This window comes from Bombina bombina, chromosome 3 (assembly GCF_027579735.1).
Source record: "Bombina bombina isolate aBomBom1 chromosome 3, aBomBom1.pri, whole genome shotgun sequence".
Lineage (NCBI taxonomy): Eukaryota > Metazoa > Chordata > Amphibia > Anura > Bombinatoridae > Bombina > Bombina bombina.
In genome coordinates this window covers 1017839852-1017911940 of record NC_069501.1, presented here as the reverse complement: position 1 = coordinate 1017911940, position 72089 = coordinate 1017839852, and positions in this window count along the sequence as shown.

The following is a 72089-nucleotide window of genomic DNA, read 5'->3' as shown; positions in this document are numbered from 1 at the left end:
AAAAATGATGGGCAACTCCCTGCTGACTTTTGGCTCCAAGGTCATAGACTTGTGGTCCAGTCTGGGGCCTGAAAAAGTCCCTAGTCTGGTCCCAGTATCTAAGGTGGGAGTGGCCAAGGTGAACAGTGGGTAAGGCCCACCAGAGAGGGTCCGCTAGCAACAAGGGCGCCAACACCGCTGAAGCTGGCCACAATTAGACCATGGTTGGTGCTTATCCCAACAGGGAGGCTGCTGATCTGCTGCTGGGAGGGATTCAATAGGGTTTTAGGATTCCTTATGACAGGGGCGGTAGTGGGGTCTGAAACACATGGTAATTTGAAGTCAGCATATGAGTTCCCAACAATAGTTAAGGAGAAGCTGGCCAAAGAGCTAGCACTGGGTCATATTTTGGGTCCCTTTGCAGCACCTCCACTGCCTTCACTGGTTATCGCCCTGTTGGGGGTGGTGCCCAAGAAGGAAGAAAGGAAGTTCCACCTCAAACAGCATCTGTCATACCCAAAAGGCAGATCTGTGAATGATGCAATTGACCCAGAAATCAGCTCCGTGAAATACCAGCCATTCAACCAAGCGCTGGGTTTGGTAAGGCAGGTAGGTCAACAGACACTGTTTGCCAAACTGGACATTGAGTCTGCATTTTGGCTGCTCCCTATTCACCCATAGTCTTTCCGGCTAATGGGTTGTAAGTTTGAGGGCAACTTCTATGTTAATCATTGCCTTCCAATGGGCTGCTCAGTATCCTGTGCCTTCTTTGAGGCCTTTAGTTCCTTCCTGCACTGGGCGGTGTTGACAAAGGCAGGAGGGGGGGCTGTAGCACACTATCTCGACGACTTCCTGTTGGTAGGCAAGGAAGGAGCTGAGGAGTGTGCTAGGTTGATGAGGGTAATGCAAGCTCTAATGCAAGAGTTTGGGGGTTCCCCTTGCCGAGGACAAGACCCAAGGTCCTTGTACCAGGCTGGGTATTGAGATTGACACTGTGGAAGACCTATGTCTTCTCCCTGAGGTACAGCGTATGCTGGGAGTGGTTGGAAGGGCTGCTGCAGCACAACATTTACCACTAAGAGACCTTCAATCGATTCTGGGCCTCCTCAACTTCCCCTGTAAGGTGATCCCAATGGGGAGGGTTTTCAATAGAAGGCTAGAAGAGCCCCTTAAGGGAAATATGCAGGATTCACATCCAGTGCAGATAACAGAGGAAATGAGGGAGGATCTGGCAGTGTGGGAAGTATTCTTACAGGATTTCAATGGTGTCCTCCTCTGGAGGAAGCCTCCGAGGTCCAGTCAGGCCGTCCCCTTGTTTACAGACACTGCAGGGAGCTTCGGATATGGGGCATACCTGCATGGTGCTTGGAGCACCGAAGTGTGGCCTGAAGAGTGCTCTACGACAGGCCTGACCAGGAACTTGGCGTTCCTGGAGCTCTTCACCATAGTTGTAGCAATTGAACCTTGGGGAAGGAGCTGAGAAACAGTTTTATAGTTTTTTTTGGACGGACAACATTAGCGCTTAGATGCTTACAGTTTAACATCCACTTTGTAGCTAAGCACGTCCCAGGGGTGAATAACGTAGTTGCAGATGCGTTATTGCGCTTCCAGTGGGAACAGTTTAGGAAGCTTGTACCGCAAGCTGCAGCTCACAGCTTGCCATGTCCCTCTTATCTTTGGCAGATGGCAAGACGTGGGCCCCATACATCCATTTAATTTGGGCATCTGTATCTCCGATGATGTGGGGAACTTATACCCTGCAGTGGGCTGAATGGAAACAGTTTTGCACATCTCAACACTGTGAGGTATCACTAGGGTCACAGGTAACTGCTTGAATGGCTTGAGTGTTTGAGACTAAATGGAGAAGGGTGTCGTGGGAAGCCGGATGGCTGCACTATCATTTTTCCACAAACTTTTCAGGTACAGCAACCCTACCACAGCCTTTGCAATGCGCCAGGCTGTAAAGAGCTGGGGGAGGTTGGAAGGTGCTAAGCTTGACTCGAGGAAACCAGTTATGCTAACACGACTAATTGCCCTGCTGGGCGCACTGGAGAACATCTGTTCATCTGAATACGAGGTGAGGCTGTTAAAAGCAGCAGTCACTGTTGCGTTTTATGGGGTATTGCGTCCTGGGGAGTTGGTGGCAATTTACAAGACACATGCAGATAGTGCAGTGCTTCTGCGCATCCCTCACTCGAAGACCGACCAGAACGCCAGGAGAACTTGGCTGTCATTGCCTGCCAGCCCAGGGACACCATTGTGTCCCATTAGACTGGTGGAAGAGTATATAGAAGTGAGGCCGCCGATGTCCCCTCAGTTTTACCTGCATGTAGGCGTGTCTAACCTATCCCGATTCCAGTTCGCCTCTGTGCTGCACCAGGCGGTTAAGAATGCGGGTTTAGAGGGCTGTAAGATCAACTCTGATTTGTTTAGAATAGGCACAGCTACTAGCGCAGCAGCTATGGGGGGGACTGAGAAGGCTATACAGGGGTTAGGGAGATGGAGGTCTCAGAGGTACAAATTCTATGTGTGGCCTCCAGTGTTAGACTAGGGGAGCCTGTCTTATCTGTGTGTGCTGGGGAAGGGTTAGCATACAGAGAGGTAGGGGAACTTTTGTAACAATGTTATCTATTTACAAGTGCAAGCAAAGGCCCTACCAGAATATGGATCATGGGCCATTCCTTTGTCCACTGGGCTGCCATTCCACGGTTGGCCAAGAGTTGGGGCTCCTAGCTTCCTCAGCCTTGGTGAGGTGGTTAGGCTCTAGAGGCATGCAGTGGCCCGCACTTCCATCACTCCTCCTAGACCCAACATAGTTTTGCTCCACATGGGGGGAATGACCTGGGTAGTGCTCAAGCACTTGATCTCATTAATATAATTAAGTCTGATGTCAGGTGGATCTGTACCACCTTCTCTGGGGTAAAAATAGGATGGTCCAATATAGTGGCCACATTGGAGAAACTTCCCTACCCCTAAGTCAGCTTACAGGGTTAGGAAGAATTTTTTTACAAAGAAAGATTACCAATGGCACTACTGGTGTGTGAGAGACCTGTCACGTTTAATATCTAACCGGCTGATATGGCCTTGTATTATAATAGCCAAATATTCTGGCTGAGTATGGGTGCTGTGTGTCAATCCTTAATTACTGATACTAGAAGAAAAAAGAATACACCTAAATAGCACTCCCAGGTCACTTAGGAATAGTAAGATTATATTTACTTAGATCTGATGATCCAATGATGGAATATGGGGAGACAAAAACTAAACTAAAATTTAAAATATAACTTTTATTGGGGTTTGCAGATAAAAATAGGAAAAATAGAATTAAAAATTGCTCTCAAGCTCCGACTATAGTCAAAATAAGTCAATGTGGCAGTATTGTGTGTGTAGAGATGCCTCTTAGAGACGTTCTAAGGTAGATTGTCTATCAAATGGATAGCCTGCTTTTTTGACTGACTCAAAGAATAGGGCGTATATGTCAGATTACTGAATACAGGGTCAGTGCAGGTCTATAACAACCTATGTCTCAAGTAACTAGTGACTAATGCAAGACCACTCAGGACTTGGGAAAAATGCAACCGAGTATGTCAAGTGAATAGTGTCCACTTGTGTAGATAAAAAAGATTAACCAGGTATCTATTCAATTATGCTTAGATCTATTTGAACAATAATGTCCCCTTGTATTAGGTAAATGGATTGCCCAGGTACCAATATATTCAGTAATGTCTGGTATTTAATCCAATGAATCAATGTGTCTCCCTGGATTTAATAATAATGATATATACCTATGCTAGATTGTAGTTCTCCTAGTACTCATATATAAGATGACACTTAGTAAATGAGATAAGATATTATAATTTGGGTTGCTTGTAGAATTGGAAATAAAATGAAAACATAAATATGTGCTTAGAGTCACACATCAAACCGGGTGACTTCCATTTGTGGGAGGTGCTTGAAGGGACGCATGCAACTGGCGTCCTGAGTGAACCATCGGCACACAGGCACCCCTACGCTGTTCCACGGCCGTTGTGGCGTATACGCTCTGGCCAACAGACTTGGCCCGGACTGGAGGGGATTCCCCTCAAGACGTGGTGCATTGTCTGGATAGCGGGAAGTCGGAAAGGAGCCGAGAGACTCGCTGGCCTGAGTCACAGTCGGTACGAGCAGACCCATTAAGCTCCGAGTTTACGCTGACGATCTCCCAGGACCCCAGGGTCTCAAGAAAAAACAGGTGGGCTGTTATAACCCCATTCGATAATCCACAGACCTGGGATAGGAGACAAAGACAGGAAAAGAGTCTACACTATTTTTCACTTTACGGATCTAACGGAGCTTCTGATGGAGCCTCTAACGGAGCTTCTGCTTAGATGGTATATGTAAAGCCTGGCTAAAGATACACTTATACCTCCCAGAACCCCGGGGTCAAGTGAAGCTTGCAAAGGATAACACCGCATAGCTACTCCGGTATATACCATCTCACATTTGGCCTGTGACACGTGTGCTTGCCCCGGGATAGGAGGCGAGAGGAAGCCCTACAACTGTCGGTGTCCCCAGGTGGCTACACAGTAGCAAAAGAAAAGTATCGCAGGACCAGAGGAAAAGAAAGAAGGATTCAAAAGATAAGTTATGACTTTTCTTTTCTTTTTTTTTTACTCTCTCTGCCCTATAAGTTCACCTGCATAAATTGCATCATATCTTCTTAATTGCCGAAATATTGAAGCACTGAGCTGCCGAATAAGTGAGGTACTAAGAGGGCCTTGCTGGGAACTTGGGAAATCTGGTATTAATAGGGCAGGGAGGGCATATACTACCTCTCAGTGATTTGGCTTGATTAAAGAAACAAACAACCACTAGCAAAACAACTGATGCTTGTACTGGTCGCTGGGAAGTTCCAGCTAAAGGATTTCTGCTGTTTTTCTCACTTGAACGGGATATACTGGAACTTTCAAAATCGATAATAGTCATATATAGCTGTTTTAGTCTCTTGGAACAGCAATATTTAAGATTACAGTGCTGATTTAAAAGTTTGTTTAATGTTAATTAAGCTCAATGTTGTTCAGCTGCAAATCAGTGTTAAGGGTAGATGAAGTGCAGTAGGAGACTTGCTCTATCTTATATGTTGTTTGCATTTATCCATCAAAATTTCTAGGGTGAACACTGATATATCTATGTGTAAGCAGGGGCAGAGGTATTTTAAATGGCTCAGATACTAAGCTATGAAATGCCATAAGATCACTTAGATCATTTTCATTTCTGTGATTCCTCTGTAATGCACTCTGGTTGTCTACAAACATATCTGCCTAAATAACTGTAGATTCTCTGTATGAAATTAGGTTAAAATTAACAATTCAAGTAGAAACTGATTTATAACATGTGAAGGCGAAGACTGATTTGGTTATGTGATATAGGATAATGTAAAGTCTCCAGGTGAGACTCCTAGTTGCTAGGATAACCACTGTCTGGGTTTCATACAAGGTGAAAAACATATTTGAGATATATGAATATTTGGGGGGCATACTATCACACACTTTCCAGTACACTGTATTTCTAACCACCAAAGAGGTATCACTGATCTTATATAGTTCGGCAAGATTTTTAGGATTGGCCGATTACACACTCACACGAGACATAAAAAGCTATATCACACATTGTTTTTCTGTGCTTTTTGAGATTTGCCAAGGTCTGGCAGTTCACTTTTTGGAAGATAGTGGAAATTCACCTGTTACACTCTTAAAGATTCACTTAAGTACACGCTGCTGCTACAGCCTTTATTCTTCTCTCTCATACTAATCTCTCTTTTATGGACACATTTCTAGGAATTAGTAGAACTGATATAGGCACAATGCCACCCAAAATAAAAGATAGGAAACCCAGGTCAAGTATAGGAAGCTTAGAAACAGCTACAATAGATATCACACCAGTCTCCAACACTATTATAGACACTAACATCCTAGTAAAACAAATCTCTGATCTTTTTTTACCACAATTTGGAGAAGTTAAGACAGAATTAATGACTCTGACAAATGAACTTAAACAAATTTCAAGCAGATTAGGGGAAATAGAGAACAGGATCTCTGATATAGAGGACCGACAACACACCCAACAGACCCTTGTAGATACACACACTAAGAATATTGACACACTGCAAGCACGACTGGACGACCTAGAAGATAGGTCGCGTAGAAACAACTTGAGAATAGTGGGTCTCCCAGAGACTTCAGAATTCGCTGACCTAATGACCTTTATGAAAACTACATTACCAGAACTATTAGGTATGCCACTAGATAATACAGAGATAGCTGTTGAGAGGGTACACAGACTGGGAGCAAAGAAAGATGACACCTCCAAATATAAAAGACCAGTCCTGGCAAAGCTCCTAAATTTTCAGGATAAACAGAGAATCCTAGCATACTATAGGAAAAAAAGCATAGTAGAGGTCAATAAAGAACGTATATACTTATTTCAAGATTTTTCTGTGGAAACATTAAGTAGAAGGAGACTGATGGCCCCCTGGTGCACGCAACTGATTAATGCAGGTCATAAAGCTACTATGATCTATCCGGCAAAAATCAAAATTTTTACTGACAATAATATTTTTACATTAACTACAGTGGAGGAGGTTAAACAATTTTTTGAAAAATAAGAAAAGTCAGAATTAACTATGAGAATAGTTGTGTTCTCTTTTTTGTACATTGGTTGGCCTGCTTGGTACCGATATGTTCTACTGTTTGTCTGCTTTTTTTTTTTTTCTTTTTTTCTCTTCCGGCCCTCTACCTCCTCTCCACTCTGGGTCACCCCCCTCTCTCCCTCTCTTTGGATGGGGCTATAAAAATTCACATTAATAGAAATGAAAAAATTACTTAACTTATTATCTTGGAATGTGGGGGGGGTTCTCCTCCCCTGCCAAAAGAAAAAAAATATTACAACATCTGAAAAGTTACAAACCAGATATTGCTTTCCTGCAGGAAACACATTTGAGTCTGCAGGAAATAGAGAAACTAAGAATGGGTTGGATTGGGGAAGTGTATGCGACTCCGGCAGTTAAAAGAAAGAGAGGAGTGGCATGTATTTTCAGCAAGGATTTAGAGTTTCAGCTAATCTCGCAACAGAGAGATGTGGAGGGAAGGTATCTCATTTTAGAAATAGAGATTAATAAATGGCGCTATACATTATGCAATCTCTATGCACCAAATGAATGCCGACCAGATTTCTGGGATAAACTTTATGCAAAATTAATCAAGTCAGTGGACTCCCAAGTAATTATTGGTGGAGATTTCAATAGTGTGTGTGTCCCCCAGCTGGACAGACTAAGGTCAAGTGGCTCTTATAGGTCTAAGAAGGAGGCCAGGGTCTTGAAATCCTTTATGAAAGGTCTTGGGCTCAGGGATATCTGGAGAATACAACATCCGGATGAGAAAATGTTTACATGAGAGTCCAAGACCTTCCATACATTCTCAAGGATAGATATGTTCCTGGCCTCTGAAAAACTCCTACAATTAGAAATTAAGACAGATATCAAAAGTATAGTCTTATCAGATCATGCTATTATCTCTTTGTCTGTCCAGCTGGGGAATAACAGAGAAAATCTATGCGGCAAATTCTTTTTCCCCTCATTTCTGTACTCTAATATTTATTTTAGGAACTGGCTCACTCAAAAATGGAGGGACTATGCTTTATTAAATAAAGACTATCTTTTTAAGACTGAAATATATTGGGAAGCTGCGAAGGCCTTTCTTAGGGGTGAGATAAAGGCCTTTATGGTCAAAAGGAAAAGAAAGATAAAAGCTAGAGATCTCCAATTAACGAATACCCTGAAAAACAAATTTAGAAAATATATCGACAATCCGAGTAGAGAGAATTGGATCATTTATCAGGAGGCAAAGAAAGAAAGAGAGATATTTTTAATACAAAATCAGCTACAAACAGAACTCAAAAACAAAGCTATATTTGGTGCATTTTCTCCAAAAACGGAAAAAATGCTTGCGACCATTTCAAAAAGCAAAAGGAAAAATAATTATATTGGCTCAATAATATCTGACGGCCAAAAATACAACACTCCAAAGGACATTATTTTACTTATTCTTCCAAAAACTGTACGCTTCTACTGAAGCTAACCAGGAGACGAAAAATAGGTTCTGGAATAGCATTAAGACGCCAAAAATCTCAGCAGCACAGCTGAATACAATAAATAAAGAGATCACAATGGGGGAGGTTTCAAAAGCTATTACAGAATTAACGCTAGGGAAGGCCCCAGGCCCTGACCAACTTCCCAGTGAATTTTATAAAATACTGGCAGAAGAGATTGCTCCTACATTGACTAAACTGTTTAATAACTATTTTCTACTGCATGTTAAACCCTCACAAACCTTTACAGCATCTAATATTACTCTCATTTTAAAGAAGGATAAGGATCCTAACTCACTTGATGCATATAGACCAATCTCCCTCCTTAATAACGATTATAAAATACTAGCAAATATATTAGCTTCCCGTCTCAAAAAGATTATAGGTGATGTCATTCATCCAGATCAAACTGGTTTTATACCGGGGAGAACAGCACAAAAAAATATAAGAAAGGCTATGATGCTGATTGAATACATATTAGAATCCCATAGGACAGGGTCAGACACAAAGCAAGATTTTTCTCTTCTGACAGTTTATGCGGAAAAAGCTTTTGACTCTGTCCTATGGGATCACTTATTCACAACGCTAACTAATTTCGGTTTTTCAGGGCACTTTTTTACATATATTTCTTTAATATATCAGAATCCCATTTCCTGTCTTAGCATAAATAATATTCTATCCCCCCCTATAACTTTATCTAAAGGAACGAGACAGGGGTGTCCCCTTTCACCCTTGTTATTCGATCTGGCTATAGAACCCTTAGCTATAAAGAGTAGAGAAATATTAGAGGGCATTAAGATAAAACAACATAAGATGGTACTATCCCTCTATGCGGATGATATTCTATTCTATATAAGGAATTCGGCGAAAAATATTCCAATCTTAGTGGATCTACTAGCGGAATTTAGCAATTTTACTGGCTATAGAGTAAATTTAGCTAAATCAGAGATTTTGTGGATAATTAAGAATAGAAATAGCCTCTTGGAAAATCCTTTTAAATTAACCGATAATTCTATCAAATACTTAGGAATTAATATCTCTAGAAATCCAGAGGAATGGTATGGTATAAATTTTACTCCTATTTGGAGGAAGTGTCTCTTTGAGATGCAGAAATGGAGTAGGTTACCACTCTCACTATCAGCGAGGATTGCGTTAATTAAAATGCGAACTCTCCCAAAAGTCTTATTTGTTATCCAGAATGTCCCTGTATTTATACGGAAAGTGGATATTAAAAAATTCAATGCAGGCTGCTCCCACTTTTTATGGGCTTCTAAAAAACCACGGATTGCATTAGCTAGACTAATGCATCCAAAAGAAATGGGTGGTTTTGCCTTCCCGAATCTGGTAAAATATAATTTGGCTTGTCTTGCCAGAATAGCGCTGGACTGGTTAACTGAAGCAAATTATGTTACCAGCTTAGAGATTGAGGAGAATATAATATCTCCTTATTCGCTGAAAGCAATACTACATATTTCGCACTATTCAACGGTTCAAAATTTTATATTAAAATTCACAATCAACAATGTAATTCTAGCCTGGCTTAAAATCTGTAAACACTTAGAGATAAGGCACACTTTATCTAAATACCTACCTATTAGAGGAAATCCAGATTTTGAAAGTGGATGTTCAACCTCTGCCTTTGTGAAATGGTCAGCAAATAATTTGATTTTTCTACGGCAGCTGATAGATCCACTCTCTAATCATATGAAATCATTTGAAACTCTGACTAGAGAATTTAACTTAGATAGGAAATCATTTTTTGCCTATCTCCAAATAAGGCATTTTTTCTATAAGCAAGGGAATTTGGAGAGGGATATTTGGTCATTAGGCTCATTAGATGCCGTCATAAACCTGTTCTCCACTGGAAATCATTCTATTTCCTACATTTATCGATTGCTTGTATCTAAAGATGCAGAGGCAAGAATAAACAGTCTTTTAGGTTTAGGGAGACAAGATTTTCCTGAAATAGAGAATATTTTCAAAAGAGCTTTAACAGGGTCAGGAAGTTTTCAAGTAATATGGCAATAAGAGAATCACATCTAAAGCTTTTAAATAGGGCCTATCTCACTCCTACTAGGCTTGCCAAATGGAAAGGGAATATGGCCTGTTATAGATGTAGATTTCCTTATGCTGACCTTTTTCATATGTTTTGTGCTTGTCCAAAAATAACTAAGTTATGGAAACAGGTGGAATTTTGGCTGAATAGATTTCTGCCGGCCAGCATAACACTTAAACCACTATATATATTTTTTTTGGTACAAGATCAGGTCCAAAACAAACCTTTAATCAATACGGTAATTCTATTAGTGAGACAGATGATTTTAGGAATGTGGAAGGACAAAAATGCTCCAACCATAGCTGCGGTTATTGGTAAGATTCGGTATCAAATGCTCCTGGAACAGCAAGACCCACAAATATTTGAGGAAAATAAAGTTAAAAACTATCTAATTAAATGGGATAAGGTTATTTTAGACCAAACCGAGGAAGTGCAGCGACAAATACTAACCCACTTTCGCAGGTCATCAGATCTGCTAGAACTAATACTCTCAGATAGATACCCTGAATCCTGGAGACAATTTCTATCTTAATATGGGTGGGAGTGGGGAGGGGGGGTGAGGTTTGGGAGAGGTTAAGTCGATTCTTTTTTTTTTTTTTTTTTTTGTGTTTGTTTGTCTGTTTGCTGTTTGTGTGTTTTTGTTTGTTGTTCATTGAAGAAAAGATAATGAATAAAGGACTAGGAAGGAAAAGGAAAGGGGTAAAAAGAAAAGAAATCCATGTAGGGAGGGAATTAATGTATTTCTGCGTTATTGAGGAAGACATAGGACTTTTGAGGATTAAGTATTTGGTTAACTGGGTGGAGTATAACTCAGCAGGAAAGGCCTATGTTATGATGTCACTAGCTAAAAATTGTTTATTTTGAAATCTTATGTATGCATTCTTTGTCATGTAAAATATCTGTCTTGTATTGTTATTTTGTCTTTTTCCCCTCATTTATTTTTTCTGTACCCCTCATGGATTTTATCAATAAATATATATATTAAAAAAATATGTGCTTAGAGTCAAAATTACTGACTAACAATACCTGTAAAACAACCCAATTAATGTGATTCTATAACTACTATCATGTCCACACAGTTCTTTTCAACAACAGTTGTGAGGATTATTAGTATATTTGTTTACTTTTATTTAGTTCAACAGCCGTTGTGATAATTCATAGTATATAAGATGAGATAACATAGATTGGGTTGCTTGTAGAGTTGCCACTAAATTTACAAAATAAATATATGCTTAGAGTCAGGGTTACTGACTAACATTACCTGTATGGCAACCTAATTAGTGTAGTTATATGACTACTATTATGTCCACACAGTTATTTGCTTCAGCCACAGTTGTAAAGAATGTTTTGATATTCATTTACTTTTATTTAATTCAACAACAGTGAGGATTATTAATATATCCGTTTTACTTGTGTTAGACATAAGTAGAGTACATATTGAATGCTTGGGTTATATACTGGATAATCGCTATAGAATTCGTAGGACCTCCATATATTACCTTATCTCAACTTGAGTAGCAGGTTTATAAAGCCCTCATTCCTGATATATAAGTCGTGGATTGCACGTTAATGTTAAATGCCTAGTTTGGAATGTGTTTGTGGGTAATGATTTGATACATAAGATGCTGCTTACCACAGTAATGGTAACAATATGTCAATGTGGTTATGTAAACGTAAACAGCTGCAATCTATTGAGCATATGTTCACCTCAGATTTAAGTAGGACTGAGTGTTGATACTAATGCAAGTATCGCTGTGTGCATAAATATAAATAAGCAACTGGATAACTGCACCATTGATGTTAGTTTGTATTAATATAAGAAGTCACTTAAGTAAACTGAATTGTAAGTGCCAGTGTAGCATGAAACACCTAGTGATGTTTTATAATACGTGTGACTTATAGTTGTGCTTGCTAAATGTTTGAACGGCTATTGTAGCTAATTACTGTAACACTACAAACACGGCTCCTGTTGGCTAACTGCCTTTTTGCGGTAATTTCAGCACTTATGTATAATATCATAACGGTCAGTAAGTTTGACCCATTAGGGTAGCTGAAATTATGTAATAAACCTTTTAAGCCTTTTTTAACCTTTAAGCCGTTTAAATTTCTGTGCTTTTAATTGTTAAATTTATACTTTCTCAAGAAAAATTAGATGCGGTTACCACAATTGCACGATTGCCGACCAGAATGTGTGTGTATCGCTTACGTTTATGTTTGCTTACAGTATGGGGTTAAAAGTAATACCACCAGGTTATAATTGCATACTAGATAGCCATAAATCTTAAGCAGCTGCAAATTATCTTGAATGCACCGTGATGATAAACCCGCAAAATGATTGCATTTAACATATGCCGCTCCAATTTCTGTGTTTTTGCTTACTAAATTTGTACTTGGTCATATAAAATTAGATACCGTTACCTCATTTACATGGTTGTTGAACAAATTATGTGTGCAGTACTTATACTTATGTTTGCTTCCATATTGGGGTTAAAAATAATATCAACGGATTCTATTTGCATACTAGAAAGCCAAAAAGATTTGGCACCTGTGAGTTATCTTGAATGCACCGTTGTTTGGTAATAATAAACCCACAAAAATGATTGCATTTACATATACCGACAGTGGCCTGCTTGTTGTGAGTTTAAATATTATTATGCACCAGCTATCAGTTGAATTATTTAGTGTAAAGTTGGGTATGATACCTGTTGTGGTCTTAAATTGCCTATAACAGAGAGGAAACCTCTGGCATACTCTGCCGCTTAATAGTTAAGAATAAAGTAAATATTGCCAATGGTCATACACTCGCCAGACGTAGTTAGTGCTTGCATGTTAGCAAAAGTAAATACATTCTCGGTTACAGCGTAAAGAGACTACAGTAATAGATTCGGAAGCTTAAGGCTTGCTAAAAACACAGGAGCTCCTAGGACTCCTCACCATTGCCTTAACGTCCTAAGGGACGTTAGGGCAATTAACGTGCAATCCACGACTTATATATAAGGAATGAGGGCTTTATAAACCTGCTACTCAATTTGAGATAAGGTAATATATGGAGGTCCTACGAATTCTATAGCGATTATCCAGTATATAACCCAAGCATTCAATATGTACTCTACTTATGTCTAACACAAGTAAAACGGATATATTAATAATCCTCACTGTTGTTGAATTAAATAAAAGTAAATGAATATCAAAACATTCTTTACAACTGTGGCTGAAGCAAATAACTGTGTGGACATAATAGTAGTCATATAACTACACTAATTAGGTTGCCATACAGGTAATGTTAGTCAGTAACCCTGACTCTAAGCATATATTTATTTTGTAAATTTAGTGGCAACTCTACAAGCAACCCAATCTATGTTATCTCATCTTATATACTATCAATTATCACAACGGCTGTTGAACTAAATAAAAGTAAACAAATATACTAATAATCCTCACAACTGTTGTTGAAAAGAACTGTGTGGACATGATAGTAGTTATAGAATCACATTAATTGGGTTGTTTTACAGGTATTGTTAGTCAGTAATTTTGACTCTAAGCACATATTTATGTTTTTTATTTTATTTCCAATTCTACAAGCAACCCAAATTATAATATCTTATCTCATTTACTAAGTGTCATCTTATATATGAGTACTAGGAGAACTACAATCTAGCATAGGTATATATCATTATTATTAAATCCAGGGAGACACATTGATTCATTGGATTAAATACCAGACATTACTGAATGTATTGGTACCTGGGCAATCCATTTACCTAATACAAGGGGACATTATTGTTCAAATAGACCTAAGCATAATTGAATAGATACCTGGTTAATCTATTTATCTACACAAGTGGACACTATTCACTTGACATACTCGGTTGCATTTTTCCCAAGTCCTGAGTGGTCTTGCATTAGTCACTAGTTACTTGAGACATAGGTTGTTATAGACCTGCACTGACCCTGTATTCAGTAATCTGACATATACGCCCTATTCTCTGAGTCAGTCGAAAAAGCTGGCTATCCATTTGATAGACAATCTACCTTAGAACGTCTCTAAGAGGCATCTCTACACACACAATACTGCCACATTGACTTATTTTGACTATAGTCGGAGCTTGAGAGCAATTTTTAATTCTATTTTTCCTATTTTTATCTGCAAACCCCAATAAAAGTTATATTTTAAATTTTAGTTTAGTTTTTGTCTCCCCATATTCCATCATTGGATCATCAGATCTAAGTGAATATAATCTTACTATTCCTAAGTGACCTGGGAGTGCTATTTAGGTGTATTCTTTTTTCTTCTAGTATCAGGGTTAGGAAGAAGGTGAACAGAGAGCTGGGTAGAGCTGTATTGAATGCTGGGGGATTTGTTGTCCGACATAACTGTCTTTCGGCAGACAAGAAGTTCCTGTACAGACAGGACGGAGTGCACCTTTCAGACTAAGGGTTGGAAATATTTTTGGCCGACCTAAAAGCAGCGTTGGCAGCCCAAATGTAAAAAAAAACAAACTTTTATGCTATTTAATGTTAATGTTAAAAATTGTTATAAGTTACGATGGTGGCAAGAGTCAGTTCCTGCCTTAAGTAGGGCTGTCTCTTGTGGCGGGAAGTCTCACCCATTAAATGTCAGAGTACAGAGTCCGGAAGGGGGACAGTCGAGCTAATGGACGGGGATGGGGTTTAGTTTAGGGCCCTGCTTGCCACCACTATAAGTTTACGGCTTATGAAGCCAAGTTTAAAAGTTAATATTTGTTATTACAAATAAACGCAACCATCATATGGTTTTATATCCAGCTCTTTGTGTGGTGTTTTCATTCAAGGGACTAAAGGGGGAATATGTATATGTTTAAGTAGTTGGTTAATGGTTCAGAATGACGATATGAGGGATCAGCACTTTAGTATTTGCAATGTGGGGGTATGTGATCGCTCGATTAGACTAAAAATTGGCGACGCTGGGTTTTGTACCCATCGCCAAAAATATGTGATTGCACCCTACATGTAATATTCGAATTATGCAATATTCAAATGGATATATTTGTATAGTTTATGTATCAATTTACTTAATTCCCTACCACATAAACTATTGAACCTTTGATCAGTATTTGATAAATCAATGTTACATTTGAAATTTTGAATGTGGATATTCGACCAAATTATGAACATTTGAAAATGAAAGTAACATTCAAAAACCAGAAATAACATTTGATTACAGAATTTCAATGAATTTCCCTTCTTATCAACATTCGATTGTCCAAAATGAATGTTCACAGGACTATTTGTTCAACTAAAAGAATTGCACTTTCAGCACATTCGCCTATCCCTAGTCTGCACTCATCCATAATGACTCCCTCTAGTTAGGGGAAAATTTTCCCCTTCCTGCTTAACTCAAAGTTGGGACAATTTATCCCTCCTCAGGAGTGACCTCTCACATACGGCCCTATCACTGCTTACAATGAGAAATTTTACCTTAGAACATTATGAAATCTTCTTTAATGCGTGCAGATGTCAGCACCGTGGAGGGGGCATATTGTCAAAAGATATTAACATAAAATATAATGTGCATTTTATAAATGCGCCATATGAGCTATATACAAACTAATTTTTACAGTAAATTACGTACATTGCTTAAAAACTTTCATATTGCTAATGAAAGAGGGGTAAGACAAATATTTGTGCAAATGTTTACTTTAGCTTGCATGTATTGTTTAAAACATTAGAACATACCTCATTGTTATATAAGTTACGCCCATGGAATGGCTGTATCTTCACTATGTAATTTGATTTATGATAACCATTGTTAATAAAAAGAAATATATAATTAAAATAATCACATTAATAATAAACCTATTTAAGCTGGGGCATTGTGGGTATACTGTGCATGTGTATATGATGTGTTATTTATATGCATTACACTGTAAAATTGTTTTATTTTATATTGTAAAAAATTTGTTTATTTGACATGTTTTTTGTTTACAAACAAGTTTCGTAATATGAGATATTAACATAGACGAGCAAAGCATACTGCATTAGGGTGTACACCCACTGTAATACTGCACTAACTATATATGTGATATATTAGTGTATATATACTATGAGTGCACATATGCATGTGCATATACACACAAATACTCATATACACACACACATATACTCACTCATATATACACGTACTCACATATACTGATTTCAAACACATATATACACATATACACTAACCTCCCCTTCTATGCCCATACCCCTTCTCTCCCCCACCCATACCACTGCTCTCTTCCTCCTCCATGCCCCTTCTCTCTCACCCCTTTCATGCCCCTTCTCTCTCCCTTTCTATGCCCCTTCTCTCTCCCCCTTTCCATGCCCCTTCTCTCTCACCCCTCCCATGCCCCTTCTCTCACCCCTTTTCCATGCCCCTTCTCTCTCCCCCTCCCATGCTCCTTATCTCTCCCCCTTCCATGCCCCTTCCACACTCTAACCCTAGTGCTAATTCCAGGATGTAGCAGTGGTACTCCAGGAAGGCCTAGTAAAACAAGGACCAGGTTCCTGTAAGGACCCGGTGTTGGGCACCTTTCAAATGAAGGGGGCACAGTGTGATAGGCATGGGGGCAGTCAGGGAAGATATTTGATCTTCCTACCAGCCATTTGAAATGCTACAGCCCTGTGTGCATGTGGAAGATTAGGGTGTGACCTGGCCCTCTCTGTGTGCACGCTTATAGATATTTATCTCATGGAAGAAAGTGGTCACAAATTTTCCTGTTTACAAAATTGGGGCTTACACATTGTAAATCATTTTTTTTCTTTTAAATTATAAGATTTCTAACACTGAAACTATCGAGCTCCTATGCCAAACAGGATCCTGCAAGTAGTTTGGTACTAAAAAGGTGAAGTTCACAAAAGTAAATTGTTATTGTCATTACACACTGTACAAATAGCTCATTTACACTTACCCTTGCTGCACATGGCGAGGCTGCAGTATTGAACATTCCTCTAATGGAAGAAAAGCCTTGTATCACACAGTGAAGTTTACTAAAACACCTCTTTGCCAGATTACTGCCAAACAATGTTTTGATAATGTTTTGATAACTTTAAAACATTTCACTTTTGATTTGTGATGTGGATACCTTTAAAACATATCATTATTATGACAAGGTTTAGATCCTCAGGCCCATAAAGAATAAGAATAAAGAATTAAATTAATGGTGCCTCATCTACATCTTTTATGTTATGTTGAGACTGAAATAAGGCAGATAATCCTAACAATTTCAGTATTGGAACATAAGGATATACAATGAGCATACTACAGGTTACTCCAGTTGTCCATAGTTAAAGTAACCACAGGTTGTCTGGGCAGGTCTTTTAAGAGCAGCTGAGAAATACAGTGCAATTTACATTAGATCTTACTATCCACTCCTCTATTAAGCACACACAAAGTCCTACAGGAATACTCCCTACCTGCTTGAACATCAGGACACCACAAAGGTGAGTTAACCATGTAATCAGTAGAGGAGCAGAAGGATCCAATTACTGATATGGGCAGATTAGAGGTAAAAATAGCAAGTAAAAGTCCATAAGTCATGGCTTCACATATGAAATTCATGGTGCCTCAGCTGCATCTTTTATGTTACGTTGAGACTGAAAGAAGGCAGATAATCCTAACAAATTCAATTCGGCCATTTTCCATGCTCTCCCTTACAAGGAAATAAATAGGTTCAAGAATACATTAGAGTTCAGTTTACATTAGATCTTACTATCCAGTCCTCTATCAAGCACACACAAAGTCCTACAGGAATACTCCCTGCAGCAAAAGGAACAAAGAGCAAACCCGCATCAAGGTAGACGTTTTATGTTTTTAACAAAGCGCAAACCCACATCAAGGTAGACATTTTATGTTTTGTACTCCCTACCTGCTTGAACATCAGGACACCACAAAGGCAAGTTAACCAGGTAATCAGTAGAGGAGCAGAATGAACCAATTACTGCTATGGGCAGATTAGAGGTAAAAATAGCAAGTAAAAGTCCCTAAGTCATGGCTTCACAGATGCTAAATGTAAAAACCTACTTATGGAACCTAAGTCATGACTTCACAGGTGCTGAATGTAAAAACCTACTTATGGAACCTAAGTCCTGACTTCACAGGTGCAGAATGTAAAAACTTACTTATGGAATGTAAGTCATGACTTCACAGATATTGAATGTAAAAACCTATTTATGGAACCTAAGGCATGACTTCACAGGTATTGATTGTAAAAACCTACTTATGGAACCTTAGTCATGACTTCACAGGTGCTGAATGTAAAAACCTACTTATGGAACCTAAGTCATGACTTCACAGGTACTGAATGTAAAAACCTACTTATGGAACCTAAGTCATGACTTCACAGGTGCTGAACGTAAAAACATAATTTAGGTAAGAACTTCCCTGATAAATTCATTTCTTTCATATTGGTCCATTGAGTCCATGAGCTAGTGACGTATGGGATATACAATCCTACCAGGAGGGGCAAAGTTTCCCAAACCTCAAAATGTCTATAAATACACCCCTCACCACACCAACAATTCAGTTTTAACGAATAGCCAAGTAGTGGGGTGATAAAGAAAGGAGTAAAAAGCACCAACAAAGGAATTTGGAAATAATTGTGCTTTATACAAAAAAATCATAACCACCATAAAAAGGGTGGGCCTCATGGACTCTTGCCAATATGAAAGAAATGAATTTATCAGGTAAGTTCTTACATAAATTATGTTTTCTTTCATGTAATTCGCAAGAGTCCATGAGCTAGTGACGTATGGGATATCAATACCCAAGATGTGGAACTCCACAGAATAGTCACTAGAGAGGGAGGGATAAAAATAAACAACAGCCAAATGCTGGAAAAATAATCCACAACCCAAAATACAAGTTATTCTCATGAAGAAAAGAAATACTTAAAACATCAGCAGAATAATCAAACTGAAACAGCTGCCTAAAGAACTTTTCTACCAAAAACTGCTTCAGAAGAAGCAAGTACATCAAAACGGTAGAATTTAGTAAATGTATGCAAAGAGGACCAAGTCACTGCTTTGCAAATCTGATCAACTGAAGCTTCATTCTTAAAAGCCCACGAAGTGGAGACTGATCTAGTAGAATGAGCTGTAATTCTCTGAGGCGGGGCTTGACCCAACTCCAAATAAGCTTGATGAATCAAAAGCTTTAACCAAGAGGCCAAGGAACTAGCAGAAGCCTTCTGACCTTTCCTAGGACCAGAAAATATAACAAATAGACTAGAAGTCTTCCTGAAATCTTTAGTAGCTTCAACATAATATTTCAAAGCTCTCACCACATCCAAAGAATGTAAGGATCTTTCCAAAGGATTCTTAGGAATAGGACACAAGGAAGGGAGACAACAATTTCTCTACTAATGTTGTTAGAATTCACAACCTTAGGTAAAAATTCAAATGAAGTCCGCAAAACCACCTTATCCTAATGAAAAATCAGAAAAGGAGATTCACAAGAAGAGCAGATAGCTCAGAAACTCTTCTAGCAGAATAGATAGCCAAAAGGAACAACACTTTCCAAGAAAGTAGTTTAATATCCAAAGAATGCATAGGCTCAAAAGGAGGAGCCTTTAACGCCTTCAAAACCAAAGTAAGACTCCAAGGAGGAGAAAATGATTTAATGACAGGCTTAATATGAACTAAAGCCTGTACAAAACAGTGAATATCAGGAAGATTAGCAATCTTTCTGTGAAATAAAACAGAAAGAGCAGAGATTTGTCCCTTCAAGGAACTTGCAGACAAACCCTTATCCAAACCATCCTGGAAAAACTGTAAAATTCTAGGAATTCTAAAAGAATGCCAAGAGAATTTATGAGAACACCATGAAATGTAAGTCTTCCAAACTCGATAATAAATCTTCCTAGAGACAGATTTACGAGCTTGTAACATAGTATTAATTACTGAGTCAGAGAAACCTCTATGACTTAGCACTAAGCGTTCAATTTCCATACCTTCAAATTTAATGATTTGAGATCCTGATGGAAAAACTGACCTTGAGACAGTAGGTCCGGCCTTAATGGAAGTGGCCAAGGTTGGCAACTGGACATCCGAACAAGATCCGTATACCAAAACCTGTGGGGCCATGCTGGAGGCACCAGCAACACAAATGATTGTTCCATGATAATCTTGGAGATCACTCTTGGAAGAAGAACTAGAGGTGGGAAGATATAAGCAGGTTGATAACACCAAAGAAGTGTCAGTGCATCTACTGCTTCCGCCTGAGAATCCCTGGACCTGGACAGGTATCTGGGAAGTTTCTTGTTTAGATGAGAAGCCATCAGATCTATTTCTGGAATAGACATCTGAACAATCTGAGAAAACACATCCAGATGGAGAGACTACTCCCCTGGATGTAAAGTCTGATGGCTGAGATAATCCGCCTCCAATTGTCTACACCTGGGATATGAACTGCCTAGAGGTAAACTGTGAGCCTCTATCGGAGATGATTATAGACGGTAGACCATGAAGGCGGACTATGTGTGACAGAAATAACATTGCTGTCTCTGCGGCTGTCGGTAACTTTTTGTATGGAATGAAGTGTGCCATTTTCGTAAGGATATCCACAACCACCATAATAGTAGTAGATTGATTAGATGAGGGTAGATCAACTATGAAGTCCATTCCAACTGTATGCCACGGTCTGTCTGGAATAGGAAGAGGTATTAAAGTTCCTTATGGTTTAGACTTCTCAGATTTTGAGACAGCACAGACTTGGCAGCTTTTGATGAACTGGTCAACTGTTCGCTGAAGGTTGGGCCACCAGTAATTCCTCTTCCTGCCCTGGATGTCCAGCTAGTGGAGATTCATGATGATTACGAAGTATGTCGTTCCTCAATGAAGGGGGTATATAGATTTTTCCATGTACATGACTGATACCATTGGAATCCTTTTGTTGTCGGTCTTTAGGTTAGATGCAATCACTATTTTGATGAGTTTGTAAGGTTTGGTAGGAGTCCTTGACTACTCCAATGAAATGGTGCGGTGATAGAATGGGCTGGGCTGGTAGAGTCTGAGTTGGATGCTGTAAGTGTCTAGAGAGAGAGTCTGCCTTACCATTTTTTACCCCTGGGCGGTAAGTAATATTAAATTGAAATCTGGTGAAGAACAGACTCCAGCGGAGCTGACGTGCAGATAGCGTCTTACTTGATTGGAGATATTCCAGATTGCGGTGGTCTGTGTAGATGAGAATTGGATAGGAAGTGCCTTTGAGTAGATGCCTCCAGTGCTCCAATGAGGCTTTGATGACAAGAAGCTCTTTCTCCCCTATGGGGTAGTTACGTTCTGGTGGAGTCATAAGTCTGGAATAGTAGGGAACTGGATGTATGGGATCAGTGGGAGTCTTCCTTTGAGAGAGTATGGCTCCAAGAGCGTAGTCAGATGCATCTACCTTGAGGATGAACTGCAGGTTGGTGTCAGGAAATTAGAGAATAGGTGCAGTCACAAAAGATTTCTTGAGGAAATCAAAAGCCTTTTGTGTGTCTGGGTTCCATCGGAAAGGAGTCTGGGATCCTGTAAGGTTACTTAAAGGCCTGGCTATGTTGGAAAACCCTTTAATGAACTTTCTGTAGTAGGTATGGAAAGAACATTTTTCAAGTTTGGCATACAACTGATGGGTTCTCAATCGTTCTAAGACCCACCATACGTGCTTCTTGTGGTCCTCTAGGTTATCAGAGTAAATCAGGATGTCATCTAGGTATATGACGAGGCACACGTCCAATAAGTCTCTGAAAATATAATTTACGAAATATTGGAACGTGGCAGGGGCGTTACAAAGCCCAAAAGGTATCACCGTATATTTGTAAAGTCCGTATCGGGTCCTGAATGCGGTGAGCCACTCATCGCCTTCCCTGATCCTGACCAAGTTGTAGGCTCCTCTAAAGCTAGCTTTGTATAAATAGTCGCCTTACTTAGTCTCTCCACAAGTTCTGGTATGAGCGGCAAGGGGTATCTGTTCTTCTTGGTCCGTTTGTTCAATTTCCTATAATCTATAATAGGTCGTAGGGACTTGTCCTTATTCCTGACGAAGAAAATACCAGCTCCGGCTGGAGAGGTGGATGGTCTGATGAACCCTTTTTCAAATTCTCATCTAGGTACGCCTTGAGGTGATCCAATTCGGGTTGTGAGAGAGGGTATATGTGTCCGTAGGGTATAGTGGAACCAGGTAGTAGGTCAATGGGACAATCGTATATACGATGAGGTGGTAGGTGTTCTGCTTGTTTTTTGTTGAAAACGTCTAAGTAGTCATGATAATCTTGTGGTATGGAACCTGGTGAAATTTGAAGAAGATGCTGATGGGGATAACAAGTGTTAAGGCAATATGACGAATTTAAGTCAACTTGAAGAGTTTGACAGGAAATAGCGGGATGATGTTTTTGGAGCCAGGATAGGCCAAGAACAATGGGATATAAAGGAGATGGAATGACATCAAAAGTGATGTATTCGATATTACCCTTACCCATAGTAACCTTAATTGGGATAGTGTGGTGTGTTACAGGAGCAGAGTTAACATATGTACCGTCAATAACTCGAATGGAGACTGGATTTGCTTTGACAAGTAAGGGTATTTTATTCTTTTTTACAAGAGACAAGTCCAAGAAGTTGGAGTAGGCCCCCGAATCCACTTGTAGCGCTCGCTGGTCCCACTGCAAAAAGAGAGACATGGTACAATAAGCGGCATTCAGAATCTTGTTAGTCAAGCAATTGTTTACATGTCTTAGCTTACTTCTTTTCTGGCATTGTAACAATGGACATTCCTTAACGGGGTGAGTAGGAGATGCGCAGTACATACACAAATTTTTCTGCTGTCTGCGATGTCTCTCTTCCATTGTTAGAGGTCCCTTGGTAAACCCAATTGCCATGGGGGTGGCTGTGTCTTTAGTAGGTTGGGGTGCTGTATAGTACCTTTGGCTACCTTCTGACTGCTGACGCTCCGATCTTCTCTCCCGAAGTCTCCTGTCAATTTGGATAGTCAATGCCATCAAACTTTCTAGGGACCTTGGTATCTCAATTCGGGCTAATTTGTCTTTAAGGCTGTCAGATAAACCCAGACAGTATTGGTTACGTAAGGCTATCTCACTCCACTCAGAATCCTTAGTGTAAAGCTTGAACTCTGATAAATACTCCTCAACAGGACGTCTACCCTGTCTGAGGGAACGCATTTTTGCCTCTGCTGTGAGTTGCTTCTGTGTATCCTCATAGAGTGAGCTCATCTCAGTAAAGAAGTTAGTAAGGGATCCCAAAATCGGGTCGTCGCTCTCAAAAAAGGTATCCGCCCATACTCTGGGCTCCCCAGTGAGGAAGGAAATAACAGTCATTACCTTGAGTCTTTCGTTATGATAGGTCCTAGGTTTCATCTGGAAAAGTAAGTAACAGGCGTCCCTAAACTGCCTGAACAGCTTTCTGTCTCCTGAAAATCTCTCAGGTAAACACACCTGAGGTTCATGGGTGTTATCCCTTACAGCTGCTCTGAGACTATCATTTTGTAGTTGTAAATCCCTCAAGCCTTGTGAGAGTTGTTCAACCCTTTGTGTTAGGTTGTAAACAACAGTTGGCAGGTCTGCTGGATCCATAATGAGGCCGATTAATATGTCAGGTTCGTGGAAGAACCCCTTGAAATAGTAGCTGGATCTCAACTGCAGACAGTAGTTTAGCTATGTCTACCTAGGAATTGAACAAACTTAGTGGTTATCCTGATTTCTTTGTTACAGGAGAGATAAGATGAGTCCTGTAATTCCTGGTTGTAGTTATTTATCAGAGCTCTTAGTGGTTAATTTAGGTATCTGTAATATAGTATCAATGGAGCCTTATCTATCTGTAGATTAGGACTTGTATACACTGTTTATAATTATTATAGTCCATTTGATAAGCACACTTGAAAGACTATGGTTTTAGCAGTTAGTATGTGCGGTGCCAAACCGCTAACAGTAGGGAGACGTGGTTCTGCAGCAGCTGCTGTTCTGTGTCCCAGTGGGTGTGTTGCGAGGCACCAATCAGCTTGCTGGATCTGCTGACAGGCAGTGAACGTGTTCGCTCGGTGTACTGAAGCTGAGTCTGGTGCGAGAGGTACTGTGTCCCAGTGGGAGTGGTTGAGAGCACCAATTAACTCGCTGGAATTGCTGACAGGCAGAGAGAGTGAATGTTGGATGGCTTTAGGCAGTGTTTGCTGCGAGCGGGCTTTACCCGCGATCAGGTCCGGCAACTAATATGCGAGCAGTCTCTTGGGTCAGGTTGTGGAAAGCCTTCGTACCGAGGAGAGTTCAGGAGTGGTGTTTCAGAAGCCGGTATGAGACCGGGAGCCACTGTAGTAGGGACCAGCTATATGACTTGGTGAGCTGTACACACGGAGGAGAGTTTGTGGAAGTCTGTGTGCCTGTAGCAGAATGGTTTACAAGATGTAGGTCTTGAGGAAATTCTAAGTATAAGGTTAGCCAGGAGGTTCAGATTGTGCTTCCTCTCTCGAAGAGATTCAGTGTAGTCTAAACATTAATCGGCAAGTGGAAGGGGGAGGAGCAGGAATAAGTAAAGTAAAATTAAAGGTATAGCATCCAACCCTGACAATGACTGACATATGCCACCATTGTGATATTGTCTGTCTGAAAACAAATGAACGGTTCTCTCTTCAACAGAGGCCAAAACTGAAGAGCTCTGAGAATTGCATGGAGTTCTAAAATATTGATTGGTAATCTCGCCTCTTGAGATCTCCAAACCCCTTATGCTGTTAGAGATCCCCAGACAGCTCCCCAACCTGAAAGACTTGCATCTGTTGTGATCACAGTCCAGGTTGGCCGAACAAAAGAGGCCCCTTGAACTAAACACTGGTGATTTAACCACCACGTCAGAGAGTGTCGAACATTGGGATTTAAGGATATTAATTGTGATATCTTTGTATAATCCCGGCACCATTGATTCAGCATGAAAAGCTGGAGAGGTCTCATGTGAAAACGATCAAAAGGAATCGCGTCCGATGCTGCAGTCATGAGGCTTAAAACTTCCATGCACAAAGCCACTGAAGGGAATGACTGAGACTGAAGGTGCCGACATGCTGCAACCAATTTCAAACGTCTCTTGTCTGTTAGAGACAGAGTCATGGACACTGAATCTATCTGGAAACCTAAAAAGGTGACTGTGACAAACCCTTCTGTCAGGACTGAAGGAGTTAACTGTGTTTAGCTTTAAGAAACTATTTTCTAAACACAAGTTGCTGGCTCCAACCATAATTTAGTTAGTGATAAGAATTCCATTGTTTGATCACCCTCAGAGAGAAAATGCCTAAGTGATAAGAAGAGCCAAGAGTGTCTTGTGGTTGAAGTGTTTAAGTAATATAATTCTATTGTATCATGTCAAAGGGCTTGTTCCCTCCATGTAATGTACAACAGTCTTTCAACCCCCATCTGGGGGGGGGGGGGGGTCAGACCTGCATAAATACTAGGCATAGCCTTTAATAAATGACATTCTGTTTAAACCTGAAAACTGGCTGGATTGTGAATTGCTGATTCCCTATGCAGGACGTTGTTCCCTGGTATTAACACTTGGTATCCTGTTGGTACCGTAACAATTGGTGGCAAGCGACGGAATGAACCTTATCGCCCAGAAGAGCAACTACACAAGCCAGTAACCTCAGGAAGAGGGGGATTATTACAATACTGACTAAGATGGAAAAGAGAAAAGTAAATTTTGCAGCTTTTAAAAACTTCCTGGAAACAGAAGGAGAGATTGATGGGTACCTTGCGGATTTTGAGAGGCAATGTGCACTACACAAGGTACCCGCAGAGGACTGGGTCACGATATTATCTGGAAAATTATCCGGCCGGGCCAGTGAGGCTTTTCGGGCCATTCCAGATGAGGAAGTTGGGGATTATAATACTATAAAAGAGGCTCTGCTCTCCAGGTATGCGGTTACACCGGAGGCATACCGGAGGCGGTTCAGAGACACTGTTAAATTAGCTGGAGATTCCTACCTTGAGTGGGCATGTAAGGTGCACCGCACAGCAGCTCACTGGATAGCGGGGTGCCAAGCCATATCTGGGGAAGAGGTGCTGCAGCTATTCCTGTTGGAACATTGCTTCGACAAGTTACCCGCAGGAGTTCGAGAGTGGGTTCGGGACCGTAAACCCTCCACCCTGCAGGAAGCGGCTCGCTTGGCAGATGAGTATACGGATGCCCGCAAACTGGACACTGCTACCACTAAGCCCCCTGCTAGAGTGGAGTACAGACCCCCAGTCACCCCAGCAGCTGCCAGTTACCAAACCCCGGCGCACCGCTATACCACACGGCCTCCGGCCACGAACTACCCTCAGAGAGCCCTGTTCAATTCGTGGTGCTACTCACAACCTATTCGGTGCTTTAGATGTAAGCAACTAGGGCACAAAAGACCAGAGTGTCCCCTAAACGCAGCGAACCAAGCGCAGTCCTGGAGAAGACCCGCCGGCGGAATCCCACGTAATCCTCAGCCTGCGGCCCGCTACGTAGAGGCGCAAGAATGCTGGAGCATCCTACATGAGGCAGACCTTGTGCAAGCTGCCCACCGGAATAACCGGCAACTGGTTAAAGTGAATGGGAAGAAGGTCAGTGGTCTACGGGATACTGGTGCTACCATGACCTTGCTTCAAAAGAACTTGGTGTCTGAGAAACAGTACACTGGAGACACTGTGGCTGTGAGGGTAGCAGGGGGCGATGTGTTCAGCCTACCTGTGGCCAGGGTACATTTGGATTGGGGAGTGGGCGCTAGACCTGTGAATGTGGGGGTCAAGAAGGACTTACCTGCTGATGTTCTTCTTGGAAATGACTTGGCCCCCCTTGTTTCTGCCTACGCTCCTATGGGTCCCGCTGATGTTAACCCTGTGACTACCCGTGCCCAGATCCGTGCAGCAGAGACTGACCCACCTGCTGCTAAGCCCCAGGACGCTGAGCTCAGTAAATCTCTATCCGCTATTGATATGTGGAGGTCCCGTTACAATGCGCTGATGAAGGAGAAGAGGAGTTAACTGTGTTTAGCTTTAAGAAACTATTTTCTAAACACAAGTTGCTGGCTCCAACCATAATTTAGTTAGTGATAAGAATTCCATTGTTTGATCACCCTCAGAGAGAAAACGCCTAAGTGATAAGAAGAGCCAAGAGTGTCTTGTGGTTGAAGTGTTTAAGTAATATAATTCTATTGTATCATGTCAAAGGGCTTGTTCCCTCCATGTAATGTACAACAGTCTTTCAACCCCCATCTGGGGGGGGGGGGGTCAGACCTGCATAAATACTAGGCATAGCCTTTAATAAATGACATTCTGTTTAAACCTGAAAACTGGCTGGTTTGTGAATTGCTGATTCCCTATGCAGGACGTTGTTCCCTGGTATTAACCCTTGGTATCCTGTTGGTACCGTAACAGTGACCCTTGTCTGAGGAATCAAAAATCTTTTTGGTAAATTAATCCTCCAACCATGTTTTCGAAGAAACAACACTAGTTGGTTCGTGTGAGATTCTGCAGAACGTAAAGACTAAGCTAGTACCAAGATATTGACCAAATAAGGAAACACTGCAATACCCTGTTCTCTGATTACAGACAGTAGGGCACCCAGGACCTTTGAAAAGATTCTTGGAGCTGTTGCTAGGCCAAATGGAAGAGTAACAAATTGGTAATGCTTGTCTAGAAAAGAGAATCTCAGGAACTGATAATGTTCTGGATGAATCGGAATATGAAGGTAAGCATCCTGCAAGTCTATTGTAGACATATAATGTCCTTGCTGAACAAAAGGCAGAATAGTCCTTATAGTCACCCTCTTGAAAGTTGGTATTCTTACATAACGATTAAAAATTTTCAGATCCAGAACTGGTATGAATGAATTTTCTTTCTTTGGGACAATGAATAGATTTGAATAAAACCCCAGACCTGAAAAGGAACCGGCATGATTACCCCTGAAACCTCCAGATCTGAAACACACTTCAGGAAAGCCTGGGCTTTTACTGGATTCACTGGGATGCGTGAGAGAAAAAAATCTTCTCACAGGAGGTCTTACTCTGAATCCTATTTGGTACGCCTGAGAGACAATGCTCTGAATCCATTGATTTTGGACAGAATTTGCCAAACATCCTTGAAAAACCTTAATCTGCCCCCTACCAGCTGAGCTGGAATGAGGATCTTCTGAATCAGATAGTTCCTCATCAGAGGTGGATAATTCATTATGTTCTTGGTCATTTGAAATTTCATCAACTTTATGAGAAGTTTTAAAAGACCTCTTATACTTATTAGAAGGTGGAAATGCAGACAAAGCCTTCTGAATAGAATCAGTAACAAATTCTTTAAAATTCATAGGTATATCATGTACATTACAAGTTGAAGGAACTGCACCCGGCAATGTACTATTACTGATGGACACTCTATCTGCATGTAAAAGTTTATCATGACAACTAATACAAATGACATTAGGAGATATAATCTCCACAATTTTACAACAATTGCACTTAGCTTTAGTAGAACCGATGTCAGGCAGCAAAGTTCCAACAGATACTTCTGAGGCAGGATCAGATTGAGACATCTTGCAAAATGTAAAAGAAAAAACAACATATAAAGCAAAATTATCAATTTCCTTATATGACAGTTTCAGGAATGGGAAAAAATGCAAATAGCATAGCCCTCTGACATAGAAAAAGGCAAGAGGCAAAAGCAATGGGGCAATAAATAATGAAAAAAAGTTGGGCGCCAAGTATGACGCACAACGTAACTGAAATATTTTTTGGCGCCAACCATGTCCGGAAATGACACACTCGCGTCACTAACAACGCAACCCTGTGTGAAACCTCTGCGTCAATTACGACGCCGGAAATGACGAACTTGCGTCAACGGACGTGCCTTTCGCGCCAAAAAATTCTCGCGCCAAGAATGACGCAATAAAGTGTAGCATTTGGAGCACCCGCGAGCCTAAGTCAGCCCGCAATTTGAAACAAAGTAGTCAATTGAAAAAAGGACTAAACCTCAGGTAAGAAAAATATTTCTTAATATTAACTTTCCCCAAATATGAAACTGACAATCTGCAAAAGGAAATACATGAACCTGACTCATGGCAAATATAAGTACAATACATATACTTAGAACTTTATATAAATGCATAAAGTGCCAAACCATAGCTGAGGTGTCTTAAGAAATAAAAACATGCTTACCAAAAGACACCCATCCACATATAGCAGATAGCCAAACCAGTACTGAAACAGTTATCAGTAGAGGTAATGGTATATGAGAGTATATCATCGATCTGAAAAGGGAGGTAGGAGATTAATCTCTACGACCGATAACAGAAAACCTATGAAAAAGACCCCTGTTAGGACAATCATTGCATTCAATAGGTGATACTCTCTGCGTCCCTCTGACATTCGCTGTACTCTGAGAGGAATCGGGCTTCAAAATGCTGAGAAGTGCATGTCAACGTAGAAATCTTAGCACAAACTTACTTCACCACCTCCATAAAAGGCAGTTGTAAAACTGAATTGTGGGTGTGGTGTGGGGTGTATTTATAGGCATTTTGACGTTTGGGAAACTTTGCCCCTCCTGGTAGGATTGTATATCCCATACGTCACTAGCTCATGGACTCTTGCCAATTACATGAAAGAAAACCTACTTATGGAACCTAAGTCATGACTTCACAGATGCTGAATGTAAAAACTAGATATGTGCGATTCGTTTTGGATCGATTCGGAAATTCGGAAAATTCTGCAAATTCGGCGATTCGAATCGAACCGAATTTCCGAATTAAAATACTGCCGAATTACCGAATAAATCTGAATTACTTCGAATTTATTCGGTAAATTCGGATGGCCATGGATTACACTAGTATTGTACAGTATAAATCTAATCCCACCTAACACTTACCGAAAATCCGAACCGAACCGAATCCAGATGAATTTAGTACATAATACTAGTCTAATCCCACCTAACACTTACCGAAATTCCGAATTTCCGAACCAAACCGAATCGCACCAAATCCAGCCGAACTTATTCGAATCAGAATGAATCCGAAACAAAACCGAACCCAATTTATTCGAATCCGAAACAAATCCGAACTGAATTGATTCAAATTTTTCCAAATTCGAATCGCTCCGAACCGAAATTCAAAAAAATTCGAATCGATCCGAACCGAATTTTTTCGCCATGCACATGTCTAGTAAAAACCTACTTATAGAACCTAAGTCATAACTTCACAGGTACTGAATGTAAAAACCTACTTATGGATAGTGATGTCGCGAATAGTTCGCCGGCGAATAGTTCCCGTCGAACATAGCTTGTTCTCGTTAACCGCGGCGGGCGAACATATGCGTCATCATTGAGTAATACTTTGACCCTGTACCTCACAGTCAGAAGACACATTCCAGCCAATCAGCAGCAGACCCTCCCTCCCAGACCCTCCAACCTCCTGGACAGCATCCATTTTAGATTCATTTGGAAGCTGCATTCTTAGTGAGAGGAGGGACAGTGTAGCTGCTGCTGATTTAATAGGGAAATCGCTAGCTAGGCTAGTGTATTCAGTGTCCACTACAGTCCTGAAGGACTCATCTGATCTCTGCTGTAAGGACAGCACCCCAAAAAGCCCTTTTTAGGGCTAGAACATCAGTCTGCTTTTTTTTTTTTTCCTGTGTAATCTAATTGCAGTTGCCTGCCTGCCAGCGTGTGTGTCAGGCTTACAGCGTATACTGTGCCCACTTGCCCAGTGCCACCACTCATATCTGGTGTAACAGTAGTGTAGATTTTAAAAAAACAACACTTTTTTTACTGTGAAATAATAGCAGTCAGTTTCCTTCACACGTGTGCGTTTCAGTGCCTGCCTGCCAGGGCACAGTGTCACCCCAGTGCAACTCATATCTGGTGTAACAGTAGTGTATAGTTAAAAAAAACAACACTTTTTTGACTGTGTTAAATAATAGCAGTCAGTTTCCTTCACACTTGTGCATTTCAGTGCCTGCCTGCCAGAGCACAGTGTCACCTTAGACCTTGAAGCCCACCTTAGACCTTGAAGCCCACCTCTTTCAGATTGCATTTTAACAGTTTTTCACCACTAGAGGGTGTTAGTTCACGTATTTCATATAGATAACACTGTGCTCGTGCACGAGAAGTTATCTGGGAGCAGGCACTGATTGGCTAGACTGCAAGTCTGTCAAAAGAACTGAAAAAAGGGGCAGTTTGCAGAGGCTTAGATAGAAGATAATCACAGAGGTTAAAAGTATATTATTATAAATGTGTTAGTTATGCAAAACTGGGAAATGGGTAATAAAGGGATTATCTATCTATTAAAACAATAAAAATTCTGGTGTAGACTGTCCCTTTAAACGGGGAGTTTGGTCTGTCACTGTGAAGCGGGCGTAACCCTTACACTACCTTATCGATACAACATCATACCTGATGTTTTAAAGCATGTTATTCCAAACAATTTAGCAATGTTAGGTGATTTATGCCCTTTATGGATTAAAACCAGACTCTGCATGAACTATGTAATTTTCCATGGGAGTTTTGCCATGGATCCCCCTCCGGCATGCCACAGTCCAGGTGTTAGTCCCCTTGAAGCAACTTTTCCATCACTATTGTGGCCAGAAAGAGTCCCTGTGGGTTTTAAAATTTGCCTGCCTATTGAAGTCTATGGCGGTTCGCCGGGTTCGCCCATTTGCGAACAGTTGTGGAAGTTCGCGTCCGCCGTTCGCGAACACAAAATTTTAGGTTCGCGACATCACTACTTATGGAACCTAAGTAATAACTTCACAGGTGCTGAATGTAAAAACCTACTTATGAAACCTACTTACTTTAAAAATAGGACTTTTGTAAGCTGCACAAGGCCAGACTAAAAAAAAAAAAACTAATTTATTTTTAATTATTGTTTTATTTATTTATGTTTTTAATTAATATGCAATGGTGACAGTGGGGTTATAACGAGGCACGGAATTAGCTAACCTAACTGCAGCACATGATCGTAGGTGACGAGGCTTCAGAATTGTAGCAGCTTTTTGCTTATTTGCATATAAAATGCTACAGCAAGTAGATTAAAATTAATTCAAGAGTTACTTTGTTACATTACTGGCAACTGCAACAGTAACATTACCTAATTTAACGCTGCATGATATTAGATTTGTACTGGTTATCTGAGGATATAGATAAAATATATAACATTGTGGCGTAACTAAAGTTAATAATACTACTAATCAGCATTGATGGATTATGTACTGCTCCTTTAGAAAAAGATAATAATATTAAGCTAAAAAAGCTGTGTTAACCTAACTAATGATGATGGTTTTGTAAAGAAAAGATATAATAGAATATATGAGATGTAAAATCCCCTCTAGCCACCAACCCGCTTGACTAATGTTTTTTTTTGCCCATTTTTGAACACTAACAATAAAAATTTGTTTTTTTAACATATCCGAGCTAAAGTAATAAAACGAAGAAAAAAAAAGAACTACGAGTGCTTTAAGGGGTATCCTATTCAGCACTGAAATTGGAACATTACAATTGAGGGGGAAAAATAACGCTCCTGTCAGTACGGTAACCTGAATTAGATATTATTTTCTATTCGTATGACAACTTTGAATCTTGATTTATAAATGTACTATGAAAGGAGATGAAACATGAACAGAAGGTTAACATTGGGACAGCAATGTGGATGAGAAAGATGCCATCTCTGTGCCCTGCATGACTAGCTACCATTTGAGCTTAAAAACAATTGGCCTTTATAGAAAGCTAACCCAAATGGGTTTTAATGTATGACAGGGGAATTATTAAACCTGCTACTATTGTATACAACCAACTAGAGATAACCTTTTGGGCAGAAAAAAAACCTGTATTAATTGTAGACCTCTATTTCTTGACATACAGCAGTCATCTAAGACATCTATTTGTTGACATTTAATTATGCTCTACCAGAGAATAACCAAACTTGAAAGGGGTTAATACTTGTGATTGTTTAAAATTCTTTAATTGTTACTGTTGTTTAAAGAAAGTTCAGGCTCTCATGCTTATTCTCATGCCTGGAATTCGCTTACATCCTCGAGCCAACTCTCTCCAGAGCTAGAACTCTTCAATCTAAATCTTACCTTTTGAGACAGCATATGGCCACCCCCAATGATAATTATTAGTCTACTAATATACTGCCTATATTTCTCCCACCCTCATTTATTAGAACCAGATTTACTTCTTGTCTACAAATACATTTTTTATACTGACCATACAGTTAACAATATCCTTTACATGGAATGCTTGTTCTCTCTTTGGAAGCACTCAATGGCATCTATTTATCAAAGCGTCGACTTTCTTGCATTCGCCGGCACCAATACGCTCGCCTAAGATCGCCTAACATCGCTGCCATGGACCTGAATACGTTCTCCATAATTATCAAAAAAGCTGTCAGAAAGCAGCGCACCAACTACGGGGGGATGAGCAGCGGACTGTTGTTAACTAACAGTCATCGATCTCGCTGCTCTTAGGCTTTTTTACAGCTTTCTTGGTACCCTGTCACTAAACACTGACACTATACTATACTGTTTACCCCCTATACCGCCGCTCCCGGAGCCCACCGCAACTCTAATAAATGTATTAACCCCTATACCGCTGCTCCCGGACCCCGCTGCAACTCTAATAAATGTATTAACCCCTAAACCGCCGCTCCCGGACCCCCCCACAACTAAATACAATTATTAACCCCTAAACCGCTACTCCCAGACCCCGCCACAACTAAATACAATTATTAACCCCTAAAATGTCGTTCCCGGAGCCCACCGCCACCTACATTATACTTATTAACAACTAATCTGCCGCCCCCAACGTCGCCGACACTATATTAAATTTATTAACCACTAAACCTAAGTCTAACCCTAACACCCCCTAACTTAAATATAATTTAAATAATATTTAAAACTAAATACTTACCAGTAAAATAAAGCCTAAGCTAGCTACAATATAACTAATAGTTACATTGTAGCTAGCTTAGGGTTTATTTTTATTTTACAGGCAACTTTGTATTTATTTTAACTAGGTAGAATAGTTATTAAATAGTTATTGACTATTTAATAACTTCCTAGTTAAAATAAAGAAAAATATACCTGTAAAATAAAACCTAACCTACGTTACAATTACACCTAACACTACACTATAATTAAATCAATTCCCTAAACTAAATACAATTAAATACAATTAAATAAAATTAGCTAAAGTACAAACCCCCCCCCCCACTAAATTACAGAAAATAATAAAATAATTACAAGATTTTTAAACTAATTACACCTAATCTAATCCCCCTAACAAAATAAAAAAGCCCCCCCCAAAATAAAAAAAGCCCTACCCTACACTAAATTACAAATAGCCCTTAAAAGGGCCTTTTGCAGGGCATTGCCCCAAAGTAATCAGCTCTTTTACCTGTAAAAAAAAATTACAACCCCCCAACATTAAAACCCACCACCCACACAACTAACCCTACTCTAAAACCCATAAAATCCCCCCTTAAAAAACCTAACACGAACCCCTTGATGATCACCCTACCTTGAGAAGTCTTCACCCAACCGGGCCGAAGTCCTCCACAAAGCCGGCACAAGTGGTCCTTCAGACAGGCATAAGTGGTCCTCCAGACGGGCAGAAGTCTTCATCCAGACGGCATCTTCTATCTTCATCCATCCGGCGCGGAGAGGCTCCATCTTCAAGACATCCGACACGGAGCATCCTCTTCTTTCGACGTCTTCTTGCTGAATGAATGTTCCTTTAAATGACGTCATCCAAGATGGCGTCCATTGAATTCCGATTGGCTGATAGAAATCTATCAGCCAATCAGAATTAAGGTAGGAAAAATCCTATTGGCTGATGCAATCAGCCAATAGGATTGAGCTTGCATTCTATTGGCTGATTGGAACAGCCAATAGAATGCAAGCTCAATCGGGCAGCAGCGAACATGAGCTTTCACTGCTTTCCGACTCCCATTGATTCCTATGGCATCCGACACCTCCAGGGCGGCGGATTGAAAACCAGGTACGCTGGGCCGGAAACGTGCCGAGCATACGTGGTAGATATTTGATAACTTCCAAAAGTAGTCAGATTGTGCCGAATTTGCTTTCGGAACATCTGTAGTGACGTAAGCATCGATCTGTGTCGGACTGAGTCCGGCGGATCATATGTTACATCACCAAATTCTACTGCAGAATTCCAGCGTATTTGCGGTTGACGGCTTGATAAATAGATGCCAATTTATCATTCTCTTTGCATCTCAATTAATTAAAAAACAAAGTATTATATTTATACAATCTGAAATGTTGGAGCCTTGACCATTTAATCCTGGGCAACCTTCTGCTGTTTTACAAATAAATAATAATGATGAGAAAACTAATTGCTACCACATTCTTCTGGATGGATAATAAAATGCTTGAAAATATTCCTATATAATCAGAAACGTTGTAATTAAGCCATTTCCTGTTTCAAATGGAATATTTGATACATTTGCAAATCAAAGAGGCTGAGGTCAAGTTAAATTCTCACTGAATGGGAAAATTTCCCCTTGAGTCAAACCACTAAGCCAAAAGTCTAAATAAGAATCATTTTCAGATTTACTGTGATAACACCCATTATGAGTTGGATAATTCCTTTAGCTCAACAGTATATATTTTTTTCTTTTTGTGATATATTAATTATTTTATCCCCATGTTTTAAACATCACTGATATACTCAGAAAGCCTTGATATATCTTCAAAGCACGTGTTGGTGTTCTACTGCACAATCAATCCAAGATAATTGTATACAAATATATGATGCAACTTAAAGCACAATAAGTCTTGCCAGTAATATTCACAGCAGGAAGTCTACCATGCAGGTTTATTTGCTCATATAATGTGTTTTTCTGTTTATTCACATTTATATTTGTAAACAATGCACATGTGGGGGATAAAAAACAGAAGCAAAATGACTTATTTGTAGGCAAGGGATAAATATATTCTACATGAAACTATTTTATGCACTACACCTGGGTACCTAGCTAGCTGCATCTTAATGTGAACCATACCACCACCATATGGAAATAGTGCAGCTGCTAAATCCTTTGTGGTGCTTTATCATGTCTTACAAAAGTTATTAATAGGCATGATAAAAAGGTCATGGTTATTATCTTTTCATCTAGACATTTTAGCAAATAAATGTTACCTTACATAACTTACATATGCACAAATTAGCGGGATCCCAGAAAATGTTCTTTACAGTGATCATGACAAATTCCCAACACCTTTACATTTAAATTAAATATGGGACTTTTTTTCTGAAAAAGGGGATTTGGTGTATCTAAAAACCCTGTTATTTTTCCTTATCAACTCACATCATACAAACATAGAGAAGATGAGGGCGCCAGTGAAACAGTTTGTAGTTCCTGAGTCTGGGGTTCTAATTACTGAAACTAATGATAGATGAGGCATTGGATGTGACTTTTTTTCCTGCTACCTCTTTCATGTTTAATAATTCTTCATGACCTGTGAGATTTAGGCATAAGTTACAGTCACACACCAATGAAGAGCCTTCCTCTGCCCTTCTGTGAGCCTGGTATCCTGTTCACATCAAAGAACAGCAAAAGACTTTCCATAGTACTGAAAATAGATGCCATTGCACACTGGCAGGGAATAAAAGCTGTGATGGATGCACAGAAACAAAATATGAGAATCAGGAGAGAGGAAGTAGACAGTAAAGGATTTCCCCCAACTCTATTAAAACACCCTTAGTAATGTATGCATGTTGTTTTATGAGCTATAGAAATAATGCAATAATAAATGACATGCTATAATTATTTCCATAATACAACCTAGTGGTCAGACGTTTTTACTATGGCCTTGTTTCCAATCCATCAGAATATCCATGGAAAATGTTCTATGCAAGCCCTAATTTCTAATAGAAAGACCTCTCAAACTGAATGATAAAACAAAAAAACTATTTTAACCCATGGGAAATTATAAGAAACAACCTTTTCCATAGGATTTTCAAAGTTTTTTATTACTTTTTTTTTTTTTGAATAAATTTTTATTAATGATGATAATACAAAACCACATAACAACACAGTTTTCACTTGACATAACTGAGAACGGGAATACACGCGATTATTCATAGGGCAAATGACATTCAAAGTAGGCCGGATGGCCCGGTATAGTGGCCAAACTTGTCAAATAATCATTCTCCAGCTGTGTATTTGCACTTTACAGGTGTTGTGTATTGGTTTGTCCGAGGAGAGATTTTGTTTTTTTGTATTTTAGGTACCGTATGGCCATATACGCCATACCTGATGAGCCTGACAGTTAAGTGAGGCAGAATAGTAAGTACATATAATGTATATGAATGAGAATAATGCTGATAGAGTCGGTCACCCACCTCTCCTAAAGGGGAGGGGGGGAATATTGGGGAAGGAAGTGAAGGTATCGAGAGGGGGGAGGGGGAAGGGTCAGGATAGTGAGGAGCACCTCGGGTCTAACATAGTGAGGTACATCCTCTGGGGGGAAAAAGTGATATAGCCGAGGGGAGTTCGCTAGGTTTAAAGAGAGAGGGGTATTATGGAGTCGGCTTCAGATAGGTCTCCCAGGGTTCCCAGATCAGGCAGAAGGCGTCTGACTGTTTCCTCGTTCGAAAGACATAGTCTTCCATTGCTTTAACGTATTGTAGGTAATCAATGACTGCCTGCCATCTTGGGAGCTGCTGTTTCTTCCAATTCCTAGCAATTAACATCTTGACTGATATCAACAGGTAGACTAATAGGTATCTCTTGTGCTTTGGTAGCTTTTATACCCCTAAATGCAGAAGGGCTAGGCCTGGAGTATCTGGGATCGGGAGTTCTAGGGCCGTACAGGCCGCACAGATTTTCAACCAAAGTGGTCAGAGTCTGTCACATGACCACCACATATGGAGCGGGGTCCCTATCTCCCCACACTCCCTCCAACAAAGGGGCGAGTGCTCAGGGTACAGAGTCCGAAGCTTGGTCGGCACTAAGTGCCATCTGGTGATAATCTTAAAGTAGAGTTCGTACATTGTAGTACAATGGAGTGCAGATTTAGTCAGCTGTATTGCCTTAGTCCAGTCAAGTGTCGTGAAAGTAAGTCTCAATTCTGCTTCCCAGGAGGCCATATGTCTGGTTTTCACCAGGGTGGGAGGCCCCAAGAGAGCTCTATAGTGGGCAGTGAGGGGTTTGTACAGTTGTAGGTTCGCCTTCCATCTAACCTCCCAAATCGTGGGTGTCCTGATCTTGTCGACCAGGAATCCCCATGCCTTCATCAGGGATCTAAGTCTCATAAAGTCAAACTCTAGATGCCGGGGGATGTTGAATTTAGTTATCATGTCCTGGGACGAAAGAAGACTCTCGTTCAGGAAGAAGTCACTTAGGGAAGTGATCTCCAGGGCCTTCCAGGGAGTGAGTCGAGTATTAGGCAGCCCTTGTAGGAGCGACATGACCGGGTGGATGGGAGAGGGGTGCGGAGCTATCAACTGGTGGTGTCTTAGGTGAAACCAGGCCGATTGACAGTCTTTAATAAGATGATTGGAGATTGGTATCTGTGTGGCTAGGTGCGGTGGAACCCACAACAGATCCGAGAGGTCAACATAGGCAGGGAGGGAAGCCTATTCCAGCTCCCTCCATCTTGTAGGGGGTAGGGCTGGCCCCCATGCTGAGACATGCGAAACCGTCGCCGCTCAATGGTATAGTTGGACGTTGGGTAGCCCTAGCCAACCTCGGTCAATTGGGACCTGAAGTACGGCTGCCGCAACTCTCGGTCGCTTATTGTCCCAAACATAGGAGTTAAATGAAGTTTGGAAGCCACGTAGAGTCTTTTCCGACACTGGGATGGGGATACACCGCATAATGTAAGTTAACTTGGGGAGGATCATCATCTTCAGAGCAGCAATTCTGCCCATCCAAGAGATTTCCTCATATTTTTTAGATTTCAATCTCACCTCGACTTCCCGCGGTAGGACAGTGTAATTTTCCTGTAGCACTGTGTTTTTGTCATGTGACAAAAAGACCCCTAAATGTCTGATTTCATCTGTCGACCACTTGAACGAGTAGAGCCGATTAAGACGTCTCTGTTCTGGTTGTTCAATGTGGATCATGTAGGCCTCTGTTTTAGACACATTGATCTTATAATTCGAAATGCTACTAAAGGACTCAATAATCCCAAAGAGATGGGGAAGTGACTCCACTGGGTTTGTGAGAAAGAGAGTGAGATCATCAGCGAAAAGTGCCAATTTCTGGAGTGTGTCATGAATCTGAAGGCCCTGGACCCCAGGACTTTCTCTAATTGCCTCCGTGAGAGGTTCCATCACCAACGCAAAAAGGAGTGGGGACAGGGGACACCCCTGTCTGGTCCCGTTCCTGATTGTAATTTTAAAGGAACAGAAGCCCATACCCTTTATCATGGCCGTCGGAGAGGTGTAGAGGGTAGCAATAGCTGTACGAAACGTCTCAGGAATCCCAAAACGTTCCAACGCACAGAACATATAATCCCACCCCACCCTGTCAAACGCTTTTTCTGCGTCCATAGACAGGGTGAGGAGGGGTAATCCCATATCCGCCGCTTCCATAAATATATTCAGTAGCCTACGGGTGTTATCTGTACCTTGCCTTCCTTGTACAAATCCCACTTGGTCCAAATGGACCAGTGAGGGTAAGTGCTTTCCAAGCCTGGTCGCAAGGACCTTGGCATAGACTTTCACGTCCACATTAATAAGGGAAATGGGCCGGTAGCTCCCGCAGAGCGCCGGATCCTTCCCTTCTTTGGGAATAGTCAAGATGCTGGCCTCCAAGAATTCAGGAAGGAAGGCTCCCTCCTCTCTAACCTCATCAAAAAGATGGAGCAAAATAGGTGACAGCAGCTGGGCAAAGGTACGATAGAAAAGGCTCGTAAATCCATCCGGACCCGGAGCCTTGTGTGGCTTCAAGGCCAATATGGCCGTTTTGATTTCCTCTAGAGTGAAAGGGGCAGTCAGGTCATCCACTGAGTCTGCTTCTAAGGAGGGAAGGTCTAACTTCGCCAAGAACTGTTGAGTCGCTGTTCTGCGGGCGTCGACTCCCAAAGAGTCACTATTAAGATTATACAATGAAGTATAGTAGTCAGCAAACGCCTTCCCAATATCTTTTGGTGAGTGGACTGCGCCTGCTGCCGTAAAGATCGTGGGGATTCTGGCTTGAACCGCACGATCTCTGAGCTTACGGGCCAGCAACCTATCAGCCTTGTTTCCTTTGTAAAAGTACACTTGTCGAAGCTGAAGCAGGTTTGCCTGAACTCGTAGCTGCTCTCTCTTATTAATTTCATCTCTGATAGCACCAACCCGGTCGCCTAGGGTGGGAGTTGGGATATTTTTGCTAGCCAATTCAGTCTGTCTCAGTTCCGCATATAATTTAGCAAGGGAAACCCTGTTTTTAGCCTTTAACAATGCACTTTTTTTAATAAAATGGCCCCTGAGATAGGCTTTAAGTGCAGCCCATAGGATTCCCTGGCTCGTGTCACCCGTGTCATTGTGCCTCAGAAAATCCGAGATTGTTTCCACCAATTGGGGGATTTCCCCCTCCGATAAGAGATGGTCAGGCAGCTTCCAGGAGGGCCTGCAATCAGGGGGGCGTAATATAGAACACCTGGCACTGACGAGATCGTGATCCGACCAGGGGCATGGTCTTATGCGTGGGGCGCAGAATTGGTCTAAAGTCCAAGAGTCACACAGGAGATAGTCAATCCTGGAGTAGGAGTTATGTGGTTTGGAGTAATGGGTGTAGTCTCGTTCGGTCGGGGCAAGACAGCGCCAGATATCATAGAGGCCATGCTGGTACATAAGTTTGCGCAGCGCATTGGACTGGGTATTAAGATTTCGGTCTGAGAGGTATGTTTTTGGGTTTTTTTTATCTAGAGTAGGGTCCCAAACCAAATTAAGATCCCCCCCCTATCAATAAGTGTCCCCTCTTAACTTCCCCCAGTCTGCACAGAAACTGTCTCAGGAATGGAATCTGTTTAACGTTTGGGGTGTAGATAGAGGCTAAGGTGTATAGTATTCCATTTAATGAGCAGACCAAGATCAGGTATCTGCCCTCGGGGTCCCGGTCAACATGTTCCATGACACAACAAATGTCTCTGTGGATCAGGATTGCTACCCCTCTCTTTTTCTCTGAGAAGGAAGCCATTTCACATATGGGGTAATGTGTCGGAGTACGAAACGGCCTAGCTTTGTTATCCCAATGAGTCTCTTGGAGAAACACAATATGTAGTTTGTGGGAATCAAGGTAACTAGATAAAAGGCTTCGTTTAGTAGGGGAGTTTAAGCCCTGGGCATTGAGAGTGGCTACAGTTATAGGCGCCATAAGGCCAGGAGATTCTATGTCCCTAGTGGAATAGAAAAAAGGTGGGAGGGGGATGTTTACCAGGGAGACAGGGGAAAAATGGGAAATGTAAGAGGGGAGAGGTGGGTCTATCCGCTCTCAAGTAACTGTATGGGTTATTTTAGGAACTGTCAGGATACTCAGCAATGTGTAGAGTACACTATCTCTATGAGTGCTCTTACTAGAGATAGTAAGAGGTCACAACTATTAAGGTGGGGGGGAGGTCAGCATGCGGAGCCTGACCCCAGTCAGTCGTTCTGTGTCATGCGTCAAATGTCTACAAATGTCAAGATTCTCCGGTCTGTGTCATGCGTGTCGTTTCAGATGTATCATGTGGTGGGTCAAACGTGACAAATACACAGCTCAACAGGAACAAAACATTATCACGTTTCAATAAGGTTGAACACAGGATACAGAGTTAAACAATGCCATTAACTATGAGGTAGTAATTGGTACACACAATAACTTTGGCAATATTGCTAGGTAATCTATTCTTGCAGAATGGCTCCCTACTTAGCAATCTACTTACTAGTAACAAATAGTGGTGATAAGGTATCTTTTCCCAAGGTACACATTTTAAGTAATTTCAGTTGAATATTGCTAGCGGGTGGTGATATATGGTTGCCATAGGAGAAATCATCACTGTTAAGCTATGTCACAATGCTTGGAAAATCTGGTAGACTAGACGCCCGTACTCATGGCTGTGTTAGCTAAGCTATTCTATAAACAAGTCTCTCAACTTTGCAAAGTATAAACAAACAATCATTAGTGGTAATAACAATGCTGCAACACATTAACATTTGCATATCCCTCCGTATAAAGAGGGAAGCGCGTAAGAAAAAAAAAGGGATTCGGTGGAACCATAGAACAGAAGGAACTGAAAACATCCATGCTAAGACCTTTAAGGAACAGTAAAGGTGGTAAATCCCGTAAGGGATATCTGAATCTTCAAGGAGAAGTAAGGGGCCTCATTGCCCAAAGTCTAGTGTGGGGTGTTAAGCAGAGCGGGGTTCATGTGGTGCCTGGATCAGTAGAGGCACTACCTGTAGGTGGGTTCTTTCCAGCGTACTGTGGGGTTTTTTTCTGGAGATTTCCCACTCTTTGGGGGAGAGGTCGCCATTCTGGGGCTGAAGCCCTTAAACCCCTGGTTGGATCTTTATGTTGCTGGGAGTTAGGTGGATCCGGCGGTAACAGGTCCGATTTTTGCATGAGTTCTCTAGCCTGTTCCGGTGAGGAGACTTATTACTTATTTATTAAGGTATTTTCACAGCTCCTCGCAGTAAGAGAAAATCACAACTTATTGGTTCAAAATAATGATGAAGTAATAGTAACAATTTTTAATGTGTACATTTTGCACAAGTTTTAAAGAAAAAAACATTTTTTGCTTTTATGATTCAGATAGAGCATGCAATTTTAAAATGACAAGTTCTGCCTGAATCATGAAAGTACCAAACATATAGGGCCAGATTACAAGTGGAGCTGAAAATATTGCTTTTGCGAAAGCGATATTTGCGCTCCACTTAGTTATACCAGTGCCCAGAAATGTGCGCTGGTATTACAAGTTAGGTACAATGCACGGAAGCTTTGCGCTCACGAGAGTGCGCTTCCATTAGCTCCAATGGGAGCCTCGTTCTCATGTTGTGAGACACAGCATGTGAACCTAGCGCAGTAAAGGGGGTAAGTCACGCAGCAATGGGCAGCAGATGTAAATATATATGTATATGATTTTATACATATATATTTATGTGTTTTATACACAGAGAGACTCTTTATAACTATTGTTATAGTGTTGGTATTTTTGACCAGTCATTAGGGGCATCCTCGGTTGTACCTGTATACTGGGACATCTGGTAAGTCCCATGACATGCCTTATGACTGATCTCTAATATTTTAGGAATATATCTGCAGGAGTTCCGACTTTTCTTGTTATACCACTATGGAGGCAATTGCTACTCTTGAAATTGACTCATTACAAAATAGGCCTTTGATACAATTTTTTCACTGGACGATTCGGCCTTGACCTTCCTGACTTGTTCTCTAGCATTTAATTAGTAATGATTAAGGCTGAAAAGATAAAAAAAATTCAAATGGATGCTAGCGACATATGCCAATTTAAAAATGATACTAAGAGGATTTAGGATTAACATGTTCCCCACTTTTAAAGTGGAGGATGCCAAGTTCAAGGAGGAATGGAACACCATTTTGGATGAATGCTCTTTCAGACCTATTCACATGATTATTATATATAAGGACAGATTACTTTCAAACATTAAAAATAAGATTACTTTATTACAACAGTGCCTGGTAAAACATCAGTCGGCAGTGAAATACTCTGCCTTTGATAAAATATTACTGGAAACTGTTGAGAAGTCATCAGAAGAGATTGTACAGATTAAACATACTAAATTTTTTAGGGATTGGACTGATTACCAGACTAACACTCTACACATTTGGCACAAAAAAGATACATCAAACGTCAACAGGATTAACAATAAAAGAAACTTTAGACAACGTAGGGGTAGATCTAAGTCCAGGGGAAGGAAAAAAGTATTTTTTTCAGATACTGAGGCAGAATCTACTGATGATAATAGTGGAGAGAATGATAACCAGCGCACAGACAGATCGGACAGATTTTGGGTGCTAGAAGGAAAATAGGCCCCAATAAATATGCTGCAAACATTTCAAATAAACAATATAATGTTATAAACACAGCTAGGAACAAATTTGATCAAGCTTTTTTGTGCCCGCCTCAGTCATAAAGCAACCACCACCTATAATGACAAAAATCTCAGGGGACAACAACAGGATAACATACCCACAACTCAACAGATATCAATTGAGATCAAAAAAGGGCAGGGAATAACTAATAACTCTATTGTAATTAACCTCTCTGATACAATTTTAACAAAGGAACAAGAGAGAGTGTTGAGTTATGGGCTAAATTTCGTGCCAAGTTTAATCTTTTTAACACCAATGTTGATGTTAACAGAATGGTGCGCAATTTGACTCTTAAAAAAACACTTGTCATGTATTGAGAATGTAGTGGGTAATTTGCAATCAGAAGGCACTGTCAAGAAACATGTGCAAAACCTGGATTTCTTGGATGCCTGTACCAGAGAGACGTTGTTACAATAAGAGAGTGAACAGTTACCAGATCCCACCGCTGAAGTGGATACACATGTGGGTTTTAGACTCAAGTCTGTTTTTTATCCTATACAATCTAGAGGTGGTGTCCTGGAACTGTTCCAAGAAAGAATTGTTAGAGATTTAGAACTTCTCTACTATGATCCATCAATTGAGTATCATAATAATCTAACTAAAAGAGAAAGTCAAGCTGTTAAAGAACTAGAAGACAATACAAACATTCAGCTAGATTACGAGTTTTGCGTTATGAGTGAAAAAGCATCGTTATGGCCCATAACGCTGCTTTTTCCCTAACGCCGCTATCACAAGTCTTGTCAGAATAGGTGTACCGCACACCTTTTTGGCCATCACGCAACGTCAGTATCGCACTTTTAAAAAACTCCTTTTTCAATGGGACTCCCATAGCACCGGTATTACGAGTTTGCCTGGGAGGCCAAAAAGTGAGCGGTACAGCCTAAAATGACAAGATCCGTACCGCCATCTGAAGTCAGTAGTAATGAGTTTTATGCTACAAAGCTGTACCATAAAACTCATAGCTAAACTGTCACAAAGTACACTAACACCCCTAATCTGCCGCTCCGGACATCTCTGCCACTATTAAAATGTATTAACCCCTATTCCGCCACTCCCCAACATCGTTGCCACTATAATAAATCTATTAACCCCTAAACTGCCACCCTCCCGTATCGCAAACACTATTTAAATATTATTAACCCCTAATCTGCCGTCCGCCCCACACCGCCGCTATAATAAACCTATTAACTACTAAACTGCAAGCCCCCACAGCAAAATATAAATTAAACTATTAACCCCTAAACCTCTGGCCTCCCACATCACTACATAAATATAATAACCCCTAAACCTAACCCTAACATAACCCTAAGCATAACCTTAACCCTAACATAACCCTAAGTGTAACCCTAACGTAACCCTAACACCCCCTAACTTAAATATAATTAAAATAAATCTAAATAAAACTTACAATTATTACCTAGATTATTCCTATTTAAAACTAAATACATACTTACCTGTAAAAAAACCCTAAGCTAGCTACAAAATAGCTAATAGTTACATTGTAGCTATCTTACGGCTAGATTTAGAGTTCTGCGGCCAAAGGGGTGCGTTAGCTACGTGTGCTTTTTTTCCCCGCACCTTTTAAATACCGCTGGTATTTAGAGTTCACAGAAGGGCTGCGTTAGGCTCCAAAAAGGGAGCGTACAGGCATATTTACCGCCACTGCAACTCTAAATACCAGCGGTGCTTACGGACGCGGCCAGCTTCAAAAAGGTGCTCGTGCACGATTCCCCCATAGGAAACAATGGGGCAGTTTCGGCTGAAAAAAAACCTAACACCTGCAAAAAAGCAGCGTTCAGCTCCTAACGCAGCCCCATTGTTTCCTATGGGGAAACACTTCCTAAGTCTGCACCTAACACGCAACATGTACCCTGAGTCTAAACACCCCTAGCCTTACACTTATTAACCCCTAATCTGCCACCCCCGCTATCGCTGACCCCTGCATATTTTTTTTAACCCCTAATCTGCCGCTCCGTACACCGCCGCAACCTACGTTATCCCTATGTACCCCTAATCTGCTGCCCCTAACACCGCCGACCCCTATATTATATTTATTAACCCCTAATCTGCCGCCCCCAACGTCGCCTCCACCTACCTACAATTATTAACCCCTAATCTGCCGACCGGACCTCACCGCTATTCTAATAAATGTATTAACCCCTAAAGCTAAGTCTAACCCTAACCCTAACACCCCCCTAAGTTAAATATAATTTAAATCTAACGAAATTAATTAACTCTTATTAAATAAATTATTCCTATTTAAAGCTAAATACTTACCTGTAAAATAAATCCTAATATAGCTACAATATAAATTATAATTATATTGTAGCTATTTTAGGATTAATATTTATTTTACAGGCAACTTGTATTTATTTTAACCAGGTACAATAGCTATTAAATAGTTAATAACTATTTAATAGTTACCTAGTTAAAATAATTGCAAAATTACCTGTAAAATAAATCCTAACCTAAGTTACAATTAAACCTAACACTACACTATCAATAAATTAAATAAAATACCTACAATTATCTACAATTAAACCTAACACTACACTATCAATAAATTAATTAAATACAATACCTACAAATAATAAATACAATTACATAAACTAACTAAAGTACAAAAAATAAAAAAGAACTAAGTTACAAAAAATAAAAAAATATTTACAAACATATTAAAAAATTACAACAATTTTAAGCTAATTACACCTACTCTAAGCCCCCTAATAAAATAACAAAGCCCCCCAAAATAAAAAAATGCTCTACCCTATTCTAAAATTAAAATTGAAAAGCTCTTTTACCTTACCAGCCCTTAAAAGGGCCTTTTGCGGGGCATTCCCCAAAGAAAACAGCTCTTTTGCCTGTAAAAATAAGCACAATACCCCCCCAACATTACAACCCACCACCCACATACCCCTAATCTAACCCAAACCCCCCTTAAAAAAACCTAACACTAAGCCCCTGAAGATCTTCCTACCTTATCTTCACCACGCCAAGTATCACCGATCCGTCCAGGCTCCGATGTCTTGATCCAAGCCCAAGCGGGGGCTGAAGACGTCCATCCTCCGGCTGAAGTCTTGATCCAAGCGGCGAATGAAGAAGTCCATCATCGGGCAGAAGTCTTCATCCTATCCGGGCAGAAGAGGAGATCCGGATCAGTAGACATCTTCATCCAAGCGGCATCTTCTATCTTCTTCCATCCGATGACGAGCGGCTCCATCTTCAAGACCTCCGGCGCGGATCCATCCTCTTCTTCCGACGTCCTAAAACAGAATGAAGGTTCCTTTAAGGGACGTCATCCAAGATGACGTCCCTCAAATTCCGATTGGCTAATAGGATTCTATCAGCCAATCGGAATTAAGGTAGGAAAATTCTGATTGGCTGATGAAATCAGCCAATCAGATTCAAGTTCAATCCGATTGGCTGATTGGATCAGTTAATCGGATACCATCAGCCAATCAGAATTTTCCTACCTTAATTCCGATTGGCTGATAGAATCCTATTAGCCAATCGGAATTCGAGGGACGCCATCTTGGATGACGTCCCTTAAAGGAACCTTCATTCTGTTTTAGGACGTCGGAAGAAGAGGATGGATCCGCGCTGGAGGTCTTGAAGATGGAGCCGCTCGTCATCGAATGGAAGAAGATAGAAGATGCCGCTTGGATGAAGATGTCTACCGGTCCGGATCTCCTCTTCTGCCCGGATAGGATGAAGACTTCTGTCCGATGATGGACTTCTTCATTCGCCGCTTGGATCAAGACTTCAGCCGGAGGATGGATGTCTTCAGCCCCCGCTTGGGCTTGGATCAAGACATCGGAGCCTGGACGGATCGGTGATACCCGGCGTGGTGAAGATAAGGTAGGAAGATCTTCAGGGGCTTAGTGTTAGGTTTATTTAAGGGGGGTTTGGGTTAGATTAGGGGTATGTGGGTGGTGGGTTGTAATGTTGGGGGGGTATTGTGTTTATTTTTACAGGCAAAAGAGCTGTTTTCTTTGGGGCATGCCCCGCAAAAGGCCCTTTTAAGGGCTGGTAAGGTAAAAGAGCTTTTCAATTTTAATTTTAGAATAGGGTAGGGCATTTTTTTATTTTGGGGGGCTTTGTTATTTTATTAGGGGGCTTAGAGTAGGTGTAATTAGCTTAAAATTGTTGTAATATTTTTAATATGTTTGTAAATATTTTTTGTAACTTAGTTCTTTTTTATTTTTTGTACTTTAGTTAGTTTATTTAATTGTATTTATTTGTAGGTATTTTATGTAATTAATTTATTGATAGTGTAGTGTTAGGTTTAATTGTAGATAATTGTAGGTATTTTATTTAATTTATTTATTGATAGTGTAGTGTTAGGTTTAATTGTAACTTAGGTTAGGATTTATTTTACAGGTAATTTTGTAATTATTTTAACTAGGTAGCTATTAAATAGTTATTAACTATTTAATAGCTATTGTACCTGGTTAAAATAATTACAAAGTTGCCTGTAAAATAAATATTAATCCTAAAATAGCTACAATATAATTATTCGTTATATTGTAGCTATATTAGGGTTTATTTTACAGGTAAGTATTTAGCTTTAAATAGGATTAATTTATTTAATAAGAGTTAATTTATTTCGTTAGATAAAAATTATGTGTTAGGGTTAGACTTAGCTTTAGGGGTTAATACATTTATTAGAGTAGCGGTGAGGTCTGGTCGGCAGATTAGGGGTTAATTATTGTAGGTAGCTGGCGGCGACGTTTTGGGGGGCAGATTAGGGGTTAATAAATATAATATAGGGGTCAGCGGTGTTAGGGGCAGAAGATTAGAGGTACATAGGGATAACGTAGGTTGCGGCGGTGTGCGGTCGGCAGATTAGGGGTTAAAAAATTTATTAGAGTGGCTGCGATGTGGGGGGGCCTCGGTTTAGGGGTACATAGGTAGTTTATGGGTGTTAGTGTACTGTAGAGCACAGTAGTTAAGAGCTTTTTGAATCAGCGTTAGCCCAGAAAGCTCTTAACTCCTGGCTTTTTTCTGCGGCTGGAGTCTTGTCGTTAGATTTCTAACGCTCACTTCAGCCAAGACACTAAATACCAGCGTTAGAAAGATCCCATTGAAAAGATAGGATACGCAATTGGCGTAGGGGGATCTGGGGTATGGAAAAGTCGCGGCTGGAAAGTGAGCGTTAGACCCTTTCCTGACTGACTCTAAATACCAGCGGGCGGTAAAAACCAGCGTTAGGAGCCTCTAACGCTGGTTTTGACGGCTAACGCAGAACTCTAAATCTAGGCGTTAGGTTTTATTTTTATTTCACAGGTAAGTTTGTATTTATTTTAACTAGGTAGACTAGTTATTAAATAGTTATTAACTATTTACTAGCTACCTAATTAAAATAAATACAAAGCTACCTGTAAAATAAAACCTAACCTGCCTTACACTAAAACCCAACATTACAATAAAATGAAATAAATGAAATTATTAAGATACAATTATCTAAATAAAAAAATAAAAAAACACTAAAATACACAAAATAAAAAACGAAATTATCAAAAATAAAAATGAATTACTCTTAACATATTTGAACATATTTCTATATTCAGAAGTTTATTAGCATAGATCTATTAGTCTTAAATTCTATAATTCAATGATCTTATATTTTTATTCAAAGGGAAACAGTGATAAATCAAGTTCAGAATTTAAACCTCTAGGTTACAATGTGTCAAATCTGTAAATTAATTCGGCTTCCTTAATAAGCAAATTCTTCTCGATATCTCCCCCTCTCCAACTCTCTTTAACCTTACATATTCCCCAATATTTTAGGTCATTACTTCTCCCTTTCTGTACATCCTGAAAATGTTTATATAGATATGTTGTATTGATAACAAAATAGATAAAACACAAGTGTTCCCTAATCCTATCTCTTAAAAACCTTTTCGTTTCACCGATATATATCAAATTACATGTGCATTGTAGCGCATAAATTATGTTTTTATGTGTACATCTAATCAAATCTTTAATACTGTATTCTTCATTAGTGTTAGGAATAATAATTATCCACTATATTTCAGGCTGATCTATATTTACCAAATTTAAGGATAACTACTATGATAGAATTCTATCAGCCAATCGGAATGTAAGGGACGCCATCTTGGATGGCGTCACTTAAAGGGAAACTTCATTCTACAGCGACCATCGGAAGAAGAGGATGCTCCACGCCGAATGTCTTGAAGATGGACCCGCTCCACGCTGGATGGATGAAGATAGAAGATGCCATCTGGATGAAGACTTCTGCCACTTGGATGAAAACATCTGCCTGCTTGGATGAAGACTTCTGCCGGCTTCGAGGAGGAATTCTGCCCACTTGGTTGAAGACTTCTGTCAGGTTCAATGAGGATTCTGCCGCCTGGATGAGGATGGATGTCCGGTCTTCGAAAACTGTAAGTAGATCGTCGGGGGTTAGTGTTAGGTTTTTTTTTTTGTTTTTTTTAAATCTTTATTAAAGATATGGAATTTGACAGCAACATTATACATTACAAAGTGAATCAAGTAAGAGCAGATTTTACATTTGAACCAAAGTTTGCACGTAATGTGATAAAAATATAGAACATAGTTAAATCAAATTTGCCGCCATACAAAGCGTAAACAAAGGGGCAACAGAGTGATTAATCTGGAAATTAAAGTCACGTGAGTTGAGCCCTCAGAGATTAAAACATTTTAAATTTTTCAAGGTAGGTATGCATAACGGTTATAAAGAACACATAATTAGGTTAAAGAAGGAAAGAAGGAAGTATCAGAAATATACATAGGGGGAAGGGGGAAATCAGGTAGATGGGGAGGCTGAAAGCAGAATGAGAATAAAGGAGAAAAGAGGGTAATGGAAAAAAGAGGGGGGAGGGGAGAGAGAAAAAAAAGGGGGGGAACGACCCCTCAATCAGAAAAAAGGATGGACAGTGGGTCACATCCCTGTAGTTTTCAGATTGTATGAGACCAAAGTGACTTCATCATTTCGAATGTTTCCAATTTACCTGTTTTAAGATAATGGTATCTCTCCAATGATAGGAGGTCCGATACCATCAATTTCCAATCTTCCAACGAAGGAATAGTTCTAGTTTTCCAAAATTTAGGTATTAGCTTTTTTGCAGCCGTGATCATTAACAGCAATAGGGTTTTTTTGCCAAGGCCAATCATTTTAGGTAGGGAGAGGAACAAAATGATCATAGGATCAGGATTGATCTGAACTGACAGTGTCTCTGAGATAGCTAGGAAGATGTTTGTCCAATAGTTATCTAAAAGTGGGCATGATCACCAAAGGTGTATTACGGTGCCCTCAGCCCCACATCCCCTCCAGCACGAGTCATTCAGAAGAGGAAAGATTCTATGTAACCTTGATGGAGTTAAGTACCATCTGCACAAAAGCTTCAAGTGTACCTCTTGTATCTGCGCTGAGACTGAGGATTTCTTAGAGATTTCCTACCCAACTCGGCTTTATACTTATTGTGAGTGATAAAGTGTATTAGTTGATGGTAGTGAAGCCACGAGGAGAAAATTCCCTCATGTGTTTCCATCAGTACCGCTTGAGACTTAAACTTTCCGTTCTCAGTGACAAAATGTATCGAGCCTACGTTAAGGTTATAGGGCTGCTTTAGGGAGTAGCCCTGCTGATGGTACGGCAGGTCTACATGTTCTATGAATGAGGTGGTTGGAGCTAATCTCGAGGAAATGTGTTGTGGAGGCCTGAATCCTATCCCAATCTGAGAGGATGTCCGCTGTGAGAGAGTAAGAGTTAAGAATTTTAGGTCTTCGTATAGGTATAGTCCATGCTATTGTTGCTACATTATTAAGTTTGAAAATGTGCCTATCAATTTGTACCCAGGCTTTGGTATCTGTGTTATGGGCCCATTCTACTATATGTTGTAGTATAATCGCCTGTTTGTAGGCCTGCAGATTTGGGACACCCAGGCCCCCATTGTCCCTAGGAAGGAACATGGTTCGTTTAGGGATTCTGGGCTTGGATCCAAGCCATATGTATTGCTCAAAAGCTTTCTGTAGTTGGATTATATAATTTTCAGGTAGTCTAATCGGTAGTGTCTGAAGGAGATAAAGAAGTCTCGGGAGGATATTCATTTTTAGGACTCCAATTCTCCCCAACCATGATATGTGTTTATTTTTCCAGGAGGAAAGGTCTCTTATAATTTCGTTTTTTAAATTAACATAATTGGCTTTAAAAAGGTCCTGTAAGAAAGGGGTTAGAAAAATTCCAAGGTATTTGAGTTTTTTCTGGGCAATAGGGATCCCAAATCTGTCATTTATACATTTTATAATGTTCGAGTTGGTGTTAATATTCATTATCTCGGATTTGGAGATTCAGTTGAAAGTTAGAGACTCTACTGTAGCGATCTAGCTCGGCAAGGAGTTCAGGGACTGAGGTCTCAACTTCCGTAAGCGTGTACAGTGCATCCTCAGCGTATAGAGCCTGTTTGTGTTCGGTCTCCCCCACCACCAACCCCTTGATTCCGGGATTGTTTCTAATTTTTTGTGCTAATATCTCCATCGCTATAGCGAACAGCAAGGGAGATAGCGGACATCCTTGCCTGGTGCCATTAAAAATGACGAATGGTTCCGATAAAGTGCCATTAATTCTGATTCGAGCGTTTGGGAAAGAATATAGTGCAAAGGACATGTTCAAGAAGGGAACCGGGATTCCCATCTCTTCCATAGCTCTCTGCAGAAAGGGCCAGCCCACTCTATCAAACGCCTTCTCCGCGTCAGTGGCGAATAAGGCAAATGGGGTGTTTGTGATTTTAGCATGATTAGTTAATTGAAGTACTTTGAGAGTATTGTCCCGGGCCTCACGTCCAGGGACAAAGCCCACCTGATCGTTATGAATTAATGTGGGTAAATATTTATTCAGGCGGTTAGCAAGAATCTTGGCTAGTAACTTCATGTTGGTGTTGATGAGCGAGATTGGTCTGAAGTTCTCTGGGCGTGTGGCGGCCTTGCCGGGTTTGGGGATTACAGTGATATGGGCTTCTAGAATTGATCTAGACAGACTGGGGTTGTCCCTTAAGTTATTAAAAAGTTGAAGGAGGTGGGGGGACAGAACATCCTTAAATGTTTTAAAATATTTGGCGGAGAAACCATCTGGCCCCGGGCTCTTACCAGAGGGAGTGTCTTTGATAGCCTGATGTAACTCTTCTATTGAAATAGGGGATTTTAAGTGTGTCTTTGCGTCATCAGCTACGGAGGGAAGTTTTAGATTTTGGAAATACCCCTCTATGTTAGTCAAACGGTCTATAGGGTCGTCATGTGAGTGTGTAGGGTCGTCCGGTTTGTCAATGCTATATAAAGAGGTGTAGTAGGTTCTAAAAGTAGAGGCTATGGCTTTACTATCATGTATGACTATTCCCTCTTTTGTGGTCAGGGAATGAGTATAAGCTGACAGTTGTTTCCTACGAAGGGTTCGGGCCAGAATTTTCCCCGGCTTATTACCTCCTTCATAATAGAATTGTTTGAGGTGAAGCGCATGACGTTGGTGTATCTCTGTTAGAAAGTGTTTAAGTTCCCCTCTAGAGCGTAGGAGTGCCTGTTTCAGTGTGTCATTCCCAGGGTTCTTTTTGTGTTCTTTTTCAAGAGAGTCAATTTTGGCTAAGAGGTGTGAATGCATTTCTCTTCACTGTTTAGAAGCCCTAGCTTTGTGTTTGATAAATAAGCCTCTGACTACAGACTTATGAGCCTCCCATTCCAGTAATGCAGAGGAAGTGGTATTTACATTCATCAGGAAGTATTCCGATAAGTGTTTTCCCACATCCTCGAGGATCAGTGAATTCGATAACAATGTGTCATCCAGTTTCCAAGTCCGGTTCGTGATTGGAAGATCTGGCCAGGCAACTGAACAAGTGATTGGAGCGTGGTCTGACCATGTTATGTTCCCTATTTTACACTGAGTAATAAGGGTAAGGCTGTTAGTGTCCGTAAAAATGTGATCTATACGCGTGTAGCAATTGTGGGGAGAGGAAAAGAAAGTATAATCTTTTGCAGTAGGATTTAGTGTTCTCCAAACATCATGGAGGGAGAGACTCTGTAGGGAGCTCTTCACAGACCTGAGTACAAATCTGGGAATGCTGGAGGAACCTCTAGAGGCATCTATAGTGGGGTCAAATGAAATATTAAAATCGCCAGCCAAGAGGGTCACTCCTTTGGCGTAATCTAGAAGTAGGTTGGAAATTTTTAAAAAAAAGCAATTCTGGTTTTGGTTAGGGGCGTAGATATTTAGCAATGTGATTTGTTGGCCAAAAAGAGAACCAACCAGAAGGACATAGCGACCCTCTGGATCTTTTATACTTTGTGATATCTGGAGAGGTACGGATTTGTGAATTAGAATCCTCACTCCTCCTCTTTTACCAGGTCCTGAGGCAAAACAGGTTATGGGGTAAAACATAGGGGACCACTTAGGCTCCTTACCTCTTTGAAAATGCGTTTCTTGTAACATCAGGACATGACTGTTGAGTTTATTTAGCTCCCTTAGGACGATAGATCTTTTACCAGGGCTATTCAATCCCTTCACATTTATTGAAGTCACTTGGATGGAGTGGTTCTGAAACCTACTAGGTTTGATAGACATTGTATCTGAAATTTGTGAAGCGGTGGAGAGAGAAAGAAAAAAAAAAAAAAAAAAAAGGGGGAGGGGGAGAAAGGGCAAGGAAGAGGAGAAGGGAGAAGGAGCCAAGGAGGTTAGTACAGAGATAGAGAAAAAACAAAGAGTGACGTGTTAGGAAGGTATTAAGAGGAAAGAAGAAAAGAAGTGTATTGCTTGAGGGCAATAAACTTATGTAGAGCGTTAAACAAATACAGATATTACAAGGTATTTACTTAGCACAAAACAAAAATGGGGGGAAGTATCTCTATATCCAGTTTAGTGAGTTAAATTTATATAAAGCTTAGTTTTTCAGGGACGTGGGCAAGGGAATGGGGAGGGAAGGTGGAAACCCAGGAAGGGAGGGAAGGGATTACCCGCTACAGGGAAGGAAGTGACCCCACTGAAAAGGTGAATGGGGGACACAGCAATAGTCTCAACTCAGGAAGGGAGATTTACCAGCGGGTTACAGGAGCCTATCTGAGAGAACCATTTTTCATAACCAACATAAATCAACAGTTGAACGATTGTTTAAAACTATAATAACAACATCAAAACAACAGTTATGACATTCAATAATTAGATGATAGTCTGCTGAGCTCCATCCATGAGAACTGAGCTATCTTGGAGCAAATGACAACTCTCATTTTCATCATATGCGAGAAATCCCAGGAGGGGGATATAGTATAAAATATAGTTATTTTCCCTGGAACAGAAAAGAAGCCTACATTTCCTAACAGTATTGAAAGCAAATCATAAAGGATACAGGACTGTCGAGATTTGAGTTCACTGGAGTCCCCTGGGGGTGGAGACCATATAGTAAATCACAGCAAAACATATGTCCCAGGAGCCATCACATAGGGCATTGTTGCAGATGTGTAGATGAGAAGTGATGCCCAACAGCTATCCCCTGGTAGGAAATAGAAACTTGGAATTTACCCAACTGTAGTATGAAAGATTGATTCTTTCTCGAGCAGTTTAATTAGAACAAGAAAGGAGCATGTCTCAAAGTGTCTCTCTACTACATGAAGCAGATGTAGGTTCACGATGGTGGGCACTATCCTCAGGTGTCCAAGGGAGGGAGAGTTCTTTGGAGAAGACACTGGGATCCGAATCTGGTTTGTAGATTGCTGTTTTGTTTTTGAACGTAGCTATTATGGATACTGGGAAGCCCCACCTATAGTGTATCTTGTTATTCTTTAGAATGGAGGTGATGTGTGACAAGTCTCTCCTCTTTTGAAGAGTTATGGGAGATAGGTCTGAGAAAAGTTGAATTTCTTCCCCCACATGCATAATGGGGCTTTTTTCCCTGGCGAAGCGAAGAAGTTCTTCCTTATCTTTGTATCGAAGGAGTTTTACTACTTTGTCTCTCGGGGGTGCTTTCGGGGGGGGCTTTGGTCGGATGGCCCTGTGAGCCCTCTCAATTTGATGATCCTCTGCATCTGGGCTGCTCCTTATGACTCTGAAAAGGGCTTGGAGATAACCTTCTATCGCTGGGGGTAGAACAGACTCGGAAACTCCCCGTATCCGGAGGTTATTCCTCCGACAGCGGTTCTCTAGGTCCTCCAACTTATCAGAAAGTGCCTGAATCTTGCCGTCTTGGGCTGTAAGGTTTGAGGAATTATTTTGGATCTCTTTCTGTAGTTCATTTTGAGTTTCTTCAAGGGAAACCACTCTTCTGTAAATTGAGATCTTTCCTGAGGTCTCCAAAGAGGGTTCTCATTTCATGCAGCACCACTTTGATATCATCTTTAGATGAAAAATGCGTGATATCCCCCTTAGTAACATAGGATACATTCTCAGGATTCCCCACTCCCCCTGGGGTAGCCATTATAGGTTGTGTTTCTGGAATGAAAGATGCTTCTATGGGGGAATGTTGTTCCCTGGGCTTTAGATATTGCGTTAAGGCCTTAAAGGATGAAGATGAGACTTTAACTCCCTTATGTGTTTTTTTGCAAGGCATCATCTGATGGCAGTGACAGGATAAGGCCACTCTTCTTAGAAAGTTGTACAGGATAACAAAGTGATAAGAGCTAAGGGGTGTATTTACAACTGTATATCCCTGTGCTGACTTTTTTTATTACTTGTAAAGTTTATTTTGGTGTTTACTTCTCTGATTTATTATTACTTTGAGCTGTAGATAACTGGTTTGCTAGGCAGCTTAAGAGGGGATATGCTGCCTCTATAACAAGCTAATGTAATGGCATTAAGCTTAATAGGTTGCCATGCGCTTGTGTTTAAATATATGTGAGAACCAGTGTTCAAAGTCACAGCTATCTCCCCTCGTCACCTTCCAAATGGATGCCAGCCGAGTTATGTACAACGGGGCTGCAAGCGGCAGTTGATTTAGCCGGGGCGTTACGTGATGGAGAGGTAGCATCGCACTCTGAGCTGAGCTGAGCCGTCCGCCGTCCTCCCGTCTCTCGCAGTCTTTCTCCCCTTAGCCGCTGCTGCGGCGAAAGTCAATCTATGCCTAGCTGGAAGGTAAGAAAATACTTGCAGAGTTGACCGGGGATGCGGGGGATCCTTTGTTAAGGTGCTCTTTAGTTTTCTTTGTGGCTTTGTCTCCGATGTTTCCTTAGGCCTCAGCAGGGGATCTGGTCAAAACAAGTGATCCACACACTCGGCAGAGCTGAACTATGCCTGGGTTACATATTACAATGTTTTGGGAAGGAAAGAGGGTAAAGGGGAAGATTCACATCCCTGAAATTAGTGAAAGACTGGCATAGGAGATGGGAGCCCTTCTATTTAACAGCCATCTTCCAGCGTGGCTAGACTCCGCCCCCCCAGTGTTAGGTTTTTTTTAAGGGTTTATTAGGTGGGTTTTATTTTTAGCTTAGGGTTTGGGCAATGTAAAAGAGCTAAATGCCCTTTTAAGGGCAATGCCCATCCAAATGCCCTTTTCAGGGCAATGGTTAGTTTAGGTTTATTTATATAGAATTTTATTTGGGGGGTTTGGTTGGGGGGGTTGGTTGGGTGGGTGGTGGGTTTTACTGTTGGGGTTTTTTTGTATTTTTTTTACAGGTAAAAGAGCTGACTTCTTTGGGGCAATGCCCCGCAAAAGGCTCTTTTAAGGTCAATTGGCAGTTTAGTGTAGGCTAGGTTTTTTTTTATTTTGGGGGGATTTTTTATTTTGATAGGACTATTAGATTAGGAGTAATTAGTTTTTATTTTTGATAATTTCCTATTTTATTTTGTGTAATTTAGTGGGGGTTTTTGTAATTTAGATTATTGTATTTTAATAATTTATTTTATTTTAATTGTAATGTTAGGTTTTAGTGTAAGGCAGGTTAGGTTTTATTTTACAGGTAACTGTATTTATTTTAATTAGGTAGCTAGTAAATAGTTAATAACTATTTACTAACTAGTCTACCTAGTTAAAATAAATACAAACTTACCTGTGAATAAAAAATTAAACCTAAGATAGCTACAATATAACTATTAGTTATTTTTACGTTAGGGTTAGGGTTAGGTTTAGGGGTTAATATATTTATTTAGTGTTAGTGATGTGGGAGGCCAGAGGTTTAGGGGTTAATAACTTTAGTATAGTGGCTGCGACATTGGGGGCGGCAGATTAGGGGTTAATAACTGTAATGTAGGTGGCGGCGATGTTAAGGGCGGCAGATTAGGGGTTAATAACATTATGTAGGTGGCGGCAATGTTAAGTGCGGCAGATTAGGGGTGTTTAGACGTGTTTTTTTATGTTTGGGTGTTAGGTTTAAACGTAACTTTTTCTTTCCCCATAGACATCAATGGGGCTGCGTTAAGGAGCTTTTGTTTCCACGATTGCAGGTGTTAGGCTTTTTTTTTGCCGGCTCTCCCCACTGATGTCTATGGGGAAATCGTGCACGAGCACGTCAAAGCAGCGCTTGTATTTGGGTGAGGTATGGAGCTCAACGCCACCATATAGCCCGCGCAAGCCTGCTTTTTATAAACTTGTAATAGCAGCGCTATAGGGAGGTGAAATAACGCTGCTTTTGTGGCGGTCGTTAATTTCCCTATAGCACTCAAAACTCTTAATCTAGCCGATTAATAAAAAAATCAGATAAGGGTGGCAGTATCATGGTTTTAAATAGGAGAGATTATGACAAAGAAATTATGAGACAGCTCTCAGACACCAAGAGTTATAAAAGATTACCCAACGATCCAACAAAGGATTATAGGTTTCATTTGACACATATATTATATGAGGGATTACATAATGGCTTTATAGACAGATCCACACATGATTTTCTTTTTAATACAAATTCACAGATACCAGTGTTTTGTGTATTCCCTAAAGTCCATAACAGCCTATATGATGTTTCAGGAGTAGGTTCCCTCCTGGAACCACTGTCGGAATGGGTAGACTCTTTTCTCCAATTTCTGGTGACCAAACTAGTCAGCTATCTCAGGGACTCTAAGCATCTAATACAGATATTGGATAGATTAGAATAGACCAATCACTGTAAATGGCTAACGATAGATGTGGTATGACTATATAGCTCAATGCCACATGTTAAGGTGCTACAAGCAGTGAGAGTTTTCTTATCTAAGATAAATAGTTTAAGCCAGAACCTGCAAGAGTATGTCCTTAGAGTAATGGAATACCTTTTGACTCTCACCTACTTTTGCTACAATGGGGTGTTTTATCTGCAGAAGTGCAGCACAGCTCCCACCACCCCATAAAAAGGATAGGACATTTATGCAGATGATAATCACTTTAAGATGAACATTAAATTATATAAATGTTATATTGATGACCTCATTATTATATGGGAAGGAAATGATGAGACTTTACAGAGTTATATAGAGATCAATAATTTGGGTGTTCTATTCACTTATGAGGTACACAATACAGAATTAAATTATTTAGACTTGACACTACGAGGTAATACAGATACATATCAGATTTACACCACTATTTATAGGACACCTATCTCCAAGAACGCCTTGTTACATGCTAAAAGTAATCACCCAAGGCAAGCTTTCAAAGCTATGGCTAAGGGGTAACACATGTGAGTAAAACGGAACTGCACAAATGAGTCGATGTATGACAAAGAAGCATCCCTGTTTGATCAGCACCTGAAGGATAGGGGTTATAGTAAACAAGTGATTAAAGATGCCCGCTTAGCAGTATCTAACATGAATAGAAATTACCTGTTTAGGGATAAGAGTCGCCCGACATTTAGAAAGAGAGAACCGGGGGCCATTCAATTTGTCACACAATATTCCTTACAATACAGAAAAAAAGTGTAATATTATTAAAAAAACATTTGAATATGTTAGCAGCCGACGGAAGTCTTGGTCAGACCTTAGAGAAAGGTTGTCAGTTTTCATACCAGAGAGGGAAAACCATTGGAAATAGGGTATCCCCAACTATTCCTATAACACCTAACAGTAAATCTTAATGGCTACATATAAAGGGATTATATAAGTGTGGCTTTGCAGAGTGTAAAGTATGTAAATTCTCAAATACAGGGAGACATTTCACTTCAACAAAGACAGGAGAGACATTTCAAATAGACATGTGTGTCAATTGTAGAGTAAAGGAAGCAGTATATCTCATAGAATGTCATCTCTGTCACCTACAGTATGTCGATAAAACTCTACATGAAGTAAAAATTTGTATTAGAGAACAGCATTCCAGCATCACAGTAGATACAGACATGAGTAGAAAGAGGGAGGATAAATTATCTCCTCTGGCGAAACATTTCATTGACAAACATGCAAGAAACACTCAGTCACTAAGATGGACTATTATAGAAAAAGTTACATTAAATTCCAGGGGAGGAGATTTAGATAGGCTTCTCAGTAAAAGGGAAGTCTATTGGATATTTTGCCTAAAGACAAGAATGCCAGATGGATTTAATTCTAGATTCGCTCAAATCAATTTCTGGCAGTAAATTGATCTACCTTATTTTCTTGAAGAACTAACACACATATTATACACTCCTATATCAGGGTTTTTCCATACTAGGACATTTTTAACACTTGGGGAAATAGAGGCTTGATTTCAAACATACCCTATTGCAATCTTATTGTACTTTGTTGTTTAACAGAGCACACAAACATTTATATTATAGAAAATATGCAGAACTCAACATACATTGTAGTTTTATCATTAGAAACGTTTTTAGGTAGTATTGAATTATACACAATAATACAAATATTATGGTTATTTACCGCTGTAATATGAAATATCCTTTTCCAATGTACATAATAAAGAAAGATAAGTAAAATATAGGCTATGTAGCCTTGACATGAGCCTATATAAATATTAAAACACAGTTATGATAAAATGTATAAAAGATTTCTGACAATTCAGGTACTAACATTAAAAGCTTATTATTTGGTGTTTTGAGTTCCAGGGAAGCCCATTGGCCTGGGCTTATTGTCACAACCTGTGATCCGTTCTTCTTTTTTACATGTTAAATTATATCATTCTTATTTTGAAACTCAAGCTGTGATTTCATGATAACATGTCAAGATATAAATAAATATTTAGTCTCTTAGTAGCATAGTAAGCCTTACACAATGGAATATGAATTTGATCAATTCTAACTGGTATTAATAGGCAAGCAGATTTTGATCATTGTTGGCAAACATGTCTTTAATTACTGCTGTTTGAACATGCATATAATGTGGTTACAATGGCTATAGGTCAGAAATCTATGAGTACGGCTCCGTGGAGCTGAAATGCGTTAGGCCTGGTCTATCGCCAACTGATTTTTACTGCTTTTGTGGATTTTTTCTATGCTGCTTTTTTTTTTAAAATAATTTTCTTATTTAAAATTTGATATGCAATAGCAGACAAGCAATACTTCAAATAGTGTGTTGTTACAGAAAGAAAAATTATATCAATTGTCTTGAGAGAAATATATACAATCATATCTGTTACATCACAGGATAGTTGAAATATGTAAAAAAAGAACCTCACATTTTCAGAATACAAAATAAAAAATAACAGTAATATTAACTTTTTCTTTGTTTTATATTGATTTGAATTTGTTTGTTAATATAATATAGATATGTCTCATATAAGCTATTTATAATATAGGAATAGAGATAATAACCTGTGGATCATATCATATACGGACTATGAAAATGGCTGGGGACATAACTGAGACACCTATGCAAGAATAAGAGTATAATAATAAAGGCGGTAAGTTTTTGAGGGAAACCGCAAAATAAGTCTCTGGTCACTATTTAAGTGCCAGAGTGCTCTAAAGAGGAGGGGGGGTGGGTCGGAGACTGGTTGGGCAATAGGACATGGAGCTTATAATATCAGGAGATATAAGAGACTATAATAAGTCTCTGGTTACTATTTAAGTGCCAGAGTACTCTAAAGAGGGAGGGGCGGAGACTGGTTGGGCAATAGGGCATGGAGCTTATAATATCAGGAGATATAAGAGACTATAATTTGTTTATTATGGAATATTTACATATATATTTACAAGAACCCTCAGGTGTGTGATATGCCTGAATTCCATCTATCAAGTACTATTGGGGACATAAAAGCCAACCACATGGAGTAATATTGTTAGTTATGAATTAAGGGCACTCTAATATAATTTCTACATATACTTGAAACTCTGCTAATAGTGTAACTGATTAACAAGTGAGCAATGTGGTCAAAATGAGAACAACCCCGGAAAAGATCATGAGTCTGTTACTGCCTCTGTAATGATAAATATATTGTGGCCTGTGTTGGTTGAACACAAAGTCTGAATGCATCAGTACTATAATAATAGGGGAAAACAATATATGTCTCCGTTTCGCATATTTAAGTCCTGCCATCTGGGTATGGGCCCTATACCCATTAACAGGTGAGTCACATTAATACATAGGTATCAATAGTAGTTAGGGAGCACAGATAAAAATCAATTGACCAAACATTGATATGCTAAAGGCAGATATATTAAAATTATAGAGATTGCCATAAGCTCCTTTATGTGCTTCAATATAAAGATAATATTATAAAAACTATTAAATAAAATATATCTGCTGAGAGAAATAAATATATAATAATGCTCAAGCTATGTGTTTACATCCAACACGTACAATAGTATAAATGATTAATAGAAAGGCTAGTACTTATTAGAACATTATAGGAACATAACAATGTAAAATTGTATAATGCTCAGATAAGTAACAGAACCTGTATGCACCAATTCTTACCTCGCATGAGTCACAGAATGGGTAACCAAGAAACGGAGTATAAATTGTAGAATGGAGTAAACACAGAGGGCTGCTTATGAGTGAATAGGAGAATTTTGAAACACTAGTCTTTACAAGGGGGTTGCCGTGAAGTTAAGTTAGGCAACAACAATAGTGAAAATATGAATATGCATCCAAATATATGCTTCCTCATGATATTAAGCTTAGGATAGCACGTTAGAACCAGGAGAATGGGAATACAAAGGAGTTTAGTGACCACATAAACCAGCCTATAGGCGGATTAATAACTAGCTTCTCACAGTCCAATGTAAGTCTCTATTAACATAGACCCAAGCCAAGCAGATGGTATACACACACACATATATATATATATATATATATATATATATATATATATATATATATATATATATATAAATACATACATACTGTACATATACAGGGAGTGCAGAATTATTAGGCAAATGAGTATTTTGACCACATCATCCTCTTTATGCATGTTGTCTTACTCCAAGCTGTATAGGCTCGAAAGCCTACTACCAATTAAGCATATTAGGTGATGTGCATCTCTGTAATGAGAAGGGGTGTGGTCTAATGACATCAACACCCTATATCAGGTGTGCATAATTATTAGGCAACTTCCTTTCCTTTGGCAAAATGGGTCAAAAGAAGGACTTGACAGGCTCAGAAAAGTCAAAAATAGTGAGATATCTTGCAGAGGGATGCAGCACTCTTAAAATTGCAAAGCTTCTGAAGCGTGATCATCGAACAATCAAGCGTTTCATTCAAAATAGTCAACAGGGTCGCAAGAAGCATGTGGAAAAACCAAGGCGCAAAATAACTGCCCATGAACTGAGAAAAGTCAAGCGTGCAGCTGCCAAGATGCCACTTGCCACCAGTTTGGCCATATTTCAGAGCTGCAACATCACTGGAGTGCCCAAAATCACAAGGTGTGCAATACTCAGAGACATGGCCAAGGTAAAAAAGGCTGAAAGACGACCACCACTGAACAAGACACACAAGCTGAAACGTCAAGACTGGGCCAAGAAATATCTCAAGACTGATTTTTCTAAGGTTTTATGGACTGATGAGTGAGTCTTGATGGGCCAGATGGATGGGCCCGTGGCTGGATTGGTAAAGGGCAGAGAGCTCCAGTCCAACTCAGACGCCAGCAAGGTTGAGGTGGAGTACTGGTTTGGGCTGGTATCATCAAAGATGAGCTTGTGGGGCCTTTTCGGGTTGAATATGGAGTCAAGCTCAACTCCCAGTCCTACTGCCAGTTTCTGGAAGACACCTTCTTCAAGCAGTGGTACAGGAAGAAGTCTGCATCCTTCAAGAAAAACATGATTTTCATGCAGGACAATGCTCCATCACACGCGTCCAAGTACTCCACAGCGTGGCTGGCAAGAAAGGGTATAAAAGAAGAAAATCTAATGACATGGCCTCCTTGTTCACCTGATCTGAACCCCATTGAGAACCTGTGGTACATCATCAAATGTGAGATTTACAAGGAGGGAAAACAGTACACCTCTCTGAACAGTGTCTGGGAGGCTGTGGTTGCTGCTGCACGCAATGTTGATGGTGAACAGATCAAAACACTGACAGAATCCATGGATGGCAGGCTTTTGAGTGTCCTTGCAAAGAAAGGTGGCTATATTGGTCACTGATTTGTTTTTGTTTTGTTTTTGAATGTCAGAAATGTATATTTGTGAATGTTGAGATGTTATATTGGTTTCACTGGTAAAAATAAATAATTGAAATGGGTATATATTTGTTTTTTGTTAAGTTGCCTAATAATTATGCAAAGTAATAGTCACCTGCACACACAGATATCCCCCTAAAATAGCTATAACTAAAAACAAACTAAAAACTACTTCCAAAACTATTCAGCTTTGATATTAATGAGTTTTTGGGTTCATTGAGAACATGGTTGTTGTTCAATAATAAAATTAATCTTCAAAAATACAACTTGCCTAATAATTCTGCACTCCCTGTACATAGATATACACATATATATGGTGTAACACTGCGTACTGACTGGATTTAAAATCTGGACCTGCTTCTCTACCTCGGCCGCTGGCAGCCCAGCAGGGATTCCTGAACCCAATTTGGAATATATATAGTAGCGTGTAAATAAAGTATAAATATGGGTTCAAAATAAATTTATCAATTACCATTTCCAGTTGGAAAATATAAGGTTGCTGTGGGCATATACATATAAATAGGGGGGGGGGGGGGGTCTCATGTGAGGATAAAATGAATACAATATATACTCCCATGTTCTCCTGCTTATAGGTAGATGGAGATTTTACCCCTGAGCTATATGTATTTTAGCAAAGTGAAGCAACTATGGGATTCACAATATGATATATAGTGACATCACTTCTTTTCAACTTTAACAGAAAGCATATTTCTAGCAGAAGTACAATTATTATAATTAAACAATGCATATTCCACATAAATAACTGAGCTACAGTGACTGACTGTAGTCTGGGCACAAGAAAGTATATGATCTGGGGAAACAGTATAAGCCATCTGGCGTCATAAAGATATATACTTAAAAAAAGGGAATATATGACGGTGGAAGGAGCTATTTTTCAATGACATCAGAACTTTAAGGGACCACCCAATCTAACATGCATTAGAAGGCATAGCAGACAGACTGATGTTTAACCACATTTTTTTAGATAACATAGGACTATCTCTTAAAGTGGTATTGAACCTTAGATCATGAGAAACTTTAAGTCATTGAGGCTAGTTATCAAGCCGTCAACCTCAAATACGCTGGAATTTCGCAGCGTATTTGTGGCGAGGCTGATTCGCCTTAGTTATCAAAGGCTAGAGACCGGCAAAAGTAGAATTTTGTGACGTAAACTTCGATCCGCCGGACTCAGTCCGACACAGATCGATTCTTACGTCACTACAGATGTTCCGCAAACAAGTGCGGCACAATCTGACTACTTTTGCTAGTTATCAAAAAACTAGCAGGTACGCTCGGCACTTTTCCGGCTCAGCGTACCTGGTTTTCAATCCGTCGCCCTGGAGGCGGCGGATCCCATAGGAATCAATGGGAGTCTGACCATAGCAAAAGTACAAGTTCGCTGCTGACAGACATCCCATTGAATTCTATGGGAGCTGTCTACACCTAACACCCTAACATGTACCCCGAGTCTAAACACCCCTAATCTGCCCCCCCCTACACCGCCGCAACTAAATAAATGTATTACCCCCTAAACTGCCGCTCCCGGAGCCCACCGCAATCTACTCTATACATATTAACCCCTAAACCGCCGCTCCCTGACCCCGCCACAACTATAATAAATGTATTAACCCCTAAACCGCCGCTCCTGGACACCGCCGCCACCTACATTATACCTAGTAACCCCTATCCTGCCCCCCTATACCGCCGCCCTCTATAATAAAGTTATTAACCCCTATCCTGCTGATCCTGCACCTCGCCGCAACTAAATAAATAGTTTAACCCCTAAACCGCATTTATTAACCCCTAATCTGCCCCCCCTACACCGTCGCCACCTACAGGGAGTGCAGAATTATTAGGCAAATGAGTATTTTGACCACATCATCCTCTTTATGCATGTTGTCTTACTCCAAGCTGTATAGACTCGAAAGCCTACTACCAATTAAGCATATTAGGTGATGTGCATCTCTGTAATGAGAAGGGGTGTGGTCTAATGACATCAACACCCTATATCAGGTGTGCATAATTATTAGGCAACTTCCTTTCCTTTGGCAAAATGGGTCAAAAGAAGGACTTGACAGGCTCAGAAAAGTCAAAAATAGTGAGATATCTTGCAGAGGGATGCAGCACTCTTAAAATTGCAAAGCTTCTGAAGCGTGATCATCGAACAATCAAGCGTTTCATTCAAAATAGTCAACAGGGTCGCAAGAAGCGTGTGGAAAAACCAAGGCGCAAAATAACTGCCCATGAACTGAGAAAAGTCAAGCGTGCAGCTGCCAAGATGCCACTTGCCACCAGTTTGGCCATATTTCAGAGCTGCAACATTACTGGAGTGCCCAAAAGCACAAGGTGTGCAATACTCAGAGACATGGCCAAGGTAAGAAAGGCTGAAAGATGACCACCACTGAACAAGACACACAAGCTAAAATGTCAAGACTGGGCCAAGAAATATCTCAAGACTGATTTTTCTAAGGTTTTATGGACTGATGAAATGAGAGTGAGTCTTGATGGGCCAGATGGATGGGCCCGTGGCTGGATTGGTAAAGGGCAGAGAGCTCCAGTCCGACTCAGACGCCAGCAAGGTGGAGGTGGAGTACTGGTTTGGGCTGGTATCATCAAAGATGAGCTTGTGGGGCCTTTTCGGGTTGAGGATGGAGTCAAGCTCAACTCCCAGTCCTACTGCCAGTTTCTGGAAGACACCTTCTTCAAGCAGTGGTACAGGAAGAAGTCTGCATCCTTCAAGAAAAACATGATTTTCATGCAGGACAATGCTCCATCACACGCGTCCAAGTACTCCACAGCGTGGCTGGCAAGAAAGGGTATAAAAGAAGAAAATCTAATGACATGGCCTCCTTGTTCACCTGATCTGAACCCCATTGAGAACCTGTGGTCCATCATCAAATGTGAGATTTACAAGGAGGGAAAACAGTACACCACTCTGAACAGTGTCTGGGAGGCTGTGGTTGCTGCTGCACGCAATGTTGATGGTGAACAGATCAAAACACTGACAGAATCCATGGATGGCAGGCTTTTGAGTGTCCTTGCAAAGAAAGGTGGCTATATTGGTCACTGATTTGTTTTTGTTTTGTTTTTGAATGTCAGAAATGTATATTTGTGAATGTTGAGATGTTATATTGGTTTCACTGGTAAAAATAAATAATTGAAATGGGTATATATTTGTTTTTTGTTAAGTTGCCTAATAATTATGCACAGTAATAGTCACCTGCACACACAGATATCCCCCTAAAATAGCTATAACTAAAAACAAACTAAAAACTACTTCCAAAACTATTCAGCTTTGATGTTAATGTGTTTTTTGGGTTCATTGAGAACATGGTTGTTGTTCAATATTAAAATTAATCCTCAAAAATACAACTTGCCTAATAATTCTGCACTCCCTGTATAATACATTTATTAACCGCTATCCTGCCCCCCACTACACCGCCGCCACTGTAATAAATTTATTAAACCCTAAACCTAAGTCTAACACTAACCCTAACACCCCCCTAACTTAAATATTAATTAAATAAATCTAAATAATATTTCTATTATTAACTAAATTAATCCTATTTAAAACTAAATACTTACCTTTAAAATAAACCCTAATATAGCTACAATATAAATAATAATTATATTGTAGCTATCTTAGGATTTATTTTTATTTTATAGGTAACTTTCAATTTATTTTAACTAGGTACAATAGCTATTAAATAGTTATTAACTATTTAATAGCTACCTAGCTAAAATAAAGAGAAATTTACCTGTAAAATAAAAACTAACCTAAGTTACAATTACACCTACACTACACTATACTTTTATTTAAAACTAAATACTTACCTGTAAAATAAACCCTAAGATAGCTACAATGTAATTAATAATTACTTTGTAGCTATTTTAGGATTTATATTTATTTTACAGGTAACTTTGTATTTATTTTAGCTAGTTAGAATAGTTATTAAATAGTTATTAAGTATTTAATAACTACCTAGCTAAAAGAAATACAAAATTACCTGTAAAATAAATCCTAACCTAAGTTACAATTAAACCTAACACTACACTATCATTAAATAAATTAAATAAATTAAATACAAATAACTACAATTAAATACAATAACATAAACTAACTAAAGTACAAAAAATAAAAAAAATAGGTTACAAACATTTAAAAAATATTACAACAATTTTAAGCTAATTACACCTAATCTAAGCCCCCTAATAAAATAACAAAGCCCCCCAAAATAAAAAAAAAATCCCTACCCTATTCTACATTAAAAAAGTTCAAAGCGGGGCGGAGCCTGGAGTGCCCGAGAATGGCCGCACAATTTGTCTGCTCTGACCCTGGTTGCACTATAAATGTCTCTAATTGCCACTAATTGATGGGATGAACCCTACAATGCCGCTCAAGTATACCCTGGACTTCGTCTATTAGCTGATAAAGCTCAACTTAATACCGGGTGTCACCTCTTTGATCTAGGAACGGAGCTTCATCTTGAACCTATATGAGCGGTGGCCATTTTACAGACCTCGTGGCTGCAATATTCACCACCTACAACCAGACTTCCAATCTTTGAGGACTATTACCATCATTAAGACCCCCTGGCAGGTACCCTTGGTGGGCCTGTCGTTAGGACGCAGTGTTACCTCAATAATCACTGCAGCACCATAACGCACAAGAGTGTGTACCTCTGCATGATCTTACTTAGTGTACTGACTTGCTGATCTATATACAGTATCACCATGGACACGGAGGGAGTAACTACCTTTTTTGAGGCACTGAGAAACCTGCTGTCAGCTCACCATGCTGCCCTGGAGGAATCGCTAACTGCAGCATTTAAACCTGGAGCTCTCACAGTATCCCAACAACCCACTCCACCTGGACCCGTTCTGGCGGCACGTGTTAGCGGTAGCACCTTGGGACCCCGGTGCTACATACCTACCCTAGCGGATGAAAACAAGGCCTTCGCTGCTCCGGGTCAGATAACTGGCTCTAAAGTATGTGGAGAAGCTACTACCGGCCGAGCAACCATGGGAGGCGTAACCTGTATGGAGAGTGGTAAGGCCGGTGTAGCGGAGGCCCAACTAGTCTCTATGCTTATCGCGGAGAGAGTCCTTACTGAGAGCTTAGCCCAGGACCGGGAAGGTAAGAGACCAAGATCGCAGTTTACTCCAGTGAATAACAGAGCACCTGTAGCTCGATTGCCCCGGGACTGTGGAGATCTCTGTGTAAAATCGGAGGGGTCAGTGCTGACTTTATTAATCTGGAAAACCCCCTGTTGCGCCGTTGTTGGGCTGGTATCTTGGAACGGTATTCAGAGCTATTACCTTGCTGTGCCTGCCTATGTAAGACTCAGGCTATGGACCACTCGACAAGTGCCTAGGAAAAATGACTTAGACAAAAGGACTCGCACTGGAATTGGTTAAGTTGCTGGGTTTAACTAAAATTACGTTTAACACTATATTTACACCCACCCAGTTTCGTTTGTAATTTTTTCTGATGTTGTTTTCAGCGTTATATTGTGTATTGTGACTTAATTGTTTTAGTAATCTCCCATATTTGTGCTATTTCATTTATGAGTGAACATATGTTACATCCTTTCCACATAACTGCAATTCAGCTTAAAGGGGTATAGTTGTCCATATAATCTAATTTTCTTAATATTGGGACCACCCTACAAAATTTGGCTTAGCTACTTACTTTTATACTAACCCACTAATACACTTGCCCTACAATTAATATTTTCCCACAGGGCGTACTCTTCTTCTTCCCCTAGCAGCTAACTAATGACAGTCTTGGATGCAGTTCAGTAGAAGTTTTTCCCTAAACTGACCTCATGTCATGTGCTTGCTACATGCTTATCTTATTGCTATTGTAAACTAGCTGTGTGGTGCTGCATGACCTGCGGCCGGGGTGATGCACTCTACACTTATTTTATATAACTAGCATCTATATTTAGTAGCACATAGAGAAAATTAATCAGCCAATAGAATGCGAGCTCAATCTGATTGGCTGATTGGATCAGCCAATCGGATTGAACTTCAATCTGATTGGCTGATTCAATCAGCCAATCAGATTTTTCCTACCTTAATTCCGATTGGCTGATAGAATCCTATCAGCCAATCGGAATTGAAGGGACGCCATCTTGGATGACGTCCCTTAAAGGAGCCTTCATTCGTCGGTAGTCCGTCGGGAAAGAAGGATGTTCCGCGTCGGCGGGATGAAGATTGAAGATTGAAGACCCCGCTTGGAAGATGACATCGGCCGGGATGGAAGACTTCTTCAGCGCCGCTTGGAAGATGACATCGCCCAGATGGAAGACTTCTTCAGCGCCGCTTGGAGGATCACTTCATCGGATGGAAGACTTCTTCAGCGCCCCTTGGAGGATCACTTCTGCCGCTCCGGATCTCCTCTTCAGTTCCATCGGTGGCTCATCTGAGTGAAGACGACTCAAGGTAGGATGATCTTCAGGGGATTAGTGTTAGGTTATTTTAAGGGGGGTTTGGGTTAGATTAGGGGTATGTGGGTGGTGGGTTTGAACTTTTTTAATGTAGAATAGGGTAGGGAATTTTTTTATTTTGGGGGGCTTTGTTATTTTATTAGGGGGCTTAGATTAGGTGTAATTAGCTTAAAATTGTTGTAATATTTTTTAAATGTTTGTAACCTATTTCTTTATTTTTTGTAACTTAGCTTTTTTTATTTTTTGTACCTTAGTTAGTTTATGTAATTGTATTTAATTGTAGTTATTTGTATTTAATTTATTTAATTTATTTAATGATAGTGTAGTGTTAGGTTTAATTGTAACTTAGGTTAGGATTTATTTTACAGGTAATTTTGTATTTCTTTTAGCTAGGTAGTTATTAACTATTTAGTAACTATTCTAACTAGCTAAAATAAATACAAAGTTACCTGTAAAATAAATATAAATCCTAAAATAGCTACAATGTAATTATTAATTACATTGTAGCTATCTTAGGGTTTATTTTACAGGTAAGTATTTAGTTTTAAATAGGAATAATTTATTTAATGATAGTATAGTGTTAGGTGTAATTGTAACTTAGGTTAGTTTTTATTTTACAGGTAAATTTCTCTTTATTTTAGCTAGGTAGCTATTAAATAGTTAATAACTATTTAATAGCTATTGTACCTAGTTAAAATAAATTGAAAGTTACCTATAAAATAAAAATAAATCCTAAGATAGCTACAATATAATTATTATTTATATTGTAGCTATATTAGGGTTTATTTTAAAGGTAAGTATTTAGTTTTAAATAGGATTAATTTAGTTAATAATAGAAATATTATTTAGATTTATTTAATTAATATTTAAGTTAGGGGGGTGTTAGGGTTAGTGTTAGACTTAGGTTTAGGGGTTAATAAATTTATTACAGTGGCGGCGGTGTAGTGGGGG